Source organism: Gallinula chloropus (genome assembly GCF_964237585.1).
Source record: "Gallinula chloropus genome assembly, chromosome: 15".
Taxonomy (NCBI): domain Eukaryota; kingdom Metazoa; phylum Chordata; class Aves; order Gruiformes; family Rallidae; genus Gallinula; species Gallinula chloropus.
The window spans coordinates 2,814,952-2,876,366 of record NC_140100.1 but is presented as its reverse complement, the minus strand read 5'-3'; the positions used below and the strand labels follow the sequence as shown (position 1 = coordinate 2,876,366).

General features: G+C 50.9%; 2 protein-coding genes across 3 annotated transcripts; one reads left to right on the top strand and one right to left on the bottom strand.

Moving 5' to 3' along the window:
• Window positions 1–11,145: 11,145 nt before the first annotated feature.
• SCNN1G (sodium channel epithelial 1 subunit gamma) lies at window positions 11,146–21,339 on the bottom strand (the record flags this gene model as incomplete). The annotated part of the gene is made up of 12 exons (XM_084270881.1): window positions 21,009–21,339; window positions 19,873–20,164; window positions 19,311–19,504; window positions 18,294–18,397; window positions 17,671–17,834; window positions 14,658–14,756; window positions 13,305–13,422; window positions 12,761–12,839; window positions 12,618–12,675; window positions 12,231–12,292; window positions 11,954–12,029; window positions 11,146–11,535 (listed from the first exon to the last, which is right to left on the bottom strand). The coding sequence occupies exons 1-12, from the start codon at window positions 21,323–21,325 to the stop codon at window positions 11,146–11,148; spliced, it is 1,953 nt and encodes a 650-aa protein (XP_084127007.1). The 5' UTR covers window positions 21,326–21,339.
• An 885-nt stretch (window positions 21,340–22,224) lies between these two features.
• Window positions 22,225–48,917, top strand: USP31 (ubiquitin specific peptidase 31; the record flags this gene model as incomplete). Of its 2 annotated transcripts, XM_084271199.1 has the most annotated exons (16): window positions 22,225–22,812; window positions 35,028–35,165; window positions 35,664–35,752; window positions 36,859–36,951; window positions 38,048–38,183; window positions 38,979–39,123; window positions 39,881–40,064; window positions 40,721–40,832; window positions 41,435–41,529; window positions 42,039–42,116; window positions 42,605–42,734; window positions 44,027–44,146; window positions 44,316–44,541; window positions 45,390–45,548; window positions 46,221–46,373; window positions 47,374–48,917. In XM_084271199.1, the coding sequence occupies 16 exons, from the start codon at window positions 22,225–22,227 to the stop codon at window positions 48,915–48,917; spliced, it is 3,990 nt and encodes a 1,329-aa protein (XP_084127325.1). The 2 variants fall into 2 exon arrangements, with proteins under 2 accessions (XP_084127325.1, XP_084127326.1); XM_084271200.1 differs by lacking the exon at window positions 44,027–44,146.
• Window positions 48,918–61,415: the final 12,498 nt, after the last annotated feature.

The window sequence follows — 61,415 nt, the reverse complement described above, 5'->3', positions numbered from 1 at the left end:
CCCCCAGAGATGGGCAGCAGCACAAACCTCACCACGACACTGCTCGCTGCTCCTTCCTTCATAAGATGCTGAGGAAGCTGCGCCTCCTCCCGCTGCTAGGGGATGTGCACTTGTCCTTGGGGGTTGTTTTCCCCCCAAAAGAAGAAAAAGCCACGGGGGAAGGAGCGTTTGGCTTGTGTTGGGATGCTGGCAGTCGCTTGGAAGGTGTAGGGAGATTTCCAGAGCAGGACCAAGTCTTGTGGCCCTGATGCTTACCGCTCCAGTAATTTGTGATGTTTCTTGGTGTGGTTTGAAATGTCCCAGGCACCAAGGCATCACCTCGCTGCTCTGGCTGCCTTCCTGCCAGCCATCCCCTGTGACAGGCCTTTGACACAGGGTAAATAACTTGGCAGGTGAACTGCACTAGTATTTTGAAACAGTTTTATGATCCTTTTTTTTTTTTTAACGAGATCACATAATCTTATTTTTTGAAATAAATCTTATAACTCCCTATATTTTTTGAAGTCTGACAGAGCAGCTGTGTTTACTATCAAGACTGCTGCTGGGCTTGCTTTCCTGGCAGTGTTTTGTACACCGTGTGTCTTCCAAGCCTGGACTACAGAAGATGTTGATGCTTAAATAGAAGGGGTGGAAGTCTGCCTCGGCTGCACCGGCACGCTGCCTGGAAGGAGAAAGGAGCTCTGCTTCTGGAAAAACACAATGAAATTAAAAGACAGAGCAGCTCTTCTGTTGGCTTCTAAGGGTGGAACATGAGTGGCTCAGACGGGGCCACGCACCCTCACGAGCACCCTTATAGCCTGGTTGTCTGTGATTTCCAGAGTGGTTAACATGTACTTCTGCCTTTTATGGCTTAATCTCAGTTTTAGGAGTGTTGGACACTGATTCCTGTTGATTGGTAATTAATCCCAGGGGATATGTTGAGATGAACCCCCTCCCCCCCTCTACTTTCCAGGTTTTTCTACACTGGGGTCAGCGCAGCACATGCTACAGGGTGGGATCCCTGAACCCCAAGGCTGCTGTACAAACATGGCTTAGAGGTAAAACCTTAAGCATCTTGAGTGATTGTGTGAGCCGTTAACTCCTCACAACGGCACAGTAAACATGTAAAAACCTCCTTGGAACTATAAATCACTGTAGAGCAGCAAAGTATTCTAAAAGGAAACCATTGCCTCTTGCTAGGAAAAGTAATCACAGGTTCTTGTTCAATCAGGACTCGGTCAGACTTTCCCAAATGTCCCCGTGTTCCGTTGGTTGGGAACAAAAGGGATTTTTATTTCTAAATTTCACACGTGTCTCTCCTGCCAGTATGACAGGAGTGTGATTGTGTTTAAACAGCATTTCCAAGTGAAGCTAGAATGAACAGGTTTGATGGTGAATACCAGGATTTACCCAGTTTCTAACCTCTGTCCTGTCACAATAATTGCCCTTCTATCACCACTTCTTTCCCCTGAGAACAATGTCTATTACCAGCTCTGAAAATAGAGCAGGCTGCACTTGTTCAGCGGTTTGAAACACCAGCTGTGAAGCCAGTGAAGCCAAATGACCTTGAATTTGTGTGATTTTGTGTTGTCTCCCTCACTTGCTCCACGAGAAAGTTTATTTCATAAGCAAAAAAACCTCCTGCTAAAAATACAGCTGAAAAAACACCATGGGAAGCTCTTCTTGCACCCCAGGCATTGTGTTCCGAGTCATGGTGTTGTGCTGGTGTGATGCACCACTGACAGCAGCTAAATACAGCTGAGAAACTAGATACATGGGGCAAATTGGCCCAGAAAATGGCACTGTTGGTTTGACCTGTGGTGTTTTGAAAATATCAACCGGTCCTAAACGTAGCTGGTAAAAGGAAAATGTTCTAATGGTGGCTGAAGTGGATACAAAGAAGGTTAAAATGGTTTCTGGGCTGGTTTTTAGGCCATGTATAAAGATGAAGAGTGGAGGTTCTTGTGTCGAAGCCCAACGCAGAGACCCAAGGACAGCTCTGGGGGAAGGAATCACCCCAAAATTACAGCCCTGTTTGTAGGGCTGAGTTCAGGTCACCGGAAAACTCCTATGACTCGTTCGTATCCGGTTCTGTATAAATCTGCTTCGCTTTTGGCCAAACGATGCCCTTTGGCATGGTGGGGGGTGGCAAGGTCCCATGGGGATATCCCATCTGTGGTGGTGGCTGTCAGACCCGAGGTCACTCCTCAGCATGCAGGGATTTCCCAAGGATTTGGAAAGGCTCTTTGTGCTCCAGGAACAGGAGGGGTGTGGGACTTTGCTGTCCCACGGTGCCTGCCTGGCCTCCGCAGGAGTTCCTTCCTGGGTGGCCCCTCTCCTAGTCTGGGTGCCGCGATGGTGTCACCAGCTGCCCTGCCTATGGCTGATGATAGGCACTGCCACTGCACGTGCACCTGCTAATTAGATTGCCATTTAGCAGGAGCTGCAAGACGTAGGTGCTAGATATTAGTCACACCGGTGGCCTGGCTTCCAGTCTGACAGCTCTGGGGCTTGCAGGGCCCCGCGCCATCGCTCAGCCTAGGTTGGAGATGAGCGCAGCGGCCCTGGCAGTGGGGAGGCTGCTCCTGTTCCCATGCAGGGTGCAAACAGGTTCATTCAGCACTTTAATTGCTCAGTTTATCGGGAACTTCCAGAGACACACTGTCACTAAACAAAATAAGAGTAATTTAGTTGTGACCAGTAAAATCACAGTCGAATGACAGCGAGCATCTCACAGGCCAACCTACACCAGTAACCACCGCGTATAAAACCTTTTTAACTGACCTCTGTTTGCGTTACAAAGATCAGGCAGTAAAACCCAGACTGGTTTTGTTTTACAAGCAGCAGAAGAGGGGAGGGAAGTGCTCCCCCCACCCCCCACACCCGGCCTGGCTCCTGTGTGCCAGGCACAGTTTGGTCAGCCACCGGCCTTGGTCAGGCTGGTGGGAGAGGGGCTGGTTCGCTCTGTGCCAGGGAGCGGGGAGCTCTGCTGCAGTGTGGGTACCACTGCCCTGAGCGATTCTGTGAGCTGAGCAGTTGACTACAGAATGGGAGGGATGGGGTAAACCATGTTGGGCACAGCTTCAAATGGGGTGTTAATGAGACCTGTCATGGAACCTCGACTCACCCCACCAAGGCTGCTTGTGTTTGATGGTGAATACCCACCTCAGCGAGGGTGACATCAAACAGGCTCTCAGCACGGGACCGCAGCGTGCTGCGTGCTCAGGCAGCGGTTTGTCACCGGTGGGGTTTCCCCAGACCTGCTCCGTAACTAATTGATGTGACAGGGAATTAATTAGTCGCACTCATTTGCCTTTTCTACCATAGAATTTTACGGGAGGAAACAACCAGCCCACCAGCACTCTGTCTGCTGAAGATGTGGCAGCTGCGGGTGGGCTCAGGGGCCAGGGATGCCACGTTGCCCCAGTGCAGGCCAGGGAGAACCAGCTTGGTGCACTGTGAAGGTCCCCGTGGGCCGGTTCTTTACAGTCCTCTGCCACGTTCTGGGGGAAATGTGAAATATTTTGTGACTGATGACGTTTTTTAACAAGAACAAGAGCGGGAACGATTACCCTTTGTGATTATCCAGGGGAACAACTTGTACCTTTCAGGATTCATTATGTAAACTTGGGTGAGAAGGTCTTAAACACAAGTGAGGAAGGTACTGCAACAAGAGGCGTTGTGAAAACAGTGTGATTCACTGCGGCGCTGGCCAGCACCTGCGTTCAGCCACGCTTCATGGGGATCGCATCTCCCCTGAGACTCCAGCACCTTTTTAAATTGCAGGCAAATAAATCTAGTGAAAACACATGGGTTGTTTTTTTTCCAACTGTAGAAATGTATTTGTACAAATGGTAGGGGTGGAAGAAGGCAGAAGTGATCCTCTATCAGCATGCTGCATGGGGCTGGGCTAGGAGGTTTGTCCTCAGGTGGGCATGAGGCAGGCAGGTTGGGGATGATGCAGGGTCATGTCACTTGGCCCGACAGAGGCTTTGCTGTGAGCATCCCCTCCTGCCTTCACCGCTTTTGGGAATGTCACCTGATGGCAAGGCTGCCAAGGCAAAGCCCCTGCCTGGGGCAGCACAGGCCACGGTGCCGGCAGGACTGTGTGTGAAAAGGTGCTGTGGGCCAGCAGCCTGCCCACACAGCTGGGCTCAGCTCCCCCAGCAGCTGCACCTCCTACTTGGCTCCTTCTGGAAGGGAAACTGAGGCAGGAGTGTAAGACGAGACAAGGTGGTGTGTGAGTGTTGCAGGCAGGTGCCAAAGCACTGGGTGATGATACAAGAGAGGACAAAGCGACAGGAACATGTTGTCCATGGCCCTGAGGGTGGGTATGTTTCCCTGTTTGTACCTTGGGCTGTGTTGCAACTGGGCCGGGGAGCAGGCGCAGCTGCCGGGTCAGCACCCCGAGCCCGCGGCTGCTCTCGCCCAGGCAGAAGGGACCAGCCCTGGTGCAGCATGGCCGGTTGCTGCAGGAACCCGCTGCACGGCATTCCACCCTGTGGCTGCCGCAGGGGTGGCTGGCAGAGCCCCTGCCCACTGCCACCGCCGCCCTCGCTGCCACCCCCAGCTCTCTGGGGCTGGGGCATCCTCAGCCCCCACTGCTCTGGAGAGGGATGAAAGGGGATGAGTGGGGTGAGCAGGATGTGGGACAAGAGCCTTTGATTTTGGGAAGAAAGGGGATGAATGGAGAAGGAGATTTCCTTAAAAACCCAAGGGACTGGGGTGCCCTTGCTGCCAGAAGGCATCAGTCCCAAGAGAAGAGCTGTTCAGGAGTGGTGTGGCTGGATAATTGTGCTGATACTTAGGAAAGCATCAAGCACCCTGTGCGTGCAGCACCCAGAGCCACAGAGCAGCACTCGCTTTGGGACCCACTGCATGGTGTGAGCCGGCAACCACAGTCCCATGCCCAGCACCGAGTGGGTGGCTGAGCACTGCTGGGGGACCTGAGGGCTGTGGGGCATGTAGGGCTGGGGGAGAGCATGCTGGTGTGTGTGGAGGGCTGGACAGGGACACAGGGCTGGCTGGCAGAGGAGAGGGCTGCTGCTGGTGCTGCTCTTGGGAGCGGCCTGGCATTGAGCTGCCAGCGTGGCACGGGGCACCAGGAAACAGACAGTGGGGAGAGCCAGGACCAGTGCTGCTCCCTTGCCAGAGTGGTGGCTCCAGGGTGCCCTGGCACAGGAGGGAAGTCTTGTTTCTTGGATGGGATTACCCAGCCTGGCCCGGGGTTTCTCCCATCCTTCCCCTCCCTAGCATTGGTCACCCCCAGCCCAGATTCTCACTCTTCCTGGGGTTTGTCAGCTAGGACCAGTGCTGCCTGCCCAGCCCTGCGCCGGTGGAGGTGTGGGGAATCAGCGATGACCTCATGCTTCCCAGTCCATCCTGTTCACAGGGAGGTGCTGGCGTCGGGATTAGCGCCGGCGCCGTGTCATGGCATGTCACTGCAGAGGGCCGCTGCTGCAATCGTGGGTTCACCTCTGACTCACGCTTGCCTGAAACTGCTCCGGCACTGTCGCAGCTGGGGCCTGAGCTTGGGATACTCGGGCTGTGGGCAGCCCTCCCAGGCTGGGGCTGTGTGAAAATGGGTGCTGGCCAGGCTGGTGGGGACGGCTCCGACACGGTGTGTGGCGTGGGGAGCAGCCCTCCGGCCTGGCTCTGGCTGCGTGGTGCTACCTGCTGCGGTGTCACCTGAGACAGGCAGGGAGACTTCTGAGCCAAGGGGATGATTTCATGCGATCAAGGGATTGCCTGCGGGCACTTGCCATGCCAGACGCCGGGCTGCCGCAGCCTCCCAAGCTGGTTTGAGCCCTGGGAGCAGCACTGGTCTGGGGCTCTGGCCACAGCTCCAAGCAGAGGCAAGGCACTACTCCCTGTTGAAAAATGCCTGTTGCTTTAGTGTGTTGTCGATGGGGTGTTGGGGTCTGGTAGCAGCTGCAGCTGCTGCTGGTGAGGCAGCACTGATTTCCCAGACCATGGGGCTTCTGCCAAGCAGGAGGCATGGGGTGGGTCCTCGTGGGTCAGAGCACCTTTGTGGGTGTAGGAACAAGAACCCTCCTAATGCTGATGGTTATGGAGCTGCTGGCTCAGCCTGCTCTGAAGGTGAAAGGTGAAAATTAAAAGGGTAAAATTAAAAGATGCCCAATCTCCTGCCACGTGTCCCTGCCTCCCCTGAGCTGTGCCTTTCCCAGGGCGTAAGTGGAGGCTCCCAGACTGAAAGGGTTTTCCATAGGCAAGTGCTAGAGATGCCTTTCCCCAGCCCCATTTGTATTAATGAGGCATTTAACTCCCAAACCTGTTTGTGGACCACTGCAATGTCACCCAGTGTGGAAAGGGGCCCAGGCAGCCTTTAACTGCATCGATGCTGGGGACAGCCTGGGGCAGCCATCGCTTCGCTCTGGGGAGGCTGTACCCCTCCAGGCTGACACCCCCGGGGATGCTGCACCCAATGGGGCTGGGGGTGGCCGTGCTTGTCCAGCTCAGATCAGGATGGGCCAGGCTGCATCTCAGAGCTGTTTTCTCAGGACTCCATGACTTACTGCTCACTGTCACATCCCAGGCAAGATTTTCATCCCAGCTGACTGGAAGGTTGGATGCTCCCATTTTTCCCCAATCCCAGATGAAATTTTGTCTGTTAGGGAAACAACTCACCCTTTCTGGATTAGTCAATCCTGTCTTTGAGTCCCTTTTGTTGCTGACCTTTCCTGCTGAGCAGGGAAATGGGCACGGTCAGGGTGAGAGTCTTGCTTTCCACCCAGGAAAAGCCTTTGCCCAGCGGTTTCGATTCTTGAAAGTACTTAAGCAGCAAGTCCTGCTGCTGCAGCCAGCGCTTGTCTCTGCACAGCTTGCCTGTCTCCCTGTGGTTTTCATTGCAGGTGTTTGCACACTTGTGTCAAAGGAGTTGGGAACACTGGGAAAGCCACCGGCAGGCGAGGGGACTGATGCCTGCAAGTGCCTCCACCCTGGCTCAGACAAACCAATCCCCAAACTGCTCATGGTGGGATGAGAGCCTGTGCAGCCTTTGCAGTGCCCCTTTGGGGGGGCAGCTAAGGACAGGTATAGCAGTTGAACACCCTCACAAGTGAATTGCATGAGCTACCTGGGGCAGGGTTTGGTGGGAAGAGTTGGCTGAAAAAAGCCTAGATTAGGTCCCTGCCCCCAGAGCTGTTTGGGGGCAACAGGGTACTTGGTATAGCAGCCATAACGTGGTGTACAGGGGTGTACAGTGAGGAGAAGGGCTGGCAGGCACCATGTGTTTCAAACACCATTTCTATCTGGGCATCACTTACTGGGAGAGGCTGGATCCCTGCCATTCAGCAAACCTTCTCGGTCCAGCTGCGTTCTCCTCCTCAGCACCCACCACCAGCACCCTCCATCCACCACAGCTTTTTCCCTTCTGGCAGCAGGTGCTGCTGGGAGCTGTGGAAGAGCTGAGCAAGGTTTGCCCACTGCATCTCCTCTCCTCCTAAGGGCTGGTCCCTGGCATGCAGGCAGTCTTTCCCTGTGAGTCACTGGCACCTGCCCACTGTGGGTTTCTTTCAACACCTCTCTCTCCCCAGCCTGTCCTTCACCCCAGCGTGGAGGCAGCGCTGTGCCTGGGATGCTGTCTGCACCTTCCCTGCATTTGTGGGTACCACAGCCACTCCCCTGAAGTCCTGTGGCACTGGGAAGCCGAAGCCATGGGTCTGCATGGCCAGGGCCATTGTTGTCCCTACCTGAGAGCCTGGACACCCCGTGGCGGGGTCCAGTAGCGAGAGCCAGGTCTGTCCTGGGGCCAGGAGGTGAGTGGTGGGCTACCTGCTCCCAAGACCTCCCACTGCCCACGAGCCATGGGAATGCTGTCCCCATGGGAAGAGACCAGGGCTCCCACCTGACCCTCAGAGCTGCAGTGGAGGAAGAAATACCACTGAACCACAAATTTTACTACCTGTTGTTCCTATAAACTCCAAGCTGAGTGTCTCAAGCACTTTATGATGTTTAGCCTGTGTCAGACCTGTTTCTTGTACTGTCCCAGGCAGTTTTCTGTGCTTAAGATGACTCAGGAGTTCAGTAGAATTCAGTATCTAATTCACGATGAAGCAGTGCGTGTCCTGCAGCCACTCCACAGCCTTCTGCCTCCCAAGGATTATTCATACAAGGAGAAGAGGTCTGTGCCTGCCCTGAGAAGGAAATGCACAAAGCACCTACAGAAAACCTGTGCTCTTCATGAGAGTTGAAGTGACTGTTCATAGCAAAGGAGCACAGAGCAGGACACACATCCCAACCAGAGGCACCTCACGGGCACGCTGCGGGGCTTCAGCAGCCTTGCTCTCAATCCAGTGGTATTTTCCCTACAAGAACTACAGCTGCCAGCATAAAGTTTGGCCAGTCAATACACCTTTTTTTTTTTTTTCTTGCAGGACTGGCACCCCTCAGGCTTTTTGTTTTGCTCTGGGCAGCCTTTAAAAAATCTAAGGCTTTCTGAAATTACCACTGGTTGAAGTGCCATGCGCTTTGCAGCTCTGTGCCGGGCCCGGCTCTGCTGTAAGCAATGCTTCAATGCAAGGCTGTGTGCTCCTCTTGTGACTCCCCAGGTTCCCCAGAGAGAGGTCTGGGAACCAGCTCCTGGCTGCCACTGCGGTGGGAAGCATGGCCACTGCTGAGCACCAGGGACATGGATGCCCACCAAGGCTGTGCCCCCTCAGGCCATCCCAAGCTGCTCTGGCTGCTGGCACCGTCCCAGTCTGTGGGACATTGGTGCAGTGCAATGCTCAGGGCAGCACCTGCAGGGATGTTCCTCCTTTAGCATCTGGTGATTTAGCTCAGCTCTTGGTGCTGCTGGGAGTGGGGCAGAATCACCTGAAGGAGCTGTGCTGTCCCAGCAGCAAGCTGGGATCCTGCGGTCCCTCCTCAGCACCTGTGAGCGAACTTCACGGTCCCTGCGCACGGGTATGGATGAGGAACAGAAGCACTGAGGCATGTCCCACTTTGCCATGCTTGCTTGCTTTTTTCTCAGGGAGAGGAATCTGTCAGAGGCTGTGCTCTGCAAGGGTTGGAGTTACTGCTGCCCCTAGCAGCTCTCTGCATCTAGATGAAGGTCCTTAGGTACAGCTGGGCCAAGCCGACTTCTGGATAAAGGAGCAACAAACTTTCAAGGAAAGAGTTTATTGCAAGACATGAGCTAGCTCTGAAGTTTGCTGTTATTTCTGCTGCTGCTGTACCCAGGGCAGCTCGTGCTGTGCACATCTTGTGTAGGATACTCTGCTTTTCTCCCCTAGCTCTGCTTTGGCACTTGCAAATAGGCAAGTCCAGCGTAAGGACTGTCCTTGTTATTTGGTGCTGTTAGAGGTGTGGGGACAAGCAGCCGTTTGCTCTGAGTACCTTGCCTTTGTGTGCTAGAGAAGGGGCTGAGCCAGAGCAAACCCAGTTCACTCTTCTACCCCCAAAAGACTGTCTGGAACTGTGAGGAGCTGCCTGAGGCTCCAGCGTTTTCAGTCGCCTCGCTGGGTAATGCTGCTTTCTGAGAGGCATTTTCACCATGCACCTGCCCACACCCCCAGTTCCCCCCCAGCCTGCTCCTCAGCCAGGTCTAGCAGCACTGCAGCAGGGCCCCAACCCTGCAGAGGAAGCCCAGGGCACCTGGCAGCCCCAAGGCAGGCACAAACAAGTCCCCTAATCTCTTGGGCTGCCTGCAGGGAAGGAACTTGCATATTGCTAATTTAAAAAAAAAAGAAAAAAGAAAAAGCAGTTATTCAAAAATATATCTTTATTTTTTCAGTTTATCAGCTATTTAAATAATCCAGTTAAAATATGTTTTATTGCACATTAAATAACCTTTCTGGAGTCTCACTGTCCTATATAAAATAAGCTTATACAGAGAAAGGAAGAGACGTTCTTATGCTTACACACACACACATCCTTAATCGCTCTCGCTCTACACAATCCCTAAGCAGCCAACCCAGTGTAGGCTATATTCATCCTCCACATCTACACAGTGTGCTCTAGGCAGCTAAGAATCAGCTGTGGTAGGAAAGAGTCAGGTGCAGGGCTGGGAGCAAGGGGCAGGGTGCTGCCACAGCAGCCACGGGCCCTGGAGGTCCCTCTGCAAGCGCTGTGCAGGCAGCAGCCCCTGGCTGCCCTGTGGTGTTGGTCCTGTGGAGCAGCACAGCTCGGTGCACAGGGGGTGTAGGCAGGGGGGATGTATCCTCTGGCCACCTCCCTTCAGCGCTGTGTGTGGAGCCCATGGCAGCTGCAGCCCTGCATGGCACCACCATTGTCTCCTGGGTACCACCAGCTCCAGGGTGGGCAGGCAGCCAGGGGGGTGGACTGGGTGGCTGCCTGCCTGCCTGAGGGAAGTCCTTGCCCTGAGTTGAGCAGGAAAAGAGCAGCCAGCCCCCTTTCAGGCTTCTGGGGAGTCACGTGTGGCCAAGGCTACGTGCTGCTTAATGAGCTACTCTGAGGTTACGTTTTAATGGCTGTCTTGAGTGATGTAAAATGAAACAAGCTTGCAGAGTATGCAGTTCACTACTGCAAACCGAATTGGATTTCATGCCCTTCTCAGCTGATTCTTCTGGGATGACTTAAGTTCTCCTACTCAAGCTGTGTTATAACTTACTCTACAAGCACATCTATGGCTATCCTAACTTTTCACCTCAGAACGAAGAGCTCCGCAGGCTGCCATTGGAATCAAAACTCAACACAAGAGCTTTCCTTCTACCCATTTTGTGCTCTTCCCAAATCTCTGTCATTCCCCTTCCTGAATTCCTGAAAGCCCTGGCGTGTTCCCACAAGTCAAGCCACACAGCGGAGAGCAAGTAGTGTTAACACTCCACATGGCATCAATCTCTGCTGTGGAATAATTCCTACCCACTTACAATGGGGTGTGTGCAGTTGGTTGCTAAGGTATGCCTCTGTCTGGCAAGACCTCCCAGCTCAGTGCCACATCCTGCTCCAGCCATCTCCTGCAATGATTAACTTGAGAATCGATGTTGCTCGAAGTTCCTAATGTCTCTGAGCCCTCGGCTTTTGTGTCTGAGCTTTGCTCAGAGAAGCTTTGACCGCAAGTTCAATCCCTGAATAAGGGTCTGACAGTTCTTCAGTGCTCGTTTGGATGCGTGCCTGTCATCCCTGGACATGAGGGGCCAGCACCCACGTCTTATTTTGGCACCGGGATGGGTGGATAAGCAAGTGTCAGTGCTGCCCAACCTCTAGCGTATCCGGCAGCTGCTCCGTGAACGCAGTCTCTAGCCGCAAAGTGCTGTAATTGGGAGGGGGAGTCCTGGGCAAGGGGTTGTCCTGGGGCAGGGGCAGGCGCAGGGCGGTGTTGAAGGTGGGCAGGTCTTCATCGGTGCAGGCAGGGTTGTCGTGGCCCTGCCTCTCCAGATCTCCAGCCTGTGGGGGCTTCCCTGAGCGGTCCCTTTTTCGGTCGTTCCACCATTTCTTTGCTCTCTGCCACTGGCGCCGCATGACGATGGAAAGCGAGTCGATGAAGAAGACCTCGACGATCTCGATGACGCAGACGACTGAGCAGCTCATCCACAGGCCCAGCTGGCCTCCAAAGTTGGAAAGCAGAATGACAAGCTGGAAGAGAAGAGAACACGAGGTTATTGGCTCCTGCAGGTGCCAGATGCATGTCCATGGCACTGTTACTGCACGCAAGGAGGCTGCACCATGCTGGGGCACCCAGCATTTGCTGTGAGAGCTACCAAATGTGGTGGGCCCTTCTGCTGCTGCTTTTATCCCCTCCTGCTCTACATAAGCAGGAGCTCAGTGGTGTTTCCTGCATGCAGCCCCCAAGCTGAGCTTGGGACTGGACAGTTTGGAAAGCAACCCTGGATAAAAGAGCTGCAAAGGGCAGGACTGGGCACCACAGGGGTGCATCATCCATGGATGGTTTCCTGCTCCTGCATGGATCTGGCCAGATGAAAGCTTCCAGCCAATCTGGGAGGAAGATCCCTATCTTCCTGAGGCTGAGCAGGTAACTGCTGTGCTCACTTACTGTGTTGGCAGGATTCTCTGAAATGAATCTCTCATTCAGGTCTTTGTAAAACACCATGAGGTTTGCGAGGTCCGTCCTGAGAGGAGAAACAGAAGGTAGGCTGAGGGTTTAGTAAAACAATAACACAAAACATACTGAAAAACTATGCAAATAACCAGTTGGACCAGTAGGGCTGGGCCGCTCTAAGGGAGCTTTTTCCCCAATTGCCATCATTAGGGCTGCTGAGATTGTATCTGAGCTTGAGGTGCAAGCTAGAAACACACACATGGAAACTTACTTGTTCAGCTTCTTGTTGATTTTCTGCCCTTTATCCCAAGAGAGAACTCGAAGCATCCAGTCCTGGAAAAAAGAAAACACTGCTATAGCTGTGTGTGCTTCTCTAGAAACTCCCCAGAAAAGGAACTCAGCCTCCACACCTCCTTGGACCCATCTGGGTGCCAGAACTGAATGTGGGAGGGGGCAACTGTCCCCAGGGGAAACTCTCAACACACAGACCAAAGGGTAGTGAATGTGAACTGGAGGGGAAGCCCTGACCTGGTCACTACAGACGGTGCCTCTGGGAGGACCATCTCTGAAGTGCTAACGAACACCCCAGGGGCCCCCTGCTTCCCCATGAACCTCTGTTTGTTTAATGCCTTATGCTGCTGTCCCACTAGGAACTGACCTCTGACACGGTGGATGGCCACTGGGCAATGCTGGTGGTGAGCGCCCACTCCTTGAAGCTGGAAAGAGAGGCAGGCTGTCAACTGGGAGCTTCAACTCCCACACACATGCAGCATTTCACCTCTGGTTGTGGGCAGGACTTACCTGCAAGCATCTTTGCAGATCTGCTGGCAGCCTAGCTGCTCCTTGACGAACTTCTCGTGCAGTCTGTAGTAGCAGTACACTGCAAGAGGGGAGCAGGGCATGTATGAGAAGCCAGAAAGAAAAGCAATGATCTTTTGCTACCTGTGCTGAAGTGGGGCTCCCAGGGCAGAGGTGGCCTTTGTGGCCACTGCCTGTGTGGTGGGGATAAATATTGCAAAATACTCTGAGAAGTGTCTGACGCTTGCTATAGGCACAATTACCTCACTGGGTCAAGTCCTCCACTTGACACTTCTGTGGTGTGCACAAATGACAAGCAATTAACACAACTGTCTGAAACAATCTAAACAAGAGAGGCAGTTTCAGGCTCTCCAGTATGGTGCCTTAAGTGGGCCAAGGCAGATTTCCCTCTTCCAAGCACACTGCATGGCTAGGGGTGGTGCTGGGTGCAGGCAGGGCTGTGCCCATCGAGGATGGGGCTGTGGAGGGATGTGGTGGCAGTGGGCAGCTGAGGCATGTGCAATGTAAGAGGTGTGCAAACACTTACTCCAGTTGGGGTTTTTCTTGTAGTTGCAGTACTCTGCCCCAGCAGGTAAGGGTTGAGCATACTGGGCACAGCCACACGAGTCCACCATGGCCTTCTGGAAGCAGGAGTGCAGGCAAATCTGGGGGAGATAAACCAAGAGCTGGTGTCTGAGCTGCATAGGTTGGGAGATAAACCAAGAGCTGGTGTCTGAGCAGCACAGGTGGCTGCACTTCTGCAGCACCAAGGTCCAGGCTGGCATGCACCTACAACCATCCTCTATTTATGACAGATGGGAACCCCATTTCCATGGGCCCCCAGGCTCTGCTGCTAGCGAATACAAATTCAGGCAGTGTGCCATGGAAGCTTTAGGCTCCAGTGTGAGAACTAAGAATATAATCCTCTCTGAGTGGGGGTTCTGTGAGTGCCCCCACTGCCCCTAGAGCCATCAAAAGCTTCAGTGTTGTAGATGCTCTTTCCACAGCCAAGGAGAAGGTTTTCAGTCTTTCATGGCACACAGTCTGTGAATCAACAGCCCAGTGTGGGAAGTGACTCAGGAGTGAAAATGTTCACAGCTTTGATCAAATTGTGTTGGTGCACATTTGAAGACCTGAAGTTGTAAAGATTAATAGGGCAGTAGAGTCAGCATTTTGTGCTAAAACAGTCAGATGGAACAAGCAGGAACTGAACTCCTCTAGAAATCCCAGTTGTGGAGCCTTTTGGTCCCAGTTCCTGGGAGTCCCGAGTTTCGGTGGAGTATTGTTATTAAAAACCTGAGATAATGTCTGAGTGATCCTCCCTGGCAATACATCAGAGCAGATTTCAGGTGTAATACCCCATAAAATAAAAATCCAGTCTGGGCACAGGCTTTGCAGTAGGCAGCAGCTCGTATAATTGTGATTCTTCAAGTGGAGAGTGCCAGAACAACTGACACTCTCCAAGAGGACCCAATTACAGAAACCATGCAAAATTAGTGGAAACTTACTCTGTAAACAAACATCCTGCTATCTAGATACTGATTAGATGGTATCTGTTACTCTTGGAGTCCTAAAGGTCACAATTTCTGGCTTCAAGGGTTACTAAGCTGCAACATTTACTTGGCCAATATTTTCCAGTCTCACATTGCTTGAAAATTGCCTAATGAGCTCATGTTCTCCCTTTATCTAACAGGGTGCCTAAGGGAACTTCAAACACCAACCACTTAGGAGTAGAACTTGGATTTTAAAAAAGAGCTGTGGTGTTTTACACCAGCGGTTCAAAGCAGTGACCCTCCACCTGGACTGGTCACCATCTCAGATCCCAAACTACTGAATATGGTGAAGGTTTTTTTATGAAGGCAGCTTTCAGGTGAGCAATAAAAACAAATGTAATGCTTACCTGGAGTGAGTAGCTCTTGTTATAGAGATTTTCTACTGGTATGTCAGCACCAGTCTCTGTGCAGTCACTGTAGGGTTTGCTCAGTTTGCGAGACCGAGTCTGAGAACCAGAAAAGAAACAAGAATCTTGTTTTCTGGAGTTCACAGGGGAACCAAAGGATTTAGTGGCAGTTCATGGCAATGCTGAAACTGTAAGTGATAGGGCAGGTCTGAACAGCCTGTTTGCCTTTTGCCCACTCCAGTGATTTGTCAATCGCTTGTCAAACCAAGGGGATTTTTGTTTGTTTATAATGTCCATTTCCCAAAACACTGCTCTGCCTGGATAATCTGCTGCCTTCCCTCCAAACCTCTGCACAAACTGAGAGGATTTTTTCCAAAGCAGCCTAATTTTTATGTATGTTTTTCTCATTGCAAAGTCCTAGAAGTTATGCATGATACATCCTAGTTGTGTTCTTGTGTTTTGAGGGAAGGGGGTTGTTGGTTGGGGCTTTTTGTTTTGTTGGTTTGTTTAGTTTTCTGTGAAGACCCACACCTTCCTGTGCTGCTGTTGTGTGCTGGCTGCTCCCGTTCTGAGGGTAAAACAGCACTCCAAGCTCCACTAGTGCTCAACAGCACCTCTCTAAAAATAACTCCAAATCAAATGTTTGTATCTCTGTCAGGACTTTTTCCAGGTACTGCTCTGACCCTTCCTCTCGGATGAATGCTAACACCTTTTCCTGTTCTGCAATCTCTGTCTGGAGAAAAGAGCTCTGAAATCCCAAGTGCTGTGTCTGCAAGGTCTGCTGAGACAGGGCTGGGAGCCCTCCAATTCACCAGACCTAATTCAAGCTGCATGGTCTCTGCTTCCTGCAGGCTGCCCTGCCTGGCTCAGCCCTAAACTCCTACTATCTCCATGCAGTAATTATCCTCTTCATAACAAAGACAGTGGCCTGAAACCCCAAGAAATGTCACCTATTTAAGAATCCATTCCCCCCTGTCTTTCTCTATGGAGTTTAAAATGAGGGGCTGATCCTACAAAGGATCAGTTTGGTAGGAACCTGAGAAATGCCTGCCTGCCTGTAAGGCACAGGCTGCAGATCTACAGGTCACTGAGGTCACAGCTGATAGCCGGCATTACCATTTCTGTCTGCAGGGACAGAAGGCTACAGGCATGTGCGGTGCAAGTCAGCTCTTTTGGGAGGATGCTCAAATCTCTCTTTGGAGAAAACACAGGAATTCAGGATTAGAGATGGATTACTTCTGAAAATTGAACGAAACCAGCTTTTAATATGCTTTTAACTTCTGCAGATCATCTAATGCCAGGACACCTGACTCAGGCTGCTGTCTCTATCTCCTTGCAGACGACAGATCCTTCATATAGAGTTTTTCTATTGTGGTTTCTACTCCTACAAAAGCTTTCTTGTCCATTCAGGTGCTGAAATAATTTCCAAACTAAATATTTACCTAGAGCACTGGAACTCCTACCAGGCAATGCCTTGTTTGCATTCCAAACATCTTGGAATATTTTTGGAGGTGGGGGGAGGAGTGAGGTGGAGGGGGGGCAGTCCTGGTACACACAGGAACACATGAGCCATAACCTAGACACTGACGTTCACATTGGGAAACAGCAAGTGCCACGTTCAGGCCTGTGGCAGGTGGCAGCTGCATCCTCCTTCATGTATCTGGGTGCAAGGGCTGATCTGGCACCTCGGTGGTGCAGCCCTGGCCTGACAATCACAACTGGAGCCCTCCTTTGCTGGCAGGGCAATGATCAGCTTTTGTTTTGAGGCCAGAAATTGAGCCCAGCTTCTATTTCAGCTGGTACATCAGGATACAATCAGCTCGCTTCCTCATGCCCAATCTGTCAAACATTACCATATTGCTTTTTATCCATGCAGCAGTCCCAATCTAATGTGCCAGGAAAATATTACATGAGCTATCAGGAAAGTCTGCAGCGACTTTTCCCTGTGCAGAGTGTACTTACAAAGGAAACAGCCTGGTGAGACTTCACCTCCTCTGCACCGTTCTGGTTCTACTCACTCTTTGTTCCTTAGGTAGCATTTATACCCACTAGTTATGGACCAAGCAGCTGCTTGCCACAGTTTTCCAGTTTCCAGACAGCTGGGAGATGGTTAACTATTCGCACTTTTTAAAACAGCCAGCCTTGTTTTTAATGTCTTTTCTAATTCGTGGACTATCTAGATCTGGCACACCCAGCCAGGACAGATAAGCAGGCTGGCTGATGCATTTGACCCAACCATCAGGGAAGAAAAGGCAGAACTGAAATGCTCGCTTAACAGCCCATCCAGATGAAAGGGGAAAGTCTGGCTTGCCTGATGGCACTGCTTTCACTTCTCTACCACAGAAAGAAGCCCCCTTGGGTCAAATGCCTTGTTTGCACTACACTAATTGGGGAAATTTGGAGCTGCAGCTCTCCCTGCCCCTGCTGACAGCAGCGGCAAGTCACTTATGAGGCTGGCAAAGGCAGAATCACTGCCCACGAGGTTTTCTCTTTAGAGCTGGGACAGCAAGAAACCCGGCAAAGCGAGACTTCCACCCACAAAACAGTTAAACGGGTTGAGCTGCAGCCGACTCTACAGACCTGACCCTAACGTGGGTTACCCACACCTCAGGCTCGTTCTCTTCCACCCCTGGAGCCTGCGTGGGATGCAAACTCGTTTGCTTATTGCTAAAGCGAAACGGGGTGCTCGACAACACATTTCTGTGGTTGGGAATGCTGCTGTGAAAGCAAAGAAACCAAAAAAAAAACACCCCTGGAAAGCCAAGGGGTGGGAGAAAAGGGAGAACAAACAAAATCCCAGTAGCTGTTTTGTTTATAAAGACCTGATTTTCCAATAGGAAACCTCTGTTCAGAAAAGTGCTGTCACAGGGTTTTCCTCAGGGCACTTCAGCTGCTCAAGTGGGAGGGAGGCCTTCCAGCTGCTGGCTACGATCAAACGTTGCATGGGTCTGTATGCACATCAGCTGCAAGGACATGGTGCTGTGCACCCAGAAACAAGGCTGGTGACACTCACAAAGTGCATCCCTATGGAGGTGGCCGCTGCAGTCTCGATTTCCGTGCCGATGTCTTCGATGAAGGGATATTCGTTCTGGTCATGGACGATGATCTTGGCTCCGGTGGATGTCACCAGGAAGGGGTTGTAGTCAGCTTCATCTATATACAGAACAACCTGCAATCCTGAAGAATGGAGACAAGGCAGGAGTGGTGTTACACCAGAAGCCAGAGCCATTTTTTCCCTGGCTAGTGGGGACAGCACAATTTACTGAATGCTATCTGGCCTGAAGTAGAACTGTAACAACCAAGCAAAGCCTTTGCAGTGCTAGACTGAGCCACTTGCAGCAAGTAACATCCCTCCACGGCCCCACGTACAGCAAACAAATAAACTGTCTGTAGAACAAGGCTGAAACTTACTTTAAAAAGTTATATAACTGGGAAGCAGTAGTTTCAGATGGAAAACATTAGTGATGCAACGATATTACCTTTGTATTCTCTGGCAATAGTTTGCACTAGTTCAAACAAGCATTTCCCCAATCAGCTTGCACATCTAGAACCAACACATCAATCACTCTCCAGCAGGATCCAGTTCGCTGCACTGGTTGTTATCTAACAGTTCCTCTGCAGGCTCAGTTTCCGTACCGTACTCGCTGCCTCCGGTCGAGGTGCTCAGGATGGTCCCGTTTTCTCCACTGTTGAAGGTATAGCAATTGCCATGCAGGGGGTGATGGAAACGAGTGAAGTGCCTGGAAGAAACCAAACACTGTTACATTGCCCTCTGCAGTTTTAACTGTTTGTGGGAGAAAATCAGGAGATTTGGGCTTTTTGTTTTGGCAGAAACATAGTGGTGCTTAGGGATTGTATTTTTTTTTTTGGCAAGCAATTTGATGTCCTGAAACCACACAGAATTATCATTTGGTTTAACAGCATCAGGAAATTAGAACTTTTGGAAGTTTTCACGTGGGAACAGGGGGCTGAGAGGTGGGGGCAGTGGATTTACAGAGCCAGCAGGAAGGTGGTGGTGGAAGGGATGCCGTCCTCTCATTTGACAGCCAAGCACCTAAAGGAACGCGAATCTTCATGTTTCAGAAAAGATGTCATAGCCCCTGTCATGCAGGGGAGGCTGAGGACACACCCCTATGACTCAAGCACATCCATGTCTTTCCTCTGAACATCCCCTCCCACTCAAGCAAATGTCATCATTCCAAGAAAAGCTCTTATGCCTGTGCACAGCTACAAGCTAAGAGCCTTTGGGCAGGAGTTGGGGCACCGTGTGCTTTGCCCATGGCAGCAGGGAAGTTGCTAAACCCATGTACAAGCGCTGTGTTATCCCCACAACCACACAGGGGAACTCTGATGTCATCCCCAGTATGAAGGGATGACTGTACCAGGGTGCACAAGAGTTGCACTGACACAACTGTAAGCAGGTAGATTGGATTCTGCAAAAAACCCCCCCATGGGTTTATCTGAAACATGACAGCAGAACTCTACAATAAATTAAAGAGTGTAATTACAGTTCATGAAGACATGAATGTTTGCTTTCATTTAAAAATGAGAACTGTTCCTACTGGAATTCAGCAAATTCCAAATATTCGATCCCTATGCATTATGCACTTGGAAAGAAGCTGTTAAGCTGGCAGGTATTTTCTGTGCACTGACCTTTTGTCACAAGATAGGCCATCAAAGAAACATGTCAGTAGAAGGTCATCAGCAGAATAACTCAATTTTTCTTTAGTCTCCAGGGGAATTTGTGCCATGATGTTCATGTAATGCAGCTTGTACCATTCTTGGATAGCATTAACACCAGAACTGAATGTATAAAGTGCACAGTCACTGCTGTTGTTTGCATCGCACTGACAATTACAAAGGGGAAAAAGCATTTCAGGTGAAATGAAATTATGTATTCTACAAGGCATGTGTGATACTGTTTCTCTTGCACGGTAATAACTACATATGAAATGATACCATTACATGTTTCAGGCCCAAAGGACAGGTCACGGAAGGCACTAAGTCTATGTGGGCTGACATCAGGAAGGTGTTTCTCTTCTAGAGAGCCCAAGATGAATCTGCAGGCTGCCACAGAGGCACGGCAGAATAAGCAAAGACCAGAGGGAGTGTGATTTCACCTAAGCAAGCAATAAAACTGGCCGGGGGGATACCAACCCAAAACACCCCTTTGTTGCCCCACAAGGAACTTGCTGGCCAAAGAAGTGACACTCACCAGCTGAAAGCCGATATCATTTGAATCCCCAGAGTTCACTATGGATGAATCCTTGTGGAAAACGCTGCCCTCTATTTTCCTCTTCTGGCCACTGTGAAGTTCAGTTGCTGTCTTAGAGAACTCCTCAAACTTCAGCAGAGGGATCTGCTTGAAGAAGTCATTCCCTGTGCTGTTCCAGTCATTCACCGACCGGCGCACCTTGGACTTGCCCTCTGAAAATCCGTAGAAAGTCTCCAAGGCTTTTTTTGTCTCTTTGTCCAGTTCAGATAAATAGTCTTTCATGGAACTGTACCTGCATTGGAGACAAAGTGATAGGAAGTGACATCCCACCTCAACTCACCGTTTGGCCCCTTCATCGGTCAGGACAGAATCCTTTGTCATGGACACACATCGACCTCTCTCACTACCACAGCAGCTGACATTGGTGTGGGCAGACACAGCTATGCCCAGAGAGATCTCAGAGCAAGGACTGTAAGAAGCAAAGCAGGCTGAACTACACAGAGAAAGCCTCTGCGGACTGCCAAGCTCCTTCAAGGTTATGTTAGCAAGCCTGAGGAGCCTGAGCATATGGAAATAAGACTTGTGCATCTGTGCCAAGAGGCACCAGAGAGCCGGATCGCCTGCAGGGACCAGGGTGGGCAGCTGGCAGCAAAACTGCCACCAACGTAAAATGTAATTTGGCATGAGTATTGTTGATTGATAAAGGACCCTATTAAGTAAAGAAAGAGGCACCAGAGAAGTGACAGATGTTCCCTTTCCATTCTTTAGGAGATGCTGTTTATAATCCTGGAACTTTGGTTCTGGGAAGAAGGGAATTCGATGAGAGCCATGGAGCTGACCAGGGACTGTCTAGAGCAGAAAGCTAAATCGTCTGAGCCTAGCTCGGCAGGCAGCAAGTGAAGGGTGTGATTACAACCCACATGTGTCTGAAGAGCATCAGCACAGAGGTGGATACCTTAGTCAAAGTGCCGTAGAGAGAAAACCCACGGTGGAGGAAGACGGCTGCCGAGCAGCACTGCAGTGCAGCAGGGTCAGCTCGGGAAGGGGTTTGGTGCTGGGCTGGTGAGGGGATGATGGATTCACCGGGAGTCCCTGGCAGCTGGGGAACCCCCTGCCCTCCCCACCCCGTGCCTTACTTGTAGGGGTTGATGTTGCAGATGGTGACGGCAGGGAAGGGCAGCTTCTGGAACTGGACGGTGACGGAGACCGAGGCACTGTAGTAGTTCAGGAGGAGCTCGGCGCACTGCCAGAGGATCAGCCCGACGGCGCTCAGGGTGAGCAGGATCCAGATGAACCTTCTCAGGCGGCCCCGGGACACCACGATGCGCCGGCAGCCGTGCGTGTTGGTGTTGAGGCAGTACCACCGCATCAGCTCGCTCAGCGTCGGGGCCTGCGGGCCCTTCACCGGCAGCGTCCTCTTGATCCGAGCCGTGATCTTCTTCCCGGGGGCCATGGCGCCGGCGGCGGCTGTGGAGAGACCGGGGAGGGGGGGGACGCTGGGACCAGCCGGCGGCGGGGCGAGGGCAGCCGGCGGCCCCTCACCGCGCTCCTCCGAGACGTGTTCCCCCCCGAGCCGCCCCCGCGGCGCAGCCCCGCGATCCCCGCCGCTCCCGCCTGCGGAGCCGCGAACCGGCATCCCCCGTCCCCGCGCGGGTTTTCGCTGTGAAACATCATCCTCCCGGGGAAGTCGCGCCGTCGGAGGCAGCTCCCCCCCCCACCCCCCCCAAACCCCCGCCTCGCCTCGCCTCGCCTCACCTCGGCCGCCCTCCGGGTCCGGCGGGGCCATGCTGCGCTCCCGGCCCCGTCGCCACTGCCGATGGCGCGGCGGGCGGCCGCCCCGGCACCTACCCCCGCCGCCCGCCCCGCCCGGCCCGCCCCGGCCCGCCCCGTCGCCGCCGCCCGCCGTCCCCGCTCCGTGGCCGCGCAGCGCCGCCCCACGGCGGCGGCTGAGGCTGGCGCGGGGCCGGCGGGAGCGGCGCGGCCGGGCGGGTCCCCTCCCGAGCAGGGTCCTGCGGGCGGCGGCAGCCCCACGCGTTCGCCGTGGCTGGCACGGCGCGGTGCCAGCCCGCTCCCACGCGCCGCTCGCCCCCGGCGGGGCGGGGCGGGACCGGGATACCGACGGGGCGGGATCGTGGCCGGCCCGCCCCGCCCTGCGCCCTCCCCGCCAGCAACAAAGATGGCGGCGCGGCGGTGGCGTCTGCCCGCCGCTAAGGTGGCGGCGCGGCCACGTGACGGCGCGCTCCGCCCCGCCCGCTGCATGGCGGCGCCGTGAGGCGGCGAGCCGCGGCCCGGCGGGCGGCGGGATGCGGCGGCCGGCGGGCTGAGCGGGGATGCGCGCTGCGCCGCGCAGCCATGTCGCGGGTGAGCGGCCCCGGGCCGGCCGGCAGCGCCAAGGAGAAGCGCTCCTTCAGCAAGCGGCTCTTCCGCGGGCGGGCGGCGGGCGGCGGCTCGGGCTCGGCCCCGGCCCCCACCGCCGCAACCCCGACCCCGTCCGGCCGGTCGCTCGGCGGGTTCATGAGCCGCGTGCTGAAGACCCTCTCCACCCTCTCGCACTACAGCAGCGAGCCCGAGCCCCGCGGCCCGCACGCCCCGCGCCTGCCCCCGCCGCAAGCGGCCGGCGGCCTGGGCAGCTGCTTCCCGCCGGGCCCGCCGCGCAGCCCCGAGCCCCCGCCGCGGCCCGCCGGCGGCTCTGAGGCCGTGCCCGGCGTGGCGGGGCTGCGCAACCACGGCAACACCTGCTTCATGAACGCCATCCTGCAGTGCCTCAGCAACACCGAGCTCTTCGCCGAGTTCCTGGCGCTGGAGCAGTTCCGCGGCGGGCCGCCCCCCGGCGCCGACGGCCCGCCGCCCACCCCCGGCGAGGTCACGGAGCAGCTGGCGCAGCTGGTGCGGGCGCTCTGGACGCTGGAGTACACGCCGCAGCACAGCCGCGACTTCAAGGTGAGCGGGGCGGCGGGGCCCCGGCTGCCGGTGGGGGTGGCTGCCTCGTCTCTTCGAGGCGAGAAGGCCGAGCGCAAGGCAGCTGCCCCACGCAGGCCTCGCCCGCCCAGGAGCGACACCGGCCCTGGAGGGCTCATCTCCTCGTCGAGGGGAGGGCACGGCCCCTTGCTGCCCCTCGCCCAGGCACGATGCTTGGGGCTGGGCTCTGTGCTTTGCTCCAGGGGCTGGCGAGATAGGCCTTCCCGGCCTGGGCTGGTGTGACACTGAGATGCGTGTGTTGCCTACATCGTGTGGGTGCCATCACCGCCTGGTCCTTGGGCTGTGCTGAGGCCATGTCGCTTGTCTGAGAGCTTAAATGCTGTGGAAAGCCTGCTGGTCTTACCAGCTGCGTGCTGGTAGCTCTGGAGAGCCACACTGGCTTGCGGGCATCCTCCCCGAGAAGCAGAACCCCAGCCACATGCAGGTGTCTGGCTGGGTGATGCTGTTGTGTGCCCACTCTGTTGGCCAGGGTGGCTGCCCCTCACGTCCCTGGCTGTCCCTGGAGTGAACGCCTGTGGTCTGGGTGCTGCTGCTGCAGTTGTTCCCTGATGGTGTTGAAAGCTGGCAGATGGATCTGCTGCTGTTCACGGGTGTAAGTGCCCGTTCTGCTGTTTCATGCCTCCGCTGTGCTGCCGTTAGAAAAGTTGCTACTAATTATCATTGCAGCGCCGGAGCCAGTAGCTATGAGCTATGTGTGGGAGGAGGTGGTGTCTGTTGAGAGCTGGGCTTCCTACTCTGTCCAAGCATTTGGACTTGGGTCTGATTTGGGGAATGAGTTGCAAGAGTACTAAAGCATAACTACCTCGTGTTTAATACCAGGGTCATTCTCCGCTTTGGAGTCTTCGCACTGTGGTTTGATGCAACAGTGGCTGTTGGTTGCTCCACCCCGCTGTGCAGCGCTGTGCCCTGCTACAGGCACTGTGCTCCCCCTGGGAATTGTAGCAGAGGGCATGGGCTTTGCCCCCATGGTTTAAAAATGCCCTGCAGTGCTTTTGGACGGAATAAGACATAACTGTATGAAAAGCACTCCAGGCCTGCCTTGCTTCTTGAAAAAGTAAGAATAGTGTGAAGTTTTATTGGAACAGTTATTTCCTGGTGTGTAAAACTGGCCATGTGAAAGAATGAGAGGGTAGGTGGCAACTTCCACACCGTTAAGTTAAAGACTTTTGTTTGAGGGGATTTTTCTTCTCGCAGAGTGAGTTGGAGAGGGGCCACACAGATGTGTGAAAACACAGCAGGAACAGAGTTAACGTGGCTTTGGGCTCTCTGCCTTTGGTTCAGGTGGGGTGTAGCAGCAGGTACATTTGGTGGGTACTCTCAGTACCCTCACCTTTGGTACCTGCTACGTGGTGGGATATCAGAGAGGCTCCTGAGGTGTCAGTGGTCTTTAGCACCCTCGGTAGTTTGGACTGACACACGGCCAGCACCTGCTCCCTTTGCTTCTCCCGCATGCTTCCAGGTGATTGCAGCCGTGTGGGGGTATTCCCTGAAGAGCCTGGCAGTTTGCCTTTGGAGTGAAAGTGTCTGCCCTCCCTTGAGGCTGCCTGGCGCAGGTGGCCCTGGGTAGGGACCATGCGTGGCTCTGGGGTTTTCAGAGGAGTCTGTGGATGGAGAAGGGCTTCGGAAGCCGAGTCGCTCAGCTGTGGTTTCCCCACATCCAGTCCTGTGGGGCACTTGCCTTTATCCTAATCCTTCATTGCTCCAGAGGCGCTCTGGCAGGAGAAGAAACTGTGGATCTCTCCTGAGTAATAGCAGGAATAAAAGGTTGTGAAGGCAGAATTACCATTTGCCAGTGTAACTGATCAGATCAGAGGGGGAGAGCAGGCTGCTTTCTAGGCCGAGATGTGCTGCTTGTGCAGGCCTGTGGTTGAGGTGCTCAGATAAGCATGCCAGAGAGAGGAAGAGAAGCAGGTCTGTAGATTACATCAAGGCTATATTCCAAGCCTTTTTTTATTTAATAGTGGAATTTTCTTTGCTTCTTTGCAGGCGTCACTAACGGTAAGCCAGTGCTTTTCTACTCATTGTTGATGTAGAGGGAGCCCATCAATCCTCTACCTGTCAGGTCCCCGGAGGTTTCTAAAAAGCATCTTGCCTTGGGGGATCTCATCCCAGCAGGTCTTGTTCAGGCTGCACAATGTCAGCAGGCCGGGTCTTCCGAAGGACTTTGTCATTATGTCAAGTACTCTGTTGTTTTCCTTACAGGGGGCAATTACTTCTAATAGTAAATTAATGCCTCTGAAGACAGTTAAGTAGCCTGAACCTACTATTAAATTCAATATTCTTAATTAAAATTTTCTTCAGCAGCAGATTTGCACAGTTAATTTAAAAATGTAAACAACAGGCTTAGATTTGAGAAAGGTGAAGATGGGTGTTTTCACTCTTGAAACCATTGCTTCTCCCTAGAACAGAAAAACCTTGCTCTAAGCTTGTTTTGGAGAGAGGGTGGAACATTCCCCAGTCATTGTTTTAGTTTTTTAAAGGATAAAAATGATCTTAATTTTGTGCTTTCACTCCAACAGTGATGGTTATTGACAGTAATATTTGTTTAGTACTCAGGAAGCCTTCTAGCCAGGATGCTTAGAAATCCATGTGTGGTGGTGTTTCTTGCTTCCCCCCCCCCCCCCTCTTCTGGCACTGAATGTAATTTTACAAAGACAATTCCTGATTCCTAAATACTTATCTGCAGGCACTAAGCGTATTTCAGGATAAGGGATAATACTTATCCTCTGGCTCGTTCTTAGATCTGTATGCTTTTTTCTTGGGGCAGAGGAAATCCTTTTCTAAGAGAGGGTCTCTCTGAATCCTTGTAGACGTGGCCTTTGAGGGATGAGTTACTAGATGCTCTTTAACCTTAGCTGTGCTTGGGAGGATTTTCCCCCTTTTTAGGTTTGTCTTCAAAAAAATAACCCATCTCATGGGTTCCTGAATCGTGTAGTCTTGCTGAAAACAAGGAAAATGCAATTAAAAAGAAGAGGTTTGTACAAAATGGTTTGTCTTTAATTGCAGGGCTGAGAGGGAGCTATGCAAGAGAGCTAATGCATGGTGAGGGGAGGGAGGTGGTTACCGGGTCAGCACGTTGTCTCTGGTGAGATCTACTTGAAAGGCAAGGATCTCTGCCAGTGTCCGCTTCAAATCTGACATTTCTCTCTGCCATGAGAAATATTTTTAAACACTTTTTCCTGCAGTGTGGATCCATGCAGAGTGCTCACAATAGCATTTGCAATGGCTTATCCTAGGGCAAGGATCTGCTCTGGAAAGGGTACCAGGGAAGACTTCGTGAGGACTTGCTCCCTGTGATAGAAGCAGAATCTGTGTGTATCCTTTGTGGAAGCTGTGTGTATCCTCTTGCTTTTCCTGCTACAGAGGTGTTTGCTGCCCATTGAGAGGGTGCTTCATGTGCTGTGGCTGCAGGAGGCTGAGCTAGCAGGTGGCAAAGGATGTGTGGGGAAGCACCTCTTCGTGAGAGCTGGAGGAGCAGAATGGAGTGGGACATAGACGTGGATTTGCTTCCTTGGGTAGCAACACTGGGGCTGGGAGCAGAAGGGAGCCTGGAGAGCCCTTCCCAGGGAGGTGACGCAGGAGGGGATGGATTTTGTGTTGCTGTTAATCTCTGCTTTGGATGACTTTTCCTGTTGGTCCTGTGCTCCTTTGCAGTTTTTAACAATCGTTTTCTTCCGATTGCTGGGTGGTTTTTATTTTCCTGCCTGAACAGAACTGTTGCTTTCATAACAAGGGTCAATATTGCAGCTTGTGCTTCCTCTTTCCCCTTTGTGATGGTGTGACAATGGTGACAAACATCTATTGTATAAGCAGTTGCTGTGCTTCGGGCTTGTTTTTTTTTTTCCAGGGAGCTGTCCTGTTCTGCCTGCAGAGCTCCTGGGAGTGTCAGAGGGTGAGGACAGAGCACCCTTTGTAATGGGCAATCAGCATGCCACCCTCAGAGGTGATGGTGGGGGTCTTAAGCGAGAAGGTCTTTTATTTAAACTAATTGGCCTTGAAAAATTGTATGTACTTACCCAGATCCTCTACCTTTCCCTTCCTTGGGGTCCTGCTTTCCTGTGGATGATGAAGCTGTTTTCTGAAGCTTTTTTCAAAGCTAAGCCAGTTGCACACTGGAGCATGTCAATGTTTAACAAGACCCTGTGTGTGCTGGAACTGGGTTGATTGGGGTTTTTTTTTTGTCCTGTATTGTATCTTTTGTCCTGCAAGATGAAGACTGCCTTATTTTTTTTATTACTTCCACTGTGTACAGCAAATACAGCAAAACAATAACAACTTGATTGAGTTGGATTATCAGAATTAGATCTGAACCCGGAATGAATCCCTGTCAGTGGAGCAGGGATTATTGTGCCAAGCTAACAGTGGTGCTTCCATTTTTATTTATTTAATTATTTGAAACCTGTCTGTAGTGTAAAGTTTCACAGTAGCTGTGTGTAACTCTTGCAGTTTGGAGATGCTCCTTGGAAGTGCCCTTGGTGTAAATACTGTGCTTGAGGCAAGTGATCTGCCAGCTGTGTTGGTCGCTTCTTTGTGAATTAATAACTCCTCTGAATGATGAACTTTTGCAAAGTACTGACATTCTCAGTGTCTTTACCCTCTGCTGTAGATTACATGGTGCAGTTGGGGAGTTGGAAGTCTGCAGTGCTATCAGTGGAGCTGTTAGCCATGAGCTTTCACTTGTGCTTTGCTAACGGGGCCGGTTACATGTGCAATCAGATCGCCTGGGTTGTATTTAATTATCTTGCTCTCTGCCTAGCACAGCAATCAGTCATTTTATTCTGGCCAGAGTCAGCTGCTTATTCCTAAAATATTTCTGGGGGGAGCAGGCTGTCCTCCCTTCACACACAGAGGAGAGAATGGGATGTGAAAGAAGAAATGTAAGACCTTCCTGCCTAATCTCTCATCTCTTCCTTCCTGGTGTTTCAGTTCCCACATTCATCTAAACAGGCTTTGAGTGGGCCCAGGTAAGGTGGGATCTTGGAGTGCTTGCTCCCTTTCCATCCAGGTGCTGCCAGTGGTGGCATTGCAGTGGGGACACTTACCCAGAGCTGCTCTGGGGGTTGCAACTGACACTCTTGAAACAGGAAGGAAGTTACAAATTTTCTGCATCATTATTGTGACACTTCTTGATGTCTTGGGACCATGTTTCTCTCATCACTGGGATCCTGAAGGTCTTTGGCATTCTTTCAAAGTTAGAAGTTTCTTTTTTTTAATGATCAGTAAGATGCAAGTCCATTATTGTGTGTAGTGGGGCTTTTAGGGTTTTTTTTAAATGTACTTTATTCTTTGTATATTTACTTACAATCGAAGCATATTTTTCTTTACCTTCCCACCAAGCCCCCTGAGAAGGGTTTCCTGAAGCAAGGTTGCCTTAAAGCAGCAGTCTGATTTACCTGTCAAATCCAAAGACTTTTTTGGGGATATCTGGGTCAGACCTCAAACTTTGATCTGAGTAAGTGCAGCAGAAGGCTGGGGGCCAGGGAGCCGAGCTGCTGCCTGGACTTCAGGTGCTGGTTTGCTGAGAGCATTCTGCTGGAAGGGCAAGAAGTTGTGCAGTTAGTTGCTCATCTCCAGAAGTCCAGGACATGAGCAGAGGGAGAAGCAGGAGAGGAGGCCCCAGTGTAGAGCAGCTCTGCAGCCCCACTGCGAGGGGGCCCTGGGGCTGATGGCTGGATGGAACCTCTCTGGGACTGGAGGGATGACTGTGTGTGGCTTCCAAAACATGTACCCTGTCCTCTCAGCTTGGAGAGCTTTATTACCATGCTGCTTCCATAGAAGTACAACTGGTGAAAGCATGAAAACCATGTCATGTCTGGCAACCTGTGGAATGGGCGAGGGAATGGTTGTTCTTTAGGCAGCTTAATTGGATCTGCCCGTTGCTCCGTGCCCTGCTCAGCACACTGGCATCTATCAACGGCCACGCTCGGCTGCGAGTAGACCCCTTCCATGGCTCCATCTGAACGCATGACTGCTGCACAGCGCTGTGTTAATGAGCTCTTTTGCATATGATTGTGCCAGTGAAATGAACGTTTGTTTTGCAGCATTCCTGAAGCAGGCAGGGAGGCTCATGTGAGCGGTTGGTGGTCAGATTCCCGTGTCGGGGACCTGAGGCCAAACCAGGAGAGGCCACAAGTAGGCAGCTGGAGCGTGATCTCCTTGGGCTCCCCAGCCCTTGAGTCTGTCCTCCCTGTCAGCATTTTTTGACTCTCCTTTACTGAACTGCTTCACACTTGTGGTGTCCCCCCATTCCTTAATCCCTGACTCTTTGAATCCCACAGATCGTTCTGCCGGCATAGCAAGAAAATAAAGCCTTTTTGTAGGACAAAACCTGATCGCTGCTGTTGGTAAGGATGAGCTCTCCCAGCAGTCACACCAGCTCCCGGTGGTGCCTTCTGGCAGGTGTGACTGTGCTCCTATGAGAAGCCCAGGAAGGACTGTGCCTGTTTGAGAATCCAGCACCCAATGACCAACATTCCCATCCAGGTCCCTTTCCAGCATTGTGCTGTGCCTGTGTGGAGCAGGGAGTGCTGTGTGTGCACGCAGCGACCCTGGAAAGTGTCTTGACAGACTTCACTCTCTCTTTATGTGTGGAAGAAAGGTGGTTATTCAGGATTAATGAAGGCTTCAGCCTGGAAGGGTGAGAATAGCTGCTAAAATGAGACGGATGTCAGGCAGCGGCCAGTGGGGTGATGCTTCTTGTCTGGGCTTGTTAAATACGGTGGAGGATCCCCTCTGGTCCTGGCATGCTGTACTCTGATGTACTCTTTTTTTTTTTTAATATATTTTTGAAGTGGAGCAATAAATGGCTGTTTATTTCCCCTCTGTGGCAGGCAAGGGCCTGGCTGTGCAGGGAGCCAGTTAGCACTGGCCCCAGGGGTGGCTGGCTGCCAGTGAAGCCACCGTGCTGTCCTGCCTCCAGAGCCCCAGTACCTCCTGACTGCCCCGGGGGGCAAAGGAGGAGAGTTTTTTCCTGCCCTGTCTGCTTCAACAGAGGTGCTGTCTTCAAAAATCCCCTTTTCTGCCTTTTGGAGAGCTCTGGTAAAGCTCAGCCAGCGGAGATCTCACCTGTTACAGGCTGGACTAGTGCCTTGTCCTCAGTGCTGGGTGGGAGGCAGAGAGGTGAACCCCAGGGGAGACAGCCAGCATCCCTGTGAGCCTTGGGGGGAGGAGGAGAGAGGCTCATGGCTCTGACTCTCCCCAGTTTTCTCTCTTTCTGCTGTGTGCAGCCTGCAGCAGCTGAGCTGACGTGCCCTGAGTGTTGGGAGCTGTGCAGGTCTGGTGGTGGCAGCCAGTGGCAGGGCCCTGGCCAGGAAGGAGCATAATGGTCCCTGCTGGCAGCCTCCCTACTGGCACTTTCACCTGGGCGAAGGGTCACTGCTGGCCTTGGCTTTGTCCCCAGGCCTGGGGATGAACAGAAGGTCTCAGCCATGCTTCCCAGGTATTGTTTTCCCCAGAAAAGAACATCTCAATTCAGAGAGGGGAAATTGCTGTGTCTGCCTGTGAGCAGGAGGAATCAGTCAGATGAATGCTCTTCATGAGATGTCAGCTGTAGAAGTTGCCCAAGCACAGAATTATGTCTGTGGGTTTAAAAAAGAAAAAAAAAAAATGATGTGGTTGAGCATAACTTGATGATGTTCAATGAAAGATAAAGAATAGCCTTTCTTTCCTACTCATATGTGTCATTGTGTCAGGTCTCTAATGAGCTGGCTTCATCCGTTCGTGTACAAAAACCTCCCCACAGCTGCTTCCTACCAGGGGCACACTGGAAAATAGCAGACTGACATTTTTCCTTTAGTTGTCTTTGTGATCTGGAACAATAACAGCAGCAAAGGAAAGGCCAGTAGTTCAGCTATGTTTGGCTTTATTTATTGCATCTATTCAGAGCAACAGATAAATGATTATTAAACTTTCAGTGGGCTGATAAAAATGATAATGCGTCTTTGCTGTAAATCTGCTTTATAGATGGACAGGGACTTGTTTGGTTATAGGGTGCCTGCATTAGGGGATTAGAGGAGTGGATGCGATCGATAGGAAATCACGATTTTCCCCCCTCTTATCTCTTCTGATGGTGCCGCTGCCATCCAGGGTGCCTGCGTGCTGGAGCCTGCACATCTGGGGAAGGGAAGGCTGTATTCCTCCTGCCCAACTCCTAGGTGCTCAGCTGAGGAAGGGGGATGGAAATGTGTGCCTGTTCAGTTGGGAAGGGAGCTTAGGAGACCATTCCTTGGGTCTCCCATCTGAACCAGCTGCATCAAAATGGTTCCTGACCTGTTCTTAATCCCACGCTGTGAGGGATGGAGTCTGTTCAGACGCACTGCCTTTGCTTACAACAGATTCAGATTAGGGGCAGAGGATTAAAGGCTATGGGGGTGGGGGTGCTTGTGGTAAATGTGGTGGTTTTAATGTGTTTTTATGTCTTTTTAGATCAGTAGCTTCTTAAATCTGTATCTGTAGCCAGTTGCAATTGCTGTCTCTTTACAGCAGCAGGTTGGCATCAGCAACACCAACAAGGTGTCGTCCTTCTCTTAAGTGATGAGCAAAAAAAGAGGAGGAAAGTTTGTGGTTATGCTTTGTATTCTGTCTGTCTTCATGTGCAGTGATCTTCCTGCAGCCTGAGGGGCTGAGCAGCTGTCCTGGGGAGGGAATGTTGCAGTTGTGGCCTCGTCCCAACCAAGGTTGCTGCCTGAGCTGTGCGGATGTCACCTGCATTGTACCATTGGAGGCCAAGTCGAGCTGCTTCAGCCCTGGGCTGAGAGGAGGCCAGAGGGTGTTCCCAGCACAGCCCAGAGACCCACTGCCCCAGTGGGCAGCTCTGCAGCTCACGGCCTGAAAGGGGAGTCTCAAGATAACTACAAAGTTCAGGGTGTACAGTGCTTAATGATGTGCTCAGTTTGCCCATCAGATGTTCCTGGAGCTGGTCAGGAAGCACCAGCCTGGCTTGCCAGGAGCCTGCAGTCCCCAGCTATTGACAGGGCTGGGGGTCCCCTGCACTTGTCTCTGCAGCCACCAGCCTGAGAGAGGGGGCTGGCTTTGGAGACAGGGAGTGCTGGGGGACTGTGATTGTTCAGCCACCTAGTTGGGTGTAGAGTGTCCTTCAGGAGTTCCTCAAGTTGTTAAATTGTTTATCTGAGTCAGTGCCCTTTATCTCTTGCCTGGGTTTACTTGTGTTCCTTAATACTGACAGTTGCACGCTGCATGACTGTTCCTCCTCCTTTACCCCTTGCCTGTCTGATTGCTGTGCTGCCCCAGCATCTCAGAGCACACTGGGAGGAAGGCACACATTTAGCTGAGCAGCAGATGCAGAGGTTTAAGTAATAACAACCCCCCTTGTAGCAGTGATGGCAGGAAGCGTGAGTAACTCTGGGAACACGCTGCTGTTGCTGGAGTGTGTTTGTGGCAGAGCCTCTTGTGAGGGAACTGCATCTGATATTTTGTAGTGCTTCCTGAATCACTTCCAGCATCTTGCGATCTGTCTCCACGGGCAGCTCTTTATCCTTGGTCCACTCAGGCTGTGAGAGTGTGGAGGAAACCAGCACAGTTACCGTGGAGAGGCTTCCAAGATGAGGAGTGGCACAGATACAGCCCCAGGCACCTGGCTGTTGGGAATCCCCAGGGGTTGCTCTGCTGTGGGGTGTTACTGGGCCCTGCAGCTGGCTGTAGGGCAGCACAGCACCAGAAATGCGTGTTGGTAAAAGCCAGTGAGGGTCTAGGCTGGAGTGATGTGCTGGTGACTCTGGGAGAGAGGAGATAAGAAATACGAGCTTGGATTCCTGAAGTCCTTAAGTCTGTTTCCATACAGAACCCCCACCCCTTTGTTTCTTGCCTTGAAATACAGGATTCACTTCCTCCTACTAATAGTAAAGACCCTTTTATCTTCAACTCTGTCTAGACTAGGTGTTAGAGTGCAGTGGTAGCACCTGTTGGCTAACTTCACTGAACAAACTAGACCGATAAGTCAGCTGGCTCTTAGCACGCCGACTGAAAAGTGCTAATGCTGCCCTGGTGATATCATACCTTGTTATATCTTAGTGCAGAGAGGACTCTACACTGCTGGGGGGTGTGTGTGTGTGTGTTTTGGCACCTCTTGTCCCTCTTCAGTGAACTCACTGCTGAGAAGAATGAGCTTGGTCTTGCTGTGCCCTGCGCTGCCTTTGGAGCTGTCCCCTCTGGGTGGTGGCACAGGAGATTGTCACCTTGGTGTGCTGAGCTGGGTGCAGGAGGGACTGGGAAGGATGACTAAGGCCATGAAAAGGCAGGTGTGTTACTGTGGGGGGATGGAGAGCTCTTCCAGGGAAACGGTGTAGTGAGATAACTGCTTAAGCCTGGACTGAAGTCTCCACTTCACGCTTCAGTGGTTGATTTTCAGCTTTGAACTTAACACAGTAACTTAAGGGCTAAATGTAATTTTTTGTGTTTAAAAAGACAGGTAGATGAGATGCTCAGGGGTATCGTTGAGCAGAGGATGGGTATGGTTGGACTTGATCTCAGAGGTCTTTTCCAACCTTGTAATTCTGTGAATTCACTAAACTTTTGGCTGAAGGAGGGCAGGAGGTGTCAGGCTAACACCTTAAGATTTTGTTGTTGTTGTGTTCTGACAATTTTTTTCCTGTCAATGTATCTCTTCTTTGCTTAATGGGAAGTAGGCTCAGAGACAGTGGTTTGATCCTCTTTAATCTGCAGACTACTTCAGGTATTTCTCCCCAGTGAATTGGCTTGCAGCAGCATCCCAAGTTGCTGTTGCATTGAGCAGGGTGTGCTGGGCTGGGACCTGTGTGGTGCAGAGGTGAATGTTGGCTGTGGACCCCTTGCTTGTTTCAAACTCTCTTTACATGTTTTACTGGGAGGCTGCTGGTCCCTGTTTGGGCAGGGGCAGCAAATCTGTTGTCAGAAGGACTTTGCACATATGTAATGAGAGCAGATTATTTCTGGTTTTCCTTATTTTGCTGCCTTGAGGCAGGTGGACAGATTATAGAGGACAGAGCGTGGATGTTTACCAGGCCTTTCCTGTCTTTTTCCATCCCACCCCCGCCCCGCTTCTGGTGACCCCATTTTCTAGAGGGATAAAGCGAGCAGCCCAACCTCATTTCTCAAATCTGTTGCAAGGTCTGATTAGAGAAATGGAGGAGCTCTGGGCATGTGTGCAGCCTGCCCAGCCCCTCTCCGTGCTCCCTGGGTGGCTGGTCTACTGCAGCCTTCCCATGTGGTTCCTGCCCTGCGGGTACAGGCTGGTCTGTGGTGCCACTGCCCCTTTTTGGGGACCCCTCTCCAGTCTGAGCCCCATACAAGCACTGTCTGTCTCTGCAGGTGTACTGATGGCTGTGGGTGCAGTGCTGCTAGTGTGGCACACCCTAAACATGATTGCTTTTCCCTGTAGTGTGTGACACAGGATGGTTAGGAAGTCAGCGTGCTGGTGATGGGAGCTTTGCTACGATCCTGTGTCTTACAAAGAAAAGCCTGGAAATGACTTTGTGGTTAAAATTGGTGGAGTGGGAGTGTGGGGGCGGCTGACCTGTGACCATGTGTTAGATGAACATCCTGCCTGTTTCAGGAGCAGCACGAGGAACAGGCTGACTCTCCTGACCGCAGCCTGGTGCCTCCTTGGAGAGCAGAACATGCTGGTTGTTTTCTGTGGCAGCGGTGGCATCTGCTGCTTGGGGAGGGAGCCTGGCTCTGCTGCTGGGCTCAGCCCACCAGGACGTGTTACTCCAGGGATTGTTCATGCTGGGGGTGCTGAATGCAGAAGCTTGTTGCTGGCTCCCACCCTCCAGAGCCTGTGTTATATCCCCTGGTCTGCAGCACAGGGTGGTGTTGTGGAGGTAAAGTTGAGATTGGAGAGCTGGAGCAGAGAAAGTTTATTTTACATGTTTCTGTTTAAAGAAGGATGCAGTTCCTTCATAAGCACTGCCACATCCCCTCTGGTCTGTTCTGGGAGCAGGGGCAGCTTCTTTGCCTAGAAGGCATCGTCTCCTGCTTTATACCAAAGTGTGTGTAGGGCCCTGCGTGGGATGGTGTGACCTGGCCTGTTCCCAGGCGGTGTGGGACAGCAATGCCCTGTACAGAGCTGTTGGCAGTCCCTGGTTTTGAGCGTGCTGTCAACTGTGCCTGATTGTGAGGGCTTGATAAAGGGCAGACCTTAATTCTTATGCTTTTGCTGTGTGCTGTCTCTGTCTCTGCAGAACATCGTGTCCAAGAACGCTATGCAGTACCGTGGGAATGCCCAGCACGATGCCCAGGAGTTCCTGCTTTGGCTTCTAGACAGAGTCCATGAAGATCTGAACAACGCAGTGAATTACAGCAGCATGCCCCCACTCAAGGTAAGGGACCTTGCTGGGAGCTGGCAGGGGAGAGGAGCTCTAACTCTGCATACAGTCTGTCTTTTTAAATCACATCTCCCTGTTGGCTTCTCCATTCCGATGGAGTTTGTGTGGGACAAAAGCTTGGGTTAAAATACTGTGTGTTTCTGGCCCTGTGTCTGTAATGAGCAGTTTGGCTAATCCCTGGCAAGTGCTGCCTGATGCAGCCACTTGTGAGTGGCCACATACTGCTCTGCAAGAGCTGGAGGCATTACAGGGGGGCTGCTGCCAACACGTCTGGTGGGAGATCTCTGCCTTTCCTTGGGCTGTCCTAGCTACCTCACATTCCTGCATAACCACTCCTGTGAGTGGAGTGCTCTCGGTATTTAAAAATCTTGTGTAGCTTTACTAGTAGTTTTGGGCAAGGAGTGCACAGATTGGGCTACCAGCACTGGAGCCTCCTGGTGTGATGTACTTCCATGCTTGGGTGTGCTTCTAGGGTTTATCCTTCTCTTTTAGCCACCACTGGAGGATGATGTACTGCTCGAGGGACCAGCCTTTCCAATCAGTAGTACTTTTGTGCAGGAACTCTTTCAAGCCCAGTACAGGTATGATAGTTTGTAAATTTTGGGGCATTGTTGCGTGTATCGGTGACCCCAGTATAATTCTACCCTGATGCCAGCTCCCAGTGCAGTTAAGACTGGTGTCACTGTGTTAACAGCTGTTTCTGAATTCCTGCTGAATGAAATCTAAATTAAGATCTTGCTCCAAAAGAGAGAATGAGTTTCACTACTTCTCATTTGGTATATTCTGTGAAGATCTACAGTATGTACCACCTCTTCACCTGCCCTGACACATCCTGAAAGTCAGTCAGTGCTCAATGAGCAAAGACCAAGAACAATTCAGCTCTGTGAGGATTACCCTGGCTGTTCAGATGCAAGAGCTTGTGGCAGGAGATGCCTGGAGGCTGTTAAGGAGTTTATGGATCCAGGGAGCCTGCAGAGATCCTGTTATCTGGCACTTGGGAATTCTGAGCTGAATCCTTCACTGTCCCCTCAGGGTTTTCCCATGAGTTTCTCGTACTTTCGGGGAATGGAGCTTTCTAATTTCAGAACTAATACAAGAAAACAGCCTAATTTCTAGTGCTCTTCAGTGATTGTGTCTGTGCTGCTCTAAGAATTACAGGTGCTCGATTTTCCTCCCCCATATTTGCTAAGGTGTTCTTTGCAAAGGAGGAACCTTAAGCCTGGTCTAAACCATGATGCTGGTGTAAGGTGCAGGTTAATTCTGCATGCACTGTCTGGAGCTTTCCCCTCTGAGCAAGAGGCCTGTACACCTGCAGTGCTGACTGTTGCAGTCTCTTTCACATCACTTCTCCTCCCTCTAAAGACAAAACCCTTTCAGGTCTTCCACGATTGAGCTACTGTTTGTGAATTATTAATTTTGCAGTGATGTTTATTAAAGCCAAATTCAGTGACTGGAGAGAACGCATCTCTGGGCATACCCTGTAATAAACTTTGAGGCTAATTACTTTAAAATGATGTAAAAGCAGATCCTCACTTACAGCAGCTGCTTCTCTACAGTCTCTGCAGAGCTGCTCTGTATGGAGAAAAGAGTAGAAAGGGGCAGCTGAGCTGTTACTTGTGACTTGATGATTTATCCATGCCTGATGAAATGAGGTATAACTCTGCCCTACTATTGATATTTGAACTAGGTCTTCTCTGACGTGCCCTCATTGCCAGAAGCAGAGTAACACCTTTGACCCTTTTCTCTGCATCTCTCTGCCGATTCCTTTGCCTCATACACGGTATGTAACTGTCTCAACTTATCACTGGCCATTTCCCATGCATATAGTGTTGTTTAATTTGCTGCAGAAGGAAGAGAAACGTCAGCAAAATCTCTCTGGTAAGTCTTTAAAAAGATAGATAGGACCATATGGAGCTTTAATTTTTTGCAAGTAAATTAGAAAATTGAGTCTTGTTTCAGAACAGCCCTCTGCCCCCTCCCTCACTTCCTATAGAATTTGATTTCTGTTTTTTATTCAAGCAACCAAAACATTTTGTTTGACTTAATTTAAAGTTAAAAAGGGAAAAGGATGAAAAAATGCTTTTTATTTTCTTTAGAACAATCTTACTGATCACTACGATTGCAAAAGGTGAATCTGGCAGCTTTCCTGCAAAATACTTTGGTTTTGGGATTTTTGAAAGACAGCTGTTGCCAAGAAAGAAAAAGGTTCCTGGGAGAGAAGTCTGTCTACAAAGTTCAGAGCCCATATAGAGAGATGGTTGTTTTGCTGTTTTGGATGCAGAATGTTTGTATGGGTTCAAGAAGCAATGGAACAAAGTGATGAAAGAATGTACTAAATATGAGGCTGTCACATTTGGTTCAGAAGTTCCTGCTCCACTGCTGAGTGGGCTTTCTAGGAAAGGTGTCCCAGGTAGGCTAGCTGCCCCATTCTTCTCATGAGGTAGCACTTCTGGCTGCTGTTGGAGGCAGGATTGAGTGGTGGGAGACAACCTGGAGCAGCAGGTCCCAGCAGCAGCAGCGCTCTCTGAGTGCTTTAAGTTGCTTCCTTAGGCTGTCCTAAGCTGCACTACAGGATCCTTGTTGGAAAACTACAATTGCCTTCTAATAGAGAGTTTTATTTTGAACTTTGTGGGGCTTTTTTGAGAAGACTTTCTGCTTGTGGCAAGAAATGACATCAGTTCATATAGTGAGAATGCTTTTGGAAATGAAACTTGCTTGGCTGTGGCCTAGCATAGCTCCTGTGTGAGGTGGGCCTGGGCTGCTGAGAGGGCCCTAGAGCTCACAGACAGCCTGGGTGCACCCAGGTTGGGCTGGCTCTGTTCAGGGTGCTGCCAAGGGTTGCTCAGCCCCAGCAGTGCCTCCCGTGCTCTCCACAGGCCCCTCTATGTCACCGTGGTGTACCAGGGGAAGTGCTCTCACTGCATGCGGATCGGGGTGGCGGTGCCCATCTCCGGGACGGTGGCCAGGCTGCGGGAGGCTGTCTCCTCAGAAACCAAGATACCCACGGAGCAGGTAATGGGCTGGTTTTGTCACCCACATGGCCTCTCTTCAGCGGGATGGAGAGCAAAGGCTTTCATCCTGTGTTAGATATGTAGAAACTGAAATTTGCTGCCTGTGATCACAGAATCACAAGGTTGGGAAAGACCTTTACGATCGAGTCCAACTGTTCCTGTCCTGGGCTAAGTCATATCCCTAAGTACCTCGCCTACCCTTTTGTTAAACACATCCAGGGATGATGACTCAACCCCCTCCCTGGGCAGCCTGTTCCAGGCCCTGACAACTCTTTCAGGGAAAAATTTTTTCCTAACATGTAATCTGACCCTGCCCTGGCACAGCTTGAGGCCATTTCCCCTTGTCCCATCTCCTGTCACCTGAAAATTGAATGCAAATGATTGAATGGGGGAAGCAGGGTAGTGGTGATCTAGATCATTCTTTTCCCTGTGCATTGGCTTTTTGAAGACTAGTGATGTTGGGATAGCTATTAGTGGAGCATGGAGACCACCTGCCTGATCACGTGGTGATCCATGCATGCTGGCAGTGAGGCAGCCATTGGGGACCTGTGGGCAATTCCTCTGTAGGAAGAAAAGGAAAGCTGTTGTATCCCACCATAGCCTCTCGATGTGTTGCCTTTAACCCAGGTTCTCCTTTATGGCAATCCTTTTCCCTGTTCCTTGCTCCTGGCTGATGCCAGGATGTTTTGAGGAATGCCATAGCTTAGTAGGAAAATCCAAGTTGAAAAACAGGGCAGGTCAGCTGGACCAGGCGTGGGTGGTTTAATGGGTTCTGGTTTGCTTCTGCTGTCTCTAGATTGTGCTGACAGAGATGTACTACGATGGGTTTCATCGTTCCTTCTGTGATACTGATGACCTGGACACCATTCATGAAAGTGATTGCATTTTTGCCTTCGAGACCCCAGAGATATTTCGGCCCGAGGGTATCCTCAGTCAGAGAGGTAAGTCAATCACTCTGCTTAATGCTCACCCTGGGTGACTAGGTGAGGGATGCTTGTTTTGGAAGAGGATATACTTGAGAATGAAAGTTCCACAAATAGTTGATGTTCTGGTGTATTGATTTCAACTCTGGCTTTGTCCAGGCTCATTCCAGTTGACATAATGGTGTGTCAGCTGGGAGGTTATTGAGAAGCGATGTACGAGGCTCCTTTCTTCCTCTTTCCAGGGCTAATTCTGCAGGCCAAGCTGGCTTAATGTGAAATCAGTTGTCAGGTGTGATCTAAAGACCTGCTAGGGACCAGCTGAAGCTACTGAAATTGTTATTTAAAATCACGTTGCTGGTGATGAATAAACAGTCTCAGGAATGAACAAAGCTCAAAAACCTCAGCTTCTCTGCATCCCCTTCTCAGTGAAAGGGAGTAATTGTATCTGGGTAGATAGAGCGTAATCAATGGCAAACTTTATTACTGGAAGAAACAAATACCCTTTCTGTCACTTCAGCTTTTCTTGTAGGCAGACAGGCTAGGAGTGCTTGTACAAATTGCTGTGAACAATCCATTAGGTGAGCACTTGCATGTAACTTCTCTCTGTAAAGAAATAATTGCTCTGAAAAGTAACTGCACTTTGAAGCCTTTATACAAGTGATAAAAATGATCTTGGTTCTGTACTGACCTACTCCTCTGCCACCAAAGGAGGGTTTCTTGAGGGCACTAAAGGCACATGGCATAACAAAATGTTTCCTTTCTCCTAACTTTTCAGGAATACATGTGAACAATAACCTGAATAACTTGAAATGTGGCACTGAGCACTCCCGAACAATATCTTACTCTCAAGGAACAGTGAAGTCTGGAAAACTGGAACAGCCCTCTACTAAGCCAGCAGCAAATGACAAGATTGTCTTGTTGGTGTGTAACAGAGCGTGCACTGGACAGCAGAGCAGAAGGTGACTGGCAGTTACTCCTCTGGCTGCTTCCTTAATTAACCTTGGTTTTACTCACTGTGTAGTGAAAACACGAATGTAAGCAGTTGCTCCTTCACCACCTAGCTTGAAGTAGGTGCTAAAGAACATCTTGACCAAAAAACATAAATGAATACAGCAAAGTTTTGGTGAACTTCAAATAGTCCAGTGTTACTGGAAAGTGCTGATTGCAGAGCAGTGGGAAGGACATACTGCTGCTCTACAGAGATCTTGTGACCTGTGGAAACTTATTTGAAATATAAACAGGGTTGGGGTGGAGGGAGAAATGACCATGGCAAAGGTATTTGTACCAACTGCAGGCTGACATCTGTCTCAGCTGCTGAACTTTGTTTCAGAAAAAAATGATTGCAGCCTGCAATGCTCTGCAACTCAAGCAGTGAGCTGATTGAGCACAGAGCAGGGCAGCAGCCTGTTAAAAATGACCCTCTGGTGGGCAGCTGGAATGGTGTTTCCTCAAAGTTAAGCACCTCTCCTTTAGAGACAAGCTTTTAAATGCTTTGTTTCAGGGGAGATTCATCCAGAGTGTGCCCAGTGAGGAGAGTGGTGCCCTCAGAGTGTGGAGATCTGATTGCCGAACATATTCTCTTAATTGCTTCTTCAAATGCTACTCCTTCCTGTAGGTTTGGCTTGCCCTTTGTGTTGCATTTGGAAAAAACAATTGCTTGGGATATTCTGCAGAAGGAAATTCTGGAGAAGATGCAGTATTTCCTGCGGCCTGCAGCCTGCATGCAGGTGAGGCAAATGGTTCATCTGTTTGAGACTTCCAGCTCTGTGTGACGTGGACTAAAGGGGAAGCCAGTTACTTGCAGTGAAACATGGTGCACACACTGTGAACTAATGGCTTCCTAATATTTTCTTGGGTAATAATGTCCCAGTCTGGTATTCCACCTCTTTGGTGCTTTTGTCTATTTACTGGAACATATAAACAAGGTTAGACTGAGGTGAAGAAATGGCATTATTCCCTTCCTTCCCTCTAAGAAATACTTGAGAGATTAGTGATGCTGTATGCTCTGGAAATGCACTGATTGGTGGTGTGTGCCTGAAAGAAAAGCTGAAACATCTAGTGACTACATGTTTCTGATGAGAAACCCCCTGTGAGAGAAGGGGGAAGAAGGGTGTCTGCTTGCTGCAGACAAGTAGTTTGGTAAAAAACTTCACTTGCTGTACCTCAGCCCTCTGTTAGCTGCTTGGTGTAGGCATATTTGAGACCTTGTGCATTTGCTTTCTCAGGTAAAACACATGTTCTAGGGTAAAGTCAGCTCATGCTGAGAGCAGCTTTGCACATAGGTAAGTTGGGTTTGAGCCACTGAGATGGTTTCTACTCTTTGTTGCAGGTTTGCCCATTCAGCTTGCGAGTGGTCAGTGTTGTGGGCATAACATACTTGCTACCTCAGGAGGAGCGACCCCTCTGCCATCCAACAGTGGAAAGGTGAGCTGCTCCTCCTTCCCAGGGGTGCAGAGGGGCTTCTCAGCTGGGAGCTCAGTGTGCAGCCAGGCAGAAAGGGACAGTCTCAGTGTGGGGGTGTGTGGAATGGACCTTACAGGCCTGAGGAGCAGGGAAATGACCCAGTGTCCTCAAGAAGCTGTGTGAGGATTGCTCAGTTGTGTGTCATGCCATCTGGAGAACAGAATGAAAGTATTACTCTCCCTGGCTTAAATTTGTGTTAGTGACTGCTTTTCTTCAGAACTTTTTGTAGATGCCTGTTCTGTAAACAACTGTACTTTTAGTTACAGAACTAATGTACTTGGGTAAATGTGTTTTGCCAGCTTTACTGTGTTCTTTGCTGTATTAATTCCTCTGACTCCTTTGCAAGCTTGACCCTGTTTGGGTGTGGAGGAAGGATGAGGGGCTAGTGGAGAGATGTTTATATGTATATACAAGATAAGGTAGGCTTCAGATTGAAAGGTGATCTAACTTCTGTCTGCTCCTCTCTCCAGGGCATTGAAGTCTTGTGGACAGGGGGGAACTGCTCATGTGAAATTAGTGGTAGAATGGGACAAAGAAACTAAAGATTAGTAAGTATAAAGTAGAAAGCCTTAAAGCATGTTCACCTTGAATGATGTATCTGGCTGTTTTGTGTGAATTGTGCACTTTTCAGCAAACAGGAGACCCTTCAAACTCAACCCTGTGCCCCAGCATCAGGGACAGACTGTGGTGGGTGCCCTAGGCTTGCTTGGAGTTGGAGCCCTTTTCTCTGTAGCTGAGGTTTGGCATTACAGAGCAGGTGCCTCACCTGTGGCTCCTTCCCCCACAAATCATATTCACGTGAGAATACTTGTGGGGAGCGAGCAGCTCTTTCCTCTCTTGGGATTAAACTGCAGTGGGTGCACACTGAAGCTGTGTTTGGTTGTGTTGCCCTAGCCACTTCTCTTGCCAGTCAGCTCTGGGCTCACATAATGGGACAAATCCAGGGAAGAGTTGCTGATTGTACCTTCAGGACAGATCCTTGGCAGCGTGGGGAGTGGGTGGATGTGCTGGTAAATGTGTTGTCTCCCTGATGCAGCTTGTTTGTGAATACAGAAGAGGAGTATATTCCAGACTCTGAAAGCGTCCGCCAGCAGAGAGAGCTTCATCATCAACCTCAGACCTGCACTTTATCTCAGTGTTTCCAACTGTACACCAAAGAGGAACAGGTAGGGAGAAGACTGTGTAGCAGCCAGGGCCAGGAAGGGCTGGCTGGTCCATGTGCTGCATCAACTCCCAAACTCAGCAGAGTAGCTGTTTTCTGCAAACACTCGCTTCTTGACAGAGGAGAGTAAACATGTAACACAACATCAGTCACCAGTCCTGCTACTGGAGTTTTAGCAGTGAGGAGAAAGCTGTGGGAGGTACTGCTTTGGGAGGTTTTGCCCTCCTCAGATGTTGATATGAGAGCTTACTCCTCTATTCTTGTTTCCTCTGTGTGAAATAGTGATGCCTTTTTCTGGCGTACATTATAAAAAGTTCAAACAGGGAGTGGCTTCTTCATGTCTTGGAGAGCTTGGCAGGGCTGAGCTCAGGGCAACCCCCTCTGAGTGGGATCCCCCAAACGATGGTGTGATAACCAGAGTTCAGTTCTCCAGAAGCGTGGGCTGCTCTCCTCTAGCTCCGCTCGTGGTGCGGGGCTGTTGAAGCAGCAGGAGCGATGGTGTACCACAGGGCAGAGCAGACATGGGTCTGATCTGGCCCTTGCCCAGTGCATGTAAGCAGTCTGCATTCCTTCGCCAGAGATCTCTAATCTGCTGTGAAAAGGGATGCTCCTAGAGGTGGACTAAAGACCAGTGTTTGAGCTTCTGTAATTTTGGAACTTCTCTTGTTGTTTCTATCAGATAAGAAAGAAAAGTTGTTTGGCAGCTTAAAGCTCTCTGGCTTCTGAGTTTTCTGAGGACTGGGCTTTGGAGGGAAGTGTGTGTAGTGTTTGTGTCTTTGAAAAGACACATTTTCCTTAGTGAACAATGAAAATCCCTGCAGTTTGTAAGCCTGTATCACTGGGAAATAGGGAGGAACAGAGTTTCTACAGGGCAGCGATGAGTCAGAGATGAAATTTGAAGGACATCTGTTGTCTTTTTTGTTCTGAGTCTTTCTTTGCTGCTGGTTTTCTTGTGAAAATACTTACACTCAGGCAGCCAAGCCTGCCTGCTTTTTGCCTTTGCTGCTGCTTCTCCCCCACCTCAAAAGAACTGGGGATTATAAAGTGGAAATAGCTCCTCTCACAGCCATGCTACCTGAATTCTGTCTTGCAGTGGTAAGTGCCTCCTGTGTGAGGTGCACGTGTCCCTCTGCTTTTCACTCTTTCAAAAAAGCATCACTGGGAACCCTGCATTTCCAATGAGCTTGGTAACTGCTGGAGGTAGATAGGGTGCTGAGGGGCAGCAGAGGAGCAGTGGCTTACTGAAAGCTGCCTTGGAATTGGAAAACTCATACCACTTATGCCTCTTTCTTGTAGCTTGCCCCGGATGATGCATGGCGATGCCCGCACTGCAAGCAGTTGCAGCAAGGTAGCATCACACTGAGCCTCTGGACCTTACCTGATGTTCTCATCATACATCTCAAAAGGTTTAGACAGGTAAGGTTGTCAGCACTGATGCTGGTGGACTGCTGCTTGGGCAGGGAGTGACCTGGCTAGCTCACCTCTTCCAAAGCAGCTGTTCTGCTCTATGCATCCCTCTCCTGGGCCTTTGTTTTTCCCAAGCATGCTGGTGCTGCCTCATGCAGCTCAGTCTCTGTTCACACAGGAAGGAGACCGGAGGATGAAACTTCAGAACATGGTTAAATTCCCCCTGAGTGGCTTGGACATGACTCCTCATGTTGTTAAGCGCAGTCAGAGCAGCTGGAGCCTCCCATCTCACTGGTCACCCTGGAGGAGACCTTATGGCCTCGGAAGGGATCCTGAGGATTATATCTATGACCTGTATGCTGTCTGCAATCATCATGGAACCATGCAAGGGGGGCACTATACAGGTAAGTATCCTGCAGTGTTCTGTATGTTGGATCCTCTCAGAAAGAAGAAGAGGTATATTTTTCTAATGTATCCATACCTTCTTCACCTTTCTTGACAAAAGGACCTAATGGAACTAACAAGGGCTGGCTATGTAATACCAGAGGGGTAACTTTTATGGCTTTGAGGAATAGAACAATGCCTGACCCCAAATGTCTGACTCTGTTTCTTTCTCTGCTACTTTTTTCCTTCAGCATATGAAGCTGGCTTTTTATGTTTCAGAAATGCTGCCAGCCACTCAACACATCTTCTGTAGTTAAAAGAGGCTGTTATACATAAGAAGTATTTGCACATTGCCTGTGTGCACATCCAGTTTACAAACTCTTCTTTGTTCCATCAGCTCCCAGAGTAGCCAGAGATAGACAAAAGTTCCTCAGTGGTTTTTAGGATCTGTACGACTTCACCCAGCAGCCCAGAAAATGTGTGTGTCCAGATTTGCCCCCTGATGTGCATTTCTGGGCTTGGGTGGTCCTGGGTGGACTGGGCTCAGTCAGAAAGAGATTCCTTGATGGAGGCAGACTGCCACAAGTAACAGAATGTGATGTGAACAGAGCCACCCCAAATAACGTTCTGTGCTAAGCAGTAATGTTGGACAAAGAAAATTCTGACATGTGAGCTGCTGTATTCTGGTGGCCTCAGACCCCATCTTGACAGTCCTACTGAAAGAATATGTATTGTATGAATGCATCTGTTCTATTCATTCTCCCCTGAGTCCATTGTAGCAAGTAAAGTCATGTTTAAGTTGTTACACAGCAAACCTGAGAGTAGTAGAAGTGAGGAAAGTCTAATAGTAATGCTTTTTTTTCCTCAGCATATTGCAAAAACTCGGTTGATGGCCAGTGGTACTGCTTTGATGACAGTGAGGTCCAGCAGCTCTCTGAAAATGAAGTCTGCAAGCAGACAGCTTATATTCTTTTCTACCAGAGACGCACAGCAATCCCATCCTGGTCTGCTAACAGCTCTGTGGCAGGTAAGCCCCACTGGCATTGTCAAGGAGTGGTTGTAGTTTGGATAGTTTGTCCTTCTAAAGAATCTTTTGCCCAGTTCTACTTAAGCCTCCACTCTCTGTCCCAGAACTCAGCTAGGCTTGTCTTAGGCTGCTGCTGTGCATCGCAGGCTGTGGGGAAACTCCCACTTCTTATGTTAGTTGTGGCAAAGAGGCTGGGGAGGTCGCTCCACACCCATGGGTAAGCTCTGCTCAGAGCTGTCCCTGTCAAAACAACGTGAAAACGTGACTGGCTTATTCCCTCCAGCAGTGCTGTTGGTCTCAGGTAGGCAGCCAGCAGCTGAGTGTGTTGGCTGAATCCGGGATGAGCTGGTGGCAGATGCAGCTTTGTGACTTGCCTTTGGAAAGGAGAGGATGTGTGCTGCGTTTTTGTGGCAGCTCAAGGACTGCCCTCTGCCTGTGTGCTGCTGCACTGATTCTTTCCATTCACAGCACACGGGCACAAGCACAATCCTGTCTCTTGCTCATGACTATTTCATAAGGTAAGGGCTTAGTCTCTTGGCAGTACCTGGATGCCATGGCTGTGTGGGACAGCTCAACGCCAGTGCAGTACCTGACTCTGGGTGGCCTTCCAGGCTTTCATGTGTCCTTCAGCTGCACGCTGCAGGCCTGACCTCTGTGCCTGATTCCTTGCAGGCTCCACAAGCTCCTCGCTCTGTGAGCACTGGGTCAGCCGCCTTCCTGGCAGCAAGCAGCCCAGCATTGCTTCGGCAGCCTCATCGCGGCGCACGTCTCTGGCTTCGCTCTCGGAATCGGTGGAGCTGACTGGAGAGAGGAGTGAAGATGATGGTGGGTATCAGCGCTGTCATGGTGGGGGATGCTGAGCCCCTAGTCGCTTTGTTGCAAGTTCCCTGCTAAAATAGCTGCAAAATATGTAATTATAAGGGACAGTTACTCAAGCAGCTGGGGGGTGCAGGCACTGTGTTGGTAGGAGCAGATGGGTTCTGGCACAGGTGAGCTTTTCTCTGGTATGAAAGGATGGAGAAGAGCAGGGGAGGAACTGTAAGGACCCTTTCAAAGAAAGGAAACTTCTCAATCAAGAACTTCTTGTTTTTTCTGGGCTTCACTACAGCAACTTTGCAGGGAGGCTGGTTGACCTAATGCTACAGCTGAGCATGGGTGTAATTACTGCCGTGCTGTACGCTGTGGAGATAAGTGAGTTCACTTGTGTGTGGAAATGACTGTTCTGCTCCGGGCTCCTCCACCTACTGCCTTGTAACTTCTGAAAATGTGGAGCTTCAGGGGACAGTCTGAGCGTTCTGAAGTGGGTAAAGAGATGTCCCTGCAGCAGTGTTCTGATAACTGTCAGATCTAGTCATGGCAGTCTCATTTCTAAAACACTTATTGCACTTTGTGTCTGTAAATACAAATACATTGCCTAAAGAGGTAGGAATCCTACTTTGCCTTTTACATGAAGGCATGGGAAAATAGTCTTTCATACAGAAAAATGTATTCTTGGAAGAACAATCATAGTTGGGGGAATCATTGCTAGTTTCAAGGACTTCCAGGATGCAAAACCTGTGTTTGGTCTCCTGTTGCTCAGGGATGAGAGGAAAACCTGGATTTTCAGTTAGGAGTTTCAGAGTTGCTTCTGGGTGACCACTAGCAACAGCTAACAGCTGTTGAATTCCTTGATCAGCTTTTAAGCAAGAAGCTGTACCTGCTGCCAGTGAGAAGAGATAGGCACAGAGTGGTGTAGGTGGGTTGTCTGACTCTTGGGGAAATACTGTCTCTGGATGGGTGGGAGGCTTGGCTTTCATACTGAGGGCATTGCTTGCTTTCTCTGCAGGAGGATTTTCAACTCGGCCCTTTGTAAGGAGTGTCCAGCGTCAGAGCTTGTCATCTAGATCTTCTGTCACCAGCCCACTGGCAGTGAGTGAGAACGGTGTCAGGCCCTCGTGGTCCCTCTCTGCAAAACTGCAGTTGCGCTCCAACTCTCCATCCCGCTTCTCTGGAGATTCCCCTGTACATACCTCTGCTTCCACCCTGGAGAAGATCGGGGAGGCTGCTGATGATAAAGTCTCCACCTCTTGCTTCGGTAGCCTGAGGAATCTTTCTAGCAGCTACTTGGAACCCTGTGATGGCAGTCGGCGAGAGCACAAGACGGCTCGTAGAGCCCCCTTGGCTGTCATGGAAGGGGCATTCAGGGAAGAGTCTGTTATAAGGACATCTAGCTCAGATCTTTCAGATGGGTATGTTAAAAGCTCTGCACAGCCAGACAGGAATCGCCCTGCTTTGGACCCTTTTGATAACAACAATCAAATCGCCTTTGTTGATCAGAGTGATTCTGTGGATAGCTCTCCAGTCAAGGAGGTGAAAGCCCCCAGTGGGACAGGGCTGGCTGCAGAGAAGGCAGGTGGCACCCCTAAAAAGGTTCACAGCTCCAAGGGAGTTTCTGAGCCAGACAAAAGTTCGAGGAAGGGAAGGACAGTCTTATCTACCCAAGAGACCAAAGCGTCTCACTCTTCTCCTCCTCCACTAAAGAGTTCCCAGAAAGCTTCCCGCTCTAGAAGCAAGACGGACTCATCCCGGGCCAGTGGGCGACATGGGTCTCCTGCTCCCACTCAGGCTAGGAAGGACCATAGCACGAAGCCCCTTGAGGTGGCTGTCCCATCAGCTCAACAGAAGCAAAAGTCAGGTGGTTCTCCCTCCTCCACGGCTGCCAAGAAACCCCCATCAGGCTCATTGACTAAGGGCTCTTCTGCTGGGAAGAGCCGGACTTCAGACCGAAGCCTCAGTAGGGAGGGCTCTAAGATAAGTTTGGGCTCAGATAAAACAAGTGTTACCAGCAGTTCAAGAACAAGCTCCCCACGGATAAGCCACTCTAGGAGTGACAGCAGGGCAGTAGACAGCAAGCATGTGCGGAGTTCCTCCATGGCCAACCTGCGGTCTCCAAATGTTGGTGTGCGTTCTGGTTTGAAGAGGGACAGTAAGTCAGAAGAGAAAGGGTTGTCTTTCTTTAAATCAGCCTTAAGGCAGAAGGAGACCCGGAGATCTGCAGACCTGGGAAAGACAACGATGCTTTCAAAAAAGACAGTGAGCAGCAGTTCCAAGTCGGGCAGTAAAAACGTGCTGGAAGACAAGTTGGAGAAAGGTGTTGTCCCACCAGCCTCTCAAACCAATGCCAACATTACTGCAAAAGAAAAACTCACCCCAAAAGATGCCACACCCAACAAACATTCTCTGCTATCCAGTCGCAAGTCCAAGTCTTCCCAGCTAGATCCCGGAGTCCAGTCTCCTCCTTCCAGTGGCAAGCAGTCTGCTGATAAGCCACTGAAAAAATTACCTTCCAGCATGCAGGTGTCTGTACGGCCTTCTCTGGAACCTCAGTGAAATGCTGCAATCCAGGTGTCTTTTCTTCTGCTGAGAAGCTAATTTATTCTGAGCTCTTGTTTTTTTTTCTTTTGTTCATGTGCCTAATGTATGTTTTGAGGAGAAGTTAACTGCAAGTTGTTAAAGCGCCTTTTGATTCTGCCATCAAACCAAATAGCCACAGGCAGCCAGCACTGATGCAAGTAGTCTAGCTGGAGTCGTCGTTGAACATGAACGCAGCTGTCCCACAGCACTTGTACAGGAGCCTCTTTATAGAAAATGCAACAACTTTCTTCAGATTCAAGGTTTGAAATCTGAAACCCAGTTGTACTGACACTAGTGTGCTTTGTAGAGCTGTGAACTGATATTCCTTTGGTCTTGTTCTGAGCAGGCTGTGTCCATGCTGGTGTATGGCCTTGTTCTGAGCTGAGGAGGATGCGAAGGAAACTGGAGAGACTACCGCTTCTTTATGCTCTCTCTCAACCCCCTCTCCCTGCTCCCCTCCATTTTTCAAGCTTTCTAAAGGGCAATATTTCAACACTAATGTTTTTTCTCAGGTATATACTCAGCCAGTATAGGAGGGACTAGCATTAGTGGATGGACAGAAAGGTACCTGTGTGTCTGTGTGTAAGTGTGCTTGTAATAGATTTTGGTTTTGCATTCCAACAGCAGAAAGTTTTTGGGTTTATTTTTCCCATGAAATGTAACCTGCATTTTTCTGTTGCTGTGCCTGCGAAGAGATTTACTCTGTCCATACCTAAGGCAACCTCTACCCTGTCCTCTTTAATTGCTTCCTTTCTTCTGAACCACTACACTAAGCAACAGAAGAAATCACTAAGCTGGTTGCCAGCTTGTACCTGTGGAAGTGCTAGGTGGGACAAATTGTAGTGCCGTAGAAGAGCTGTCTTCATGCACTGGAATGGCAGTGATGCTGTTAGGACCCCTATTCAAACTCCTGAGAAGAAGCTTTTCCTGATGTGCTCAGATGCTTAATCGTAGTGGTGTGACCATAGCATCCGTTAATTACAGGAGTAATGTGTAGATGAGCCCAGTGTTGTCTTGTCTCCTCAGCCTTCTCTGAGCATGCTTCAAACAAGCCTCTTCACGCGGGTTCGAGGGGCTGTACCAAAATGCCACAGAGCAGTGTGCCCGTTCTCCAGAGTGCTGCTACGTTCCTCCCTTCAGTGTGCTTCTCCCCTCCCCTGGCAGGTCTCGCTGCCGCCTGTCTCCTAGCCAAGCAATCCCCATTCTTGTTCGGCTGACAGTCTCTATCAGGGTTAAAACACTACATCTAGTGACGTCTTTGTTTACATGCCCTTCTTACAGGGGAGATTCCTCAAGTTCTTTAAGGTTCCCCTTAAAAGGTGGATTCCTCAAGTCCTTTTATATATGTGTGGTGTAATATTTTTTTTTTTAATTTCATGAGTTTTTATTAATGTGCTGCTTATCCTTTGTGTACAGCAGCAATCTGTTGTGTGGGTCACGACATGCAGCAGCTGGGCAGTGTGCTGGGCACGCTTGTCTTCTGAATGAGGTCTTTGCCTGTCGTACAGTCGTGTTTAGCAAAGCTTCTCCAGGCTTAGCTTGTGGACAGACCTATTTGTACATCTCTCCTGTCACCGTAACAAACAGCCCTCCGACAAGTAGTTACTCTGAGCTAGTCTGTTCCACCTCCTCTTCCGAGCTGATGTGCTGACAGCCCTGCAAAGCAGCCTTGCTGCCGGGTCTGCTGGGCACACTGCTGCTCCAGGATGGCTTTTTGTACTCCGCTCCCCACACGCCTGCAGCAAGCTCTGGAGAGAAGCGTTTGGGAGGAGAGGCAGCGTTGTGTGTGGAGCTGCAGAGCTCTGGTGGGTGTGTGAGGGTGAGCCCACCTGCAGCGTAACCCCTGCTCTGTCCCGATGGCCTCCTGCAGCTTCGTGCCACCCAGAAGCAATGCCAGTCGCCTGCATGTTTTTACAGTGTGCTGGACTCTGTGCCCTGGACTATGTTTTTTAAACCTGAACACAACCATCTCCTTGATGTGTTTCTTCTCCTGGGTATTGTTTCAGTCTCATTTAGCGCAGCAACAAGAAGCAAAGATTGCATTACTTGCTTCTTTAAATGTATAACTTGGATTATTCTTGGATTATTTTTGTTATATCCAGCAGAGCCGATAAGACTTGCTTCACATTGTAGTATTTAAATTACTTCCTGAAATGTTGATGTTGAAGTATTTGTTTAAGGTTTTATCTGTATTAAGGTCTTGCACTGTGTTGGCTCTTCTCTTGTAACAACTCTTCTAGCAAGAATGTAATTCTGGTAGCTAGTGATAACTCGGTTTGGTATTTTTTAATACACAGAACCTCGTTTTCTGTGCGTTTTACCATGGGACACTTGCAAAAGGTTATTTGTATCAAATGACATTTTCTTTTCATGCCATCGCTCACTGAAGAAGCTTAATCTGGAAGCTGGTGTGTGGTTGTTGAGATGGTTTTGCTCCTGTACTGCATGCCTGGACTGAAGGAAGTTTGAAGCTATGCCCAAATTGGCGTTTTAGCTGAGTGCTGTTTTGGTACGTTTGTGTTTGGGGTATGAGAATGGCCATTAGAGCTCTGATTTGGGCAAAATGGGAATGGGAGGTCCTGGTGCCAAGTGTTCCAGCAGCTGGTGTTAAAAGCAGTCAAACCTCTGCAATCCCCTGATCTATAATCTAGCTCTTTTTATTTTTTTTCTGTGTAATAATTCCTGATGGAAATTGCTGCCAGCTCCAGCACTATCTACTCTGTGTATGCTGCCAAGCTGTGTTTCCTGCTTGTCCCCCTGCACACAGCAGCTCTGCTGCACTGACTCCCTGTTCCACAAATGAGCACGGAGTGGGCAGAAGGAAAAGGCTGTACTGACAGTGCCCTTGTCTTTAAGCAGATGAGATGCTGCTCTTCTGTGGTGGGCTGTCAGCACGTGGTGTGTTTTCTGGCTCAGGATGGCTTGACTTAAGGTGTCCTCAAGCAGAGTGTTTTGACTTGTAAGGTTCTAGCTCGTGTTGGATATGTGGAACAAAGCATGCCTGCACAGGACCTGGGAAGTGCAGTCCCTGTTCTGTGGCAGAGTCTGTCCATAACAAAGCAGTTTGGAAAGCAGCTGTTTGCTGCCACTCTGCACCTCTGCATTTCCAGTAGCGTGTGAACTTCCTTGCACAGGAGAGGGTTGAAGGGTGTGGGTCCAGGAAACAGCAGTGTTTGCTGTGAGCATAAAATAAAGCCCCATTGCTGTTAAAGTCATGGCTCCATCAGTGATGTAAACCTTTCTAAAACTTGAGTGTAGGTTATCAAAGGGATTTAGGGAAAAACAACATCAATTTTCTCTCCCTGCTTTAAAGCAGGCTTATTTCTTATCCCCTTCATGCATAGGAATAGCTGTCTCTGTGTATCATGTTGTCCAGATGTAAGAATGTGGTGTAGTGCTAAGGAACACTCCAGAGAGAGAGAACTCTTCCACATCCTAGTACTGACCCTGCCTTGGCTCTGTGTATTGATCTTTAAAGCAGCAAAGGCTCGAGGCTGTTCTGAAACAGCCCTTCGTACGTGGTCACCTGTCTTCTTAACATTCAGGTTTGGCTTCAGCAGCACTCGTGCCTGGGGAGGGGGTGGGTTCTGCAGCCTTCTGAAGGCCACCCTGCCTTTCTGTGGGTGATGGCACGTGGGACCTGGAGGTCTCGTGGCTGGGTGTCTGAGCAGGGTGGGGATGGCTGCTGCCTGGCTCTGCTTTGCCAGTCACGCACAGCCAGGGCGTGTGGGGAACGGCCTGTGGCCTTGCTTGGGGGTGGTGGAATCTGGGATCTCGGAGCTGATGCTGTGGAGCCAAAGGTTTCTCACGCTGCTGGGAAAACACCTTCAAAGGGGGAGGTTTAGCACCACCACTGTTCTCCCAGCCACGTGAGCTCCAAGGGAAAGCAAGCTTTGAGTCCTGAAGGGTTTTATGATGCGTTTCCAGTCGACTTTGGGTTGAACTCACCTGTGTTGGCCATGTGTGACTCACATTTCACAACACCTCTCTAGCCTGACACTTGCTCCTGCTCCTGGAATCGGCCCTCTGGGTGCAGGAAAGCAGCCCCTTCATTCCAGTGCTACATTCCTGCTGGAGTCACCTAAAGAAATTATTTTTACCCGTTTTGGGCTGCGTCTTTTGGATAGTGTTTAGTAGTCTAGAAATTATAAGCACATTTTCAATGGCATCTATTAAAGAGGCACCTTTTATTTGTATTAATCACGTTTGATAGACAATTTGGTGCCTGCAGTTCTCTGTAACTTCTAAGTGTCTCACTTCGGGTGTATAAATTGTTAACCCTTTCAGACTTATCAAATATGGCTAAATAAAAAAGAAAAAGCTTAGGATAGGTAATTAGCAGCTTAATTACAGTACACTTATTCCACTGTAAGTGCCCTCACCTGACTTAGCTGCAGGGTGGTTTGCTTTCTGAGGCTGAAACTTGAGCATGATCAACCACTTTTGTTTCTGGGTAGCAAAGGCAGCTTTGCATGGCAGTGCTCTGGCCGTACCCCCAGCGCATGCACTTACTGACTATGCAAGCATCTAATCCAACCACAGCCCGTGCTTTCAGTGTCAGGAGCTGCTAGGTAGACTCCAGAGCGCTGCTTTGAGTCTGGACTGGTGTTTCTCGGTGCAGCTGCGTGTCAGCACATTAGGAGCATGTCCCTGGGTTCCTGCTTTGTTTGCACATCTTTGATTCTTTCCTTTGCAGAATTCTGCATTACTGACAAGACTGGAGTGTAGCATAACGTCAAAGGGAACCGAGGTGGTGAAATGAGAACAAACTGGTTTTCTGTATTGTTGTTTTTTTCTTCTTTTTCCTTTTTTTTTTTTTTTTTTTTAAAAACAGGGAAATCCTGATCAGTGTTGTGTATGTAGCCTGCCATTTTCCATGGAACTTTAATGACACGTTGTGAGAAGAAGAGGCAGTCACCTGTAGCTGTATGAGCACTTAAAGAGGCTTTGTTGAGTTTCAAAGCTAAGTTGTTGGTGTGGTCAGTGTGGGCTTCTGCCTGCCCTGCTGGGAAGAGCTGTGCCAGGCCCTGCTGCCCACGCTCGGTTGTGCTTCCCACTGGTGGTGCCGTTGGCTTGCTTGAGCTGTGCTCTTTGACTGCCCATCCCAAGGAGCTGGCTGTACGCACAGGGCAGCCGGGGTTGGAGCCTGGGCAGAGCCAGGCACAGGTTCACTGGGTGTCAGGAGGTTTGGCTTAGCAAGGAGGGCAGGTCCCGGGCTGCCTGGCTGCGTCCCCACGAGATGCCACCTCAGCACCTTTGTCTTCACAGAGCAGGGGCTGGGTGTCGGGCAGGGTCTTGGCCCTGCTCCCCCCACACAGCCTCAGTGCCTGTCCCCCTTGCTCAGCCAGCACTGAGAGCATTGGGGAACCACATTCCGAATGATCTCACCGTGACTTTCTGTTTGTACCTTTGTCATTTGCCTCCTAATCCAAAATAATTTGGCGGTATCTTCACGTGATCTGTGGAGGGAACTGAAATTTAGTTTTAATCTGTGGTGAGATGAAAGTACTACATGGTTTTCTTAATAAAAGCACTGTAAAGCATTTCCTATTAGGGGCTTTAATTTGTAAAATAAAAGTACCTGAAGCCTTGTACAATATATCTATATTAGGTCTAAAGGTTTAGGGAGCCTTCTATTGTTATTTTTAAAGGTGACAGCACTCAATTTATCTGCAAATAATGTTTGGTTCTTTTTATTTTAAAGACACAGATTAAAACTAAGTGTAAACACCAATTCTGTTTCACTCTAGGCCCTGCAGCACAAACACGTTGCAAGAGTCAGCGTTAGGTTTGTATGGCATTTGTGCAGTGCAATAAGAAACCATATTTAGGTGCTACATTGCCTTGGGTAGGGTGACACAAGGGAATACAGGCTACAAGTGGCTAGATTATTTTCTTGTGGCCTTCCAAGTATTAATTTGTACAGATTTGCTCACCAACTGTGCCTCACCATTGGTTAAAATTGAATTTTAAGTCCTGTTGCAAATGCAGTTTCTCTTCTGGACACAATGTCAGATTTTACACTGGAATATCTACAGTTCTAAAAACTGCACGTCACATCACTGTACACTGATACTGGGACGTGGGGCTTGCCCACACCTTTGATATTCTCTTCTGTATTTTAATGTTTTTGAACTGTACAGTAATCTGGAAAGCAGGCTGTCTTTACTTGGGATTGAACATTGTACCATAAATTTTAAATTATTTGAGGACAAGTGCATGAGACTGTGTCAATGCCTTTTATTATTTATTTGTATGTTTTATTATTCAAGGTGTATGCACTTTTAATATGCAGAATTTATATTTTTATGTTAAAAATCATTTTCTTTCAGAAAGAAGAGTTTGAATATGAGGAATTGGAATTAAGTGCAAAAAGGGGAATATGTAATAAAATACAATAAATTTATTACTAGGCATCCTGCCTGAGTTGAGTGTTTTTTCCAGGTCCCCATCATCACCTGACAAGGCAGCATGGACTGTGCACCTCGCTGCTCTGGCTTTGCCATGTCCCCTGCTCTTGGGACATGCTGCCCATGCCTGCTCCCCTGCTGTTGGGGGGTGGTGGGCACCCCTTGGCGCTTGCTTGGGGAGCCCTCTTCCTTTTTTGCTTGGGTTTGTCTCTGTTCCCTGATGCTGCTGGTCACAGTGGGACTTCTTCCCCTGTGGCAGGGGCAGTGCTGCCTGGGGCAGGGGTGGGGAGGGTGTGGGATAATCAGGGTTGGCTCCAGCCAGGCAGCCGTGGCAGCTCTGCCCCTTGCCTGTGTGGGCATGGTAGGGGGGGCAAACAGGGCTCCTCACTGCTCCTCTGAGGAAGCAAAAACCTGGAGGCCAGCTTTGGGGTGTAGTGTGCTGAGGAGGGGAGAGAAAGGGGCTCCTACAGTTCCCCTGCAGTGATGTCCTTGATGCTTCTCAGCCCAGGTCCTGCTGGTGCTCGGGCAGGTCCCCACTGCTGGCACATCCTGAGAGTAGGATGTGGGACCTGGACCTCTTTGAGTTTGGTCTGTGAGTCCTATGGGCAGGGGGATGCAATTTGGGTCCTCTCTGGGGCTTGGGGCTGGTACTTGGCCAGGAAGAGGTAAGGGGGCAAATCATGTCTCGTGTCTGGGCTCAGCCTCCCTGCCCCTAAAGCCCTGTGGGAGGCTCAAGCTTCTGCTTGAAGGCTGCAGCTGCTCTGGGTCCTTTCCATCCATGGGTCTCTGATCATCCCAGCATCCCAGGGCTGCTGGGGCTGTGCTCCACTTGCTGGTACACCCAAGGCTCTGCTGGGAAGGTCCCTGTGTCCCCTCTCAGGTGCAGTGCTGGCTGTGCTCCAGCCAGCCCCTTATCCCCTGGCTGCTGTAGCGATGCAGCACGAGGCTCTGCTGCTTGAGCTTTGGTTCAATATTAGCCTTTTTTAATGGTTCTTTATTGAACTGAGGCTTAAACTATGCGAGAGTGATAGTAACAGAGTGTTTAATTGTGTGCTCCTCTGGCTCTGCATCCTAATTGGAAACTGTTTTCTGTTCAGCAGGTTGTGCAGTGGTGGCTCTCCAGCCACGGAGGAGAGAGTGGGCTATGGAGGGAATGCAGGTGAGCTGCTCCTGCTGCCACCCTGGCCCACCAAGGAGGATGGAGGGAAGTGGGAGGAGGACTGGCTGTTGCTTCTGGCTGCTGAAGGGTTGGACCTCTCTGTGTGGGTGGCTGTGTCTTCTGCAGGTGACACTCTTGGCTGGGTGAGCTGCTCCAGCTGTGGCTGCTGCACTGGGAAACCATCCCAGTGGCTGCTGGGCTGCCTGGGCTCCGATGTGGTGGGTGAAGGGGGGTGCACAATGCTTTAGTGTTCCAGGGTGTCATCTCTGCTGAAGAACAGGTGGGAAAAGCGGGAGCAGTGGTTGGAGCTGCCCAGGGGAACACTTCCACTCTAGAGGAGCCAGCGGATGGGTGGAGTAGGGGGCTGGTGCTCATGCTTCACCTACTTGCCTTCAAAGACAGGTTTAAGCTTGGAGCTCTGGTGTGGCTGCTGGGCTGCTTTGGGTCTGGTCGTGCAGGTCCCATCAGGTGAGTGCAGGGCTGGGCACTGCTCTGCACGCTGTGCTGTCTGTCTTTGGCCGTGGGGCTGCAGAGAGATGACACTTACTGTGGAGTCAGGGCTGGCTGCTGCTGTTGGGTTGTGACCTCTGCTATATTGCTGGAGCCAATGTGCAGCTCTGCAGGGAGCAGGGCGGGATGGTTGGGCATTCCCACTTCGCTGGGTGGGTTTGCAACCTGCTGCTCTACTCCTGGGTTGATCTGCTCCTGGAATCGGCAAGGGCAGGGGTGGGTGGGGGTAAGGTGGAGAGCCTCTCCTGCTTTATTCTGGCTGGTTGTGGGGTGAGGCAGTTCTGTAATTCACTTTTGGTGTGAAGAAGAGCCTGAGCCCAGTCTCCTTATGCCTGCAATAGCTGCTTTTTCCTATAAATCTTGCTGCCTTCCTGTCTCAGGCCGCAGAATACTGTCACCTCTCGAGGCACAGGGACAGCAGTAGACTGCATGGTGCATTGGGACTCTCAAGCTCTCTGGGAAAGGGCAGCTTTGGCCTGGAGCACTGGCTGGAAGGGTGCAGAGCTGCTGTTCTTTCAAAAGAAGGCGGCAGGATGGTGCCACAGAGCTTGTCCTGGCCCCACTGAGCTGGCAGGAGCCTGGCCGGGAGCTCAGCACCTCCCCTCGCAGTGGAGTTCCAGCTGAAGTGAAAAATACACACGTAAGGGACTGTTCTGCCTTTCTCCTGACAGCACTGAGCTGTCCTGAACTGCAGCGCTGGCGCCTGTGATTCCTGTGGCATTCCAGCAGCCAGTGCTAGAACCACAGCCCAGCTCTGGAGCGGGAGAGCGGAGGCCCAAGGGGTGGTACATCCCCAGGGTGTCAGGGCACTGCTCCTTCCAGAGAGGGCTGGGGGATGGACAGGCAGCACATCCACCCCTGTGCCTGCAGAGGAGGATGCCGGGGGCCGCTGCCCCCACCCCAGTCTTGGGGCACGGGGATTGCTGGGGGGCTGTTGCAGCCGGCTCTGCTCCCTGCTGCAGCCAGATCCTGCCTCTTCCCCCGGCTGGAGTGGTTCCCAGCTTGGGACATGGGGCAGGCGCTGCTCCCTGCCTGTCTGCCATGCCCTGGGCCTGATGGCCAAGCCTGAGCCTGGTCTTGGTGCAGCTGCCTGCCGGTGTCCCCTGCAGAGAGCACGGCCCCTCCGGTGCATCCTGGTTCTACTGGGGCTGGGCAGGTCCCAGTGCTGGGAAACCAGTTTGCCAGGCCTGCCATGCAGTGGGGCTGGGGTTGTGGCTGAGGGCTCTGGGCTGCATCCTGCCCGTCCCACAGCCGAAGGGCACGGTGAGGTGGACAGGGTGCTGTCAGCACAGGCACTGTGTCCCAGGCAGCAGCGAGCTCTGAAGTGAGGCGCTGGGTGTCAGCACAGGCTGTGTCACCCCCACTGCCGTGCTCACTGCCTGGGGCAGGTGGAGTCACCCCTGCATCCCCCTCACCCCCCAGGCCTGGAGGGTTTCCCAGCTGATCTCCCATTGCCCATTGCCCAGCTGCAGGTTCAGAAACACTGAAGTCAGTGGGCTTGCTGAGAGCTGTGGTGTAATACTCTGGGACCAGGGGTACCACGCAGGCACCACCAGCCTGCGCCATGGGACCACACACGCAGCTTTTCTCCACCTTTCCGTTCATCCCACTGGCAACAGTGAGCCGGAGCTGAGCCCCTGGGCAGCCCTTGGGTGTTGGATGAAGGAGCTGGGGGCTATGCCAGGCCATCTCAGCGTACCAGACCCATCCTTCTGTTGCAAACCAGAGAGAGTAATGACTTCATGTCTCGTATGGAAATGGGGATGACAGATGCCATATTAAATCATAGGGTCATCACTTATTTATAGGTGATTACATTAAAGAGATATTAATATAGCCAAAGGCTTTGCAGAATTAAGAGTTAATATATTTTTGTTTATTATATTTGCCAATATTTCTCCGATCCAGCCGGGTTTTTATGGCCACTTATTAAACAGAGAGCTCGCCGCCGTTCCCTGAGCCTAGCTGGGAGGGTGATGAGGGGACGATTGGAAAACACTTGAGAACTTTGATCTTTGAGTGATTAAATTTTATTGCCTCCTTGTTTATGAGGGTGCAGCGGCATCTGCTTCGTGTGCCGTGAGGTGAAGCGGGGCAGGTTTGTTCTGGGGTGGTTATTGAATCTGGGTCAGCAGGGGAGGCTGCATCTGGGTGCAGAGCTTGGGCTCGCAGATGTTTGGGTTCCCTGGCTGGGATTACTGCTCTGTTAAACTGGGATTAGATTACTGCTAAACAAGGCACAGATTTCTGAGATCCTGGGGGGGGATGACACGGGGTTGTCCCTGGGAGAGGGGGCAGGCTTTCCATCCTATGCCCTGGGAGCCTGGTCTTGAGGCTGGCAATGCACCCATCCCGCAGGGATGCAGCTTGCCTGCCATCAGTTTGAGAGGACATAATCAGCAGCACTCCCCACCCCTCCCCAATGATGTACAGACCAGAGGATCCCAGAAAACCACTTGTTTGGCTGGAGACCCAATCCGGCAGTGGCTCTGCCATGCGAGGACAGCTGCTGGTGGTGCCCATCGCACGGAGGATGGATGGGTGAGGAGCTGCCTGCTCCCGGCCCGCAGGCAGCTGCTGTCTGGTGGGATATTTATTAACACCCGCCTGCCTCTCAGAGCCAGAACAAAACCCAATCTTTGGAGGCTGTCAATAAATTATAACATATTAGGCACTGTCATCTGTACCCCTGGACTCTTAAATTTTGTTCTAATTAGAGTATCGCTTTTCCTTTCTCAGCACTTTTTCCCCTCTGCTGGGTATCGATCCTTTCTCTGTGGGGATCTGACCAACTGTTGACAATTTATGGTAACATAAAACTAGTACCTCTTAGAGCAAAACCCCAGCTTTTAATAAAAACCGCTGACACCAGGCTCTCACTGGCAGCCTAACCTGATTACCAAATGGATTTAGCAGTTAAGGCCGTGCTGATGCCCTGGTTGTTTTGCACATAGGGATTTTTACTGTAACACTTAACAGGCTTTCAATTGTCATAATATTTCATAAATACATGTGTACCTAATTGAAAGCTTCGAGGCCAGTAGGAAGTCCTGAGAGCATCCCTGAACCCTTGCCTGGCTGGTGGACACTTGCAGCTTTTAATTGATGGTTAATGGGGGTGGCTGTGGGGTTGGGGCGCTGATGGAATCGCTCTTTGCATCTGCTGGGGGAAACTCATGTGTAGGGTTTTGTCGTGTGCAGAGGATCACAGGCTGATAGGGGTTGGAAGGGACCTTGAAAGATCATCTAGTCCAATCCCCTGCCAGAGCAGGATCACCTGGATAAAGAAGAGCCTGGTTCTATCTCCTGTTAACACCTGAGCGTGGTGGTGTGCTGACGAGAGGTGGTCCTTGCCGTGCTGGTCCTCAGGAGCCTCTTGTGCCTTTGTGCCCATGGAGGGGGCTCAGTTTGTGCCCCTACACACCCTCTGGGTCAGTTTGCAAAGGCTGTACTGTCCTCAGTGGAAGGCTGTTCCCCAGGGAGGACTGGTGGTGCTTAATTCCCATGGAGCTGGGAGAGCTCAAGCACCCTGTGGGTCCCATCCTGCCCATGCCACCTCCTCTGGGAAGCTGGCTGCCCAGGTCAGGGGGCTCAGTCCTCGTGAGCCCCCAGAACTGCTTGCACCACCACCAACCCTACTGCCCTGCACCGTGCTGCTGCGTGGGGGGGATGACAAAGAGTGGCACCCCAGGGTCAGCCCTATGGTCACAAACCTGGGGAGCAGGGACCAGACGCTGTCCCAGCAGCTGCTGGGATGTGCTCACGCCGTGAGGTCCTTGCTGAGGCTCCCACCCCATCCAGAGCACGTGCCTTGTTGGCATTAGTCCTACACCTCTCTTTGGGGGAGGTTTAACTGGGGGAAACAAGCACGTCGTTGGCAGCTGGAGCAATTCATGCAGGCACAGCCCGGCCCCTTTTCCACATTAGTTTCATCCAGTGAAAAAATAATAAGGAACTGCATGTCTAACATAACGACCTGGATTTCTTAATAAACGAAGGCAGCGGATGGCTGGTGCTTCCACTTGGTCTGAGCCAAACTGTGATGAATTGATCCTTCCTGAAGGTATTGAATATTCCTCACGCTATTCATCAGTCCCACGACAAATTCCTCTGTCGGCCCCGGCTGACATCCGATTTTAAACACTTCTTCCAGGCCCCGGTGCAGAGGAGTGGCTGCTTGGGAAGCAGGGACCTTATCATTTTTTAATGCACTGCAGTTCCCAGGCTTATGGAATATTTATAACAAAGTCGTTATTTACCAAACAAGCTGGAGCATTTGCAGGAGCCCCAGGTTAGGGGGGGGTGGTGGGTAACCTGGGCATCTCCCATGCCCCTTTCCAGGGTGGCTGAGGATGAGGGTGGGGTGTCCTGGGAGAAGGTTGGGTGGTGTTACCC